This window comes from Setaria italica, chromosome II (genome assembly GCF_000263155.2).
Source record: "Setaria italica strain Yugu1 chromosome II, Setaria_italica_v2.0, whole genome shotgun sequence".
Taxonomy (NCBI): domain Eukaryota; kingdom Viridiplantae; phylum Streptophyta; class Magnoliopsida; order Poales; family Poaceae; genus Setaria; species Setaria italica.
The window spans coordinates 42,685,666-42,753,906 of NC_028451.1; the positions used below are offsets into that span (position 1 = coordinate 42,685,666).

General features: G+C 45.8%; 8 protein-coding genes across 8 annotated transcripts in view; 4 read left to right on the top strand and 4 right to left on the bottom strand.

Annotated features, from left to right (window-relative positions):
- The first annotated feature begins 19,657 nt into the window (after positions 1-19,657).
- Positions 19,658-22,291, top strand: LOC101761690. The gene is made up of 2 exons (XM_004957900.2): positions 19,658-20,354; positions 21,887-22,291. The coding sequence occupies exons 1-2, from the start codon at positions 19,802-19,804 to the stop codon at positions 21,952-21,954; spliced, it is 621 nt and encodes a 206-aa protein (XP_004957957.1). The 5' UTR covers positions 19,658-19,801; the 3' UTR covers positions 21,955-22,291.
- A 2,274-nt stretch (positions 22,292-24,565) lies between these two features.
- Positions 24,566-28,901, bottom strand: LOC101762104 (probable proteasome inhibitor). Its single transcript, XM_004957901.4, has 9 exons — positions 28,582-28,901; positions 27,460-27,646; positions 26,650-26,844; positions 26,412-26,450; positions 25,710-25,787; positions 25,582-25,613; positions 25,425-25,485; positions 25,248-25,325; positions 24,566-24,894 (listed from the first exon to the last, which is right to left on the bottom strand). The coding sequence occupies exons 1-9, from the start codon at positions 28,742-28,744 to the stop codon at positions 24,822-24,824; spliced, it is 906 nt and encodes a 301-aa protein (XP_004957958.1). The 5' UTR covers positions 28,745-28,901; the 3' UTR covers positions 24,566-24,821.
- Positions 28,902-31,700: 2,799 nt separating this feature from the next.
- Positions 31,701-32,507, bottom strand: LOC101762517. Its single transcript, XM_004957902.2, has one exon. It carries the CDS (start codon positions 32,265-32,267, stop codon positions 31,923-31,925), a length of 345 nt encoding a protein of 114 aa, XP_004957959.1. The 5' UTR covers positions 32,268-32,507; the 3' UTR covers positions 31,701-31,922.
- A 3,220-nt stretch (positions 32,508-35,727) lies between these two features.
- LOC101762921 (pentatricopeptide repeat-containing protein At3g46870) lies at positions 35,728-38,330 on the bottom strand. Its single transcript, XM_004957903.2, has 2 exons — positions 37,833-38,330; positions 35,728-36,713 (listed from the first exon to the last, which is right to left on the bottom strand). Exons 1-2 carry the CDS (start codon positions 38,223-38,225, stop codon positions 36,324-36,326), a joined length of 783 nt encoding a protein of 260 aa, XP_004957960.1. The 5' UTR covers positions 38,226-38,330; the 3' UTR covers positions 35,728-36,323.
- A 6,174-nt stretch (positions 38,331-44,504) lies between these two features.
- Positions 44,505-46,718, top strand: LOC101763328 (transcription factor UDT1-like). The gene is given in 5 exon segments (XM_022824591.1): positions 44,505-44,872; positions 44,874-44,997; positions 45,241-45,411; positions 46,107-46,280; positions 46,394-46,718. Coding segments are annotated over 5 exon segments (669 nt in total). The 5' UTR covers positions 44,505-44,750; the 3' UTR covers positions 46,472-46,718.
- Positions 46,719-50,091: 3,373 nt separating this feature from the next.
- On the top strand, positions 50,092-56,216 carry LOC101763735 (probable V-type proton ATPase subunit H). The gene is made up of 12 exons (XM_004957904.4): positions 50,092-50,231; positions 50,390-50,454; positions 52,270-52,395; positions 52,898-53,000; positions 53,112-53,184; positions 53,484-53,549; positions 53,622-53,739; positions 53,837-53,998; positions 54,161-54,286; positions 54,371-54,496; positions 55,224-55,403; positions 55,688-56,216. The coding sequence occupies exons 2-12, from the start codon at positions 50,425-50,427 to the stop codon at positions 55,934-55,936; spliced, it is 1,359 nt and encodes a 452-aa protein (XP_004957961.1). The 5' UTR covers positions 50,092-50,231; positions 50,390-50,424; the 3' UTR covers positions 55,937-56,216.
- Positions 56,217-56,581: 365 nt separating this feature from the next.
- LOC101769838 lies at positions 56,582-58,768 on the bottom strand. Its single transcript, XM_022824634.1, has 2 exons — positions 57,500-58,768; positions 56,582-56,927 (listed from the first exon to the last, which is right to left on the bottom strand). Exon 1 carries the CDS (start codon positions 58,728-58,730, stop codon positions 57,504-57,506), a length of 1,227 nt encoding a protein of 408 aa, XP_022680369.1. The 5' UTR covers positions 58,731-58,768; the 3' UTR covers positions 56,582-56,927; positions 57,500-57,503.
- Positions 58,769-66,821: 8,053 nt separating this feature from the next.
- LOC101771043 (polygalacturonase ADPG1) overlaps positions 66,822-68,241 on the top strand; it is a 1,434-nt gene continuing 14 nt past the window's right edge. Inside the window, exon 1 of the mRNA XM_004959682.1 lies at positions 66,822-68,241. This exon is cut by the window's right edge and continues 14 nt beyond it. Within this exon, the coding sequence (XP_004959739.1) occupies positions 66,822-68,241 (1,420 nt within the window).

The window sequence follows — 68,241 nt, forward strand, 5'->3', positions numbered from 1 at the left end:
TCACCTAATGGAAACTGATAATCTGCCAAACTCCACAGTTAAGGTACGACTACCGTCCCAAACATATTGCCAACTACGACTTGATGATTTAGTCGCTGCGTGACCAATCACCAAAAGTACAGAGCTGAAAATTAAGGTCCCTTCACCTAATGCAGCGGTGAGTCACCGGTGGAAAACTCACATTTAGTCCCGGTTGGTAAGCCACGTGGATCTCGAAAAACTAATCAGAACTGACTATTCGGGACAAAAGGGGCTCTCTTTAGTCCCGGGTCACGTGGAACTAAAGACTCCTTTTAAAAAATTGGCTCCACACCAACAACCATGAACTTTTCTTTTTCTGATTTTATTCCACCAAACCAATAATTATGAACATATTTCATAAAACAACTTCTTAAAAGCTTTGTACAAATATGCTAGAACCTATTGTGCACCATTGGCATTCACCTTCAAAAAAAACGATTTACATTCCAACCTATTGTACACCATTGGCATTCACCTTAAAAAAAACGATTTACAATTTGAAATGGGGAAATACCATGATCGGTAATTAGTGATGGAAGTGGTCATGGAACAAAACTTGTCTGCCCTCCCGTGAAGAGCACCCCGAGCCTGCGCGCCGAGAGCTGAGCGCCGGCGGCCAGCCGGCCCGGCCGGGGAGGTAACTGATTCCATGAAAAAAGACGGCACTCATACCAAGTAGATGCTGGTAAGTATGTATTCATTTAGAGCAGTATATAGTTGTTACGTCAGAGTTACAATTGACTAGTAAATCGACCAGAGAGTAGTAAATTAAGCTAGAGCTGTTTGTCTGCACAAGTAAATTTGTTAGAACCACGTCATTATTAACTTTTTGGTGTCACTATATCTTCTATCAATGCATGATTACCGGAACAAATGGCAGTGTGTATGAGGAAAAAGAATAGTATTACAAACTTATGGTGTGCAGTCAAAACCACCCTTTGTGACGGACTGGAAGTAGCAATGTTTGCCCTGCATGGCTGCATATATGCAATGGTGGTTTCTAACTATAGGTTTTCATTGCATCCAGTTGCAGGGCTAAATTAAATTCACATCCAACTTGGCATGCCGCCGCCATGGAACAGGGGATGAGGCGTCTTTGGTTGCATCCACTGCTGCTAGGTGCTTCCGGTTAAAGCTTTGGTCTACTCACATTGTCTGTTTGAGTGGAATTAGTTCTTGTTGTGTCTGAACTTGTTATCGTTATCGAACTTTGTCGGTCTTCTTAATTGCAACTCTAGTGAAGCGTGACAAAGACATCTTGAAGCGCGCTTCTAATCTATTGGATGTGTATGTTTCAAATCCGGTGTGGTGGTTGTTTCGGAGAACTGGGAATTTCTGCAATGCTGCATGCTGGGTCTGGCCAACGTTCAGCTACTCCTTTACTGGAAACCCATACCAAAGTCAAATGAAGTTGCCTTCAATTTATTTCTTCCTGTATATGCATGCTTTCGCCACCGTCTCATTTCTTTCCAGGGGTTGCATCCACGGTCGGCAGCGAGCAGACGGACTCGCCGCAGATCCTCCGGAAGGAGGACGTCGTGAGGCGCACCTGCGGGTTGGTGTTCTTGAGGCAGCACCTGCAGCGATCGCACAGAGTCCGTGGCGCGGTGGCGTTCAGCGCGCAACCCCCAGTGCCAGTAGCCGCCCAGCAGCTTGTACTCCGCCGGCGGTGGCGGCTTCCCTCGCGCCTGCTACTACGTACCCATCGGTTCACCACCAAGATTAGGAACGAGCAAGTGTAGCAACACATATGCAAAACGATGCACAACAGATGTATGCCTCTAAAGCCTCTGATTAGGAGGACGTACGTATTTATGTGTATTCATTTCTACAGTTTCCGTTTCTTTGTTTGCTAGCAAATCTGTAGTGGAAGCAAACATTTTTGTGCAATACAGTACACAGATTTTATGAGATGATAACGCGGCACTTTCTGTCATCCTTTTACTGTCAACTTCAGAAGAAGAAAAAAGGACACAGAAATTTGACAATTCCTACTCATGCGCTATTGATCAATGAGGCAGATTGGACTCTGATCCAAATTATTATGTATATCTAAACAAAATCCTATAACTCCCCATATCAATCCGCCGATCCATGCTCTCGAATCTCGATCTCGGTCGACAACTAGTTGGCGCCGCCGCAGCCGCTGCAGCCGCACTTGTCCTGCACGAGGTTGCACTTGCCGGCGGGGTCGCAGTTGAAGCTGGAGCAGCAGGTTGTCGTCTGGCAGTTGCCCGGGCTCGACCTGGAGCAGCACCGGCACTGCAGGCACACGGGCGACCCCGCCGCCATCGTCCCCGCGCCGCCGCCGGAGATCGCCACCACCACCTGCTCCGCCGGCGTCCGCACCGGAACCATGTCCGACACCTGATCGCCGTCGTCCTCCGACGCCCAACCTAATAAATGTTATAATCGTTAGTATCTTCGTACTAGGATCGCGATCGAATTCTTGATGCATGCAATGCAAGCGCGTGTATACCTCGAGCTTGTGGGGTGGCCAGGAGGACGACGGCGACGACGAGGGAGGCGATCTTGAGGAGGATGCTAGGTGCCATGGCTGATCGATCTGCTGATGAGATTCGAATCGTTGGTGGGAAGATCACAAGAGCAGATGGATTTTAACTCCCTTGTGATTTTCTATGCTGCTGGTGAAATTAGTGCTTGGTCCTTGTGTATATATAGAGTATAGACGTCCTACACTAGGAGAGGCGTATACCTTGCAAATGGAAGTTTCTTTCTTTCTTTCTTACTGTGACCAGAAAGTATCTTTTTAGCGTTGTTTTAAATTTGTTTCTCCATACATTATATTTCCTGCTAAAACAGAAAGTATCTTTTTTGAGCTGTGCTTATCTGTTTTCTGGGTATGATTATCCATAGATCGATGCTAGTTTATTGCCTGCTAAACATCTAAACGTCTGTTACCTGCTTTTCTTGATCGCTGGAATTGCGTAGGTTCGTTCATGAAAGGTTCTATAGGTTATTGCTAAACATGTCATGTATCAGCAGTTTAAGTAACTACTGATATGCTGCCGTGGTTCATTGCTTCTATTCTGTTGTTTGCATCAGGTACCAGCCAATGGTTCTACTGGGCTGAACTCGAGGCCCCCCGACACATTCCGAGTCTGACACTCTTGACTTCATTCAGAGAAAAAAAAAAGTCAAAAATACACAAACACAGATATCGATCGTTTCTTGCCGTCTGGCATAGGCTGAGTAGAAGGCCCATGGGATAGCCCAAAAGACCTTTTAATCCAGTCCAGGCCCCCAAACGCTCGCTGCTTCTCTGATAGCCTTTGGGCTTTCAATGGAAATGGGGCCAGCCAGCCATCATCTATAAACATCCAGGAAAACTCGAAAACGACACTGCGTGGCCCTTTTCTAGAATTTTGCCCTGGAAGCTGGAACATGTTCCAACTTTTCCTAAGACCCAATCATTTGAAAATATTGTGTGTATCCATGTATATACCCCCAACGATACATCTCTGCTAAATTCAAATACTTATTTTCAAAAATACATTGGACCTGTTCGCTTCAGCTTATAAGCCGGCTGAAAAGCTGAAACGGCTGATTTGTTGTGAGAGAAAAATACTATTTGGTGGCTGATAAACCGGCTGAATAAGCTGAAGCGAACAGGCCGATTACCGCGAATCCCATCCCGGCAGACTAATCCAATCGAGACGGTTTCTCACTTTCTCTAATCCCTAGGCCAGCCGATCCCGTCGGCCCGTCACGAAATATCCGAACCATTCGCATCTCTAGTCACGGATGAGACGCTCTTGATGATCTCCGAGTCCAAATCATGGCACGTGGGCTGTGCCGAGACCCGCCTAGCTCGTCTCACAAGAAGCCAAATAAAGCTCCGTCAGCAGCCACGTAAGCTGCAACTGCCTACTCGATCAATCAATCCTCGTATCATGGCGGGATTGAATGCGCACAAAATCGATCTCGGCCGACGGATGGACGGAGACGAAAGGACCGTCGTCTCATCTCCCGCACGCAACGCAAGCAAGCGCACGAGGGTGGTCCATGCGGCATAATGCCATTTGCGCCGAGCCGGCGATTACACGAAACCCTACAGCGAGCGTCTATCTGTGGGCGACCTGAACAATCCATCCGAAGCGAGCGAAATGGCTCCCTCCTCATGCAGGGAAAAATTTGAAAGGAAAAACGCCATAATGGATGGAGCAAGCGGCCGGCATTCATCCGTCGTGGTCATAGCTCCTGTAGCCCGTGATCGCTCGCTCGAGGTAGACGAAGCGACCACGTGTAGATTAACTACCAACGCCCATAACTGCTGCGTACCGCGTCAGAGGCCGCCCGCCCGCCCGCCCACTCCTTCAAAATTCCGAAACGCCAACCCCGGGCTCGCCGGTGCATTCAAAAACCATTTTTAAACATCCTCCGATCCCACTCAGATCGGACGAACGTGGCCTGCTGCGAGCAGGATCTATCTTTGTTTCTACTACGTACCAGCTCGTTTATTATATGTGTATATAATCTCCGTGGCCTGGCGGGAAAAATATCTGTTTTATATGCGAAGGGGAGAAGAAGCTGGAGAAGTTTGCATTGATTGGAGAGGAGGATGCATGGAGCTGAAGAAGCTCTTCCATTCTTCCAACATGCCATGCAGCTGGCGCAGGTGCTTGTGGGCCAGGTCCACGTCCGCGCGGCGGCAGTGGCTGGGCCGGCGGTGGGCCACGCCCGGGCTCCCTCCCAATCAATGCGCGGCTGGTCCGCACCACCACCGTTGGGTTTGGGTTAGCAGGACAGCAGCCTCTTTGCTTGTCCGTCCCCACAGGCAGGCGTTCTTCTGCTTGGCATGGCATCTGCCACCTCGATCGAACATACATGGGGATCAGCGGCAGGCATTTTTTGGATAGGAATTTGGGGATGGCATCTGCATGCAGTAGTGTACAAGGTGCCTCGAAATGACACCTCGCTTGTTAGTTTTACCAAAATGCGTTAAGCTTGTACCCTTCTCATGCAAGTATTTAGAAGATGTAGGGACCACTAAATGGTTTTCTTTTAAAAAATAAATCTTCATCTCAATTGACAATCTGGTGACCTTCCTCGAGTCTCTCTCAACCTCTCCGACACAAGGATGAATTTTTTTTTAGACCAAGGAAGAAGAGCCCTCTTTGCTCTAATCTCTGCACAAACGGATCTGGAAGGTGGCCAGAACGTCGGACGGCGATGATTGACCCGGTCCATCTCTACTACCTACGGACACAAACGGTCCTGTAGCTGATACTTGTTTTCGCGTTGCATGCGTCACGTACGCCGGAACAGCCGAGACCAAGGCCAACTGTTCACGTGCACGTATGTAGACGAAGGCGTACGCCCCGGCCGGGCCCACCGCCATTGCCTAAACTAAGGCTGCTGTACAGGAGGCGGGACAAAACGGCGGGCCTGCGCCTGTTGACGTGTGACCCAACTCTGATGTGCAGCCACCGGAAGAAGTAGCTGGAAAAGGTGCAGGGGGTGACGCCACAAGAAAACCCATCCCTGCATTTGGGATGCCACATGATGACTAGCAAATTCCAACTCATATTGCCTCGACTGCAAGCCTGAAACCAGGAGTTCTACAGAAAAGTTTAGAGTTTGTAAATTTTCCATTCAATTTTTTGCGGGCAGAGTTTGTTTGTATTTGTTTTTATGAGTTGGTTCTACGGGGTTGTTACGGTGGAACTTAGTTTCGGCCACTAGTTTTTTTTTCCAGAATCCCACCTGCTACTAGCTAGTGTCATCTAAAGCCTACAAGCAAAGCCCGATCATCATGCAGGTTAATCAGGGCTACCAAGACATCATTCCCAAAAGCAGCGGAAAACGTGATGTCTTTTTTTTTTTGGATCTTTGGAAAAAAAAAGGGGTGCAAATGCAATGATCTAGTTGTACATTTGGTGGAAGATGGCGACTGTTTGTCCTAAGACTTTAAACTAAAGATGGGTTAATAATAAGGGCATGCTACACTTCCACCAAATTTGCTGATGAAGGAACCACTAGTTTTGTTCGCAATGGTACGAAGTGACCGAGTACTTGAAGTGTCAGTGTTGCATATTTATATATTGTGTAGAAGACGGTTCGCGAAAATTTTACCATTTCATCAGATCGTCAAATTAATTATTTTTTAAAAAAGGCTACGACCTCTGTAATCCCATTTAAGCATAAAGCAATTTACCTAGATTCAAGCTTGAAGGAGTATGATACTTGTTGACAGCATACTCCGCCGACCAAGCAAATTTCCAATCACCTCGGGCGGTTAAATTTCAAGAGAGCATCTTTGCAAAAGACAATTCAAGGGGCAACATATGCCGTCATGTTTGACAAAAGCTGCGCTTAATTTTCCATGCAATTAGTAGTGACCAAATCTTCCTATACGTAAGCGACGTATCTTTAAATAATGAACATGCTACTAGCTGTTGACAAGTGGTCTCATGTTGCGATGGTTTCATGCATATACAATTTGATCAGTTTTTAACTTCAAACTTTAAAACTATAGAGTATGACATACCTGATGTCAACGTCAACTTCCACGGATTCAAAATGTTTAGACAATTTTTTTTAGGGATATGTATGGTTCTTGTTACTAGCCAATCTCTCTCTCTTTTTAAAAAAAAGCTTGAATTAAATAATGTGGTGTGGGTGAAGAATCCAGGTTACAAAACAGCTTCTCTTGCTTTTGTCAGTTAACAAAAGGAAATATATATGAAAGTATAAAATGCAACCCACCTACTGTTAATCTAACTCGTTTGTATGGATACATACCCAAATGGACCATCAGGATCCAACAACCCTTAGGGCCCCTTTGGAGACGTCAAACCCCGACGGTTCCCGGCCTTTTCCTTGGGTTGGAGGCCCGCGCGTCCCTCTGGCTACGGGCCAATCAAACCTGCCTTTTGGAAGCCCATTTGCTAGGGAAGCTCCACTCTATCCCTTCCTTTTACACGGGCCTGCTCCTCCCCACCTCCAGGGTCCAAGCGGCTGTTCCCGACTCCCGACTCCCAAGTGCTCGCGTCGCCTCCCTGTCACCCTACCTCCGTCCAGGTGCCGTCGTCCCTCCGCCATCCAAGCATCGCCCCCTTCGTCATCCTGTCGATACGCTGCCACTGCTCCGTCTCCCTATCCAAGCGCTGCCTCTGCGCCTCCGATCTGCGGTGGCACCTCAGCCTCAGCCACCACCTCCGCATCTACCACGATGGCGCTATATGTCTTCCTCCTCAGCACAATATTTCTCCTCTCCTATTATCTAGGGCTTATACTCCTCTTGTTGATTCGAGTTCTTTTAGATCTTGGTGACTTCAAAGCTGCCAGACCCAAGATCCACCCCTTGTTCACCGGACATTCTTGGCCTAGGTAAGCCTCTCTGTGCATCTAGTATGCTAGTAGTGCTCATCATTAGCATGTTATCCACCCCTGTCGATCAATTTGTACTTGCGTGAAATGTCCTGACTGTAACTTAATCTACCTTGACTGAATCGTGTGATGTGCCTGTCGTAATTGATTGAAGTATTCTGTCGTAATCGTGTGTTTACATCCATGGCACCTCACGAATTCAGTTCAGTGTGGTCACCTAAATTGCAAGTTTAGTGTTGTCCCTTGAATTTCTATTTTATATGCTCTCTTGAGGCCAACCTTGTGTTGGCTAGTATGATTCTCCAACGTACATAAAAATTGTAAAACTTGAGCATTAGTGGTTGTCATAGCAATAAACCATAAGGGGCAGGTTCATAACAGTACAATACAGTTCGTGTGGCATGTTCTGAAGGATCCTCGCTGGCTAGTAGTTGTGTAGAGTGCCCCTGTCAGTGCTGACTTGCCTGGGTCAGGATAATATATTCATAAGATTTCTGTTTGCTATCATAATAAGGCTTGCTCCCCAAATAATCTTAACCATAGCTTGCTATCATGAGGTTAAAGTTCCATTATGTTTATATATTTTCCTGTTATGTTACATATAGCCTGGGAGTTTGTTCGCTACTTCGGGAACCTCCGGGGTGCCTCTGAGGCAGTCCAACCTTATTTGGGTGTTGTTGGAGGGCATGCTGCTTCATTGATCCCTGAAAGAGCATCTAGGCCCCTAGTGGATTTTGGTGAGTTGAATGACAACGTGATTAAAGGACTAATGAATGTGTTAAGTCTATGAGTAGGTATAATGCTATTGATGAATAATCTTTGTGGGAAAGATTGCATCAAATGGCTCATACAATGAAAAAAACAATTATGGTATATGTCATTGTCCATATAAGCAAGCAACGGTGTAAAAGAGAGTTGATGAAGCGTCCCCACATAAGTAGAGACTAACTGTGATGCAAATATCAGTCCTAGGAGGCTGATAACATATTTATTCGACAGATAATTCAGTTACCGTACAACTCCCGAGGGAGTGGGCGTGAAAGCCACGCAGCGATAAGAAGCAAATAAACAACAGCGGCTAACCAAGCGACTGCCAAAAGACAGCACTCGGGACTACATGGCAGCAGAAGCATCTTGGAAAGGCCAACACCACAGGCAACATTGGGTGCGGACACAACCTCCTACTCAAAGTCCTCAGCGATGAAGTCCGGGTCTTCCTCTGTAGCAACGAAGAAAGGGTGAGTACAAAAGTACTCAACAAGTCCAACCCCATCCACGGAGGGGGATACAAACAAGTATATGCACAGGATAAAACAAGGATAGGCTAGGGTTCATTTGCAATAAAGCTAGATTTTCAACACATGCATGGGCTCGTTTTCAAAGGAGTTTTTGTAGAGTTTTTCTTTAGTAACCGAAACATTGAGTGGGGTTGATCCTACACCAAGGATCCAAATTTTATCGCTATCGGACTCCCCGTCCGTCATAGCTCACGGCACAACTGCCGGACTCTTTCAAAATCCAACACACACACACACACACGCCATGAAACCATCCATCCCCAAATGCTAGTTATGTGACCAAGCCGTAACTCGTCCAATGCCATGAACACGGCTACCCGGATAGGTTTTAACTCTACAGAGGTTGTACACTTTTCCCACAAGTAGGGTACCGCAGCACGATCACCTTAGTGCCGGTACGGATCCTAACAAAGCCCTTACCCACCTTAGCTAAGACTGGCTAGTCCACACGGAAGCACCCAAGGGGTTAATGACTCACCCACGAGACCGTAACCGGGACCTAAGTCACGAAGATCTTACTCCTTTTCTATGGGCTCCCGTTGCTCACCAGCACCCCTGAAGACTAACAGTTCAGCTAGTGGGATTTATGCTAAGCCGTTGCCCATACAACTGCCGAGTGGTTGCAGATGGTTGAATTAGGCAAGATGACACATCAACTCGGTCCTTAACCGTGACAAGATGGATATCTCCCAACCTTGCTCAACCACTAAGGTACGAGCACCACATCCTGGCATTTCACACAAGAAACACCCATCCATCTCATCTACACATCCCTTGCCTTTGAATCCGAAAAACCATTTTCCCATTTGAACACACACACACATTTATTCTCCAAATAAACCATTGCAATAATGATTGAAGTTGAGTAACAAATTCCTAAGCGTTCTAGCAGTAGTTATCATCTAAACAGAGCAAGTCATATTTAGAGATAAACGTAGGATAACAAGAAAGGTTCATAACAATCAAGGGGTGGCTATCCAACCATGTCTTGCAATAAAATAATATGCATTTTATAAAACAGGTCAATAGGTTGTGTTTGAAAAACTAGGTATTAAGTATGCATCAAAGGGAGAGATTGGACTTGCCGTCTTCAAAGCCTTCCGGGAGTTCCGGCTCGTGCTGCTGGTCCTCGGGCTCGCGGTCAAACTCCTCCTCGGGCTCCTCCTCGGGTACTCCGCGATCTACGGCACACACAAACGGGCACACAAATAAATAAAAGAAAAACGGTTTTTACCCATTGAGCTCCGAACAGAAAACGCAAACGGAAAATAGGTAGAAAGAGTATTTTTGGGAAATTTGGATATGGATCGGCGGAAGTATACTGGAGGATGATGTGGTCAAATTTGGGATTAATTGGAGGAAGTTTGGCACATGAAATGATGAATTAAACAGGGATTAGGGGCTTAAAAAGGAGGTTTAGGATTGATTTGCGATAAACCAGGGACCTATTTGTGAATACTGGACCTATTTGTAAATACTTTTGGAGGTGGAGGGGCTTATCTGTGAATAGGTTTATGAGAGTGGTGGAAGGACCTATGTGCAATTTGGGAAAACTTGGGGTCAGATCAAAAATCTGGGGCACCTTATCTTCTTCTCCCCAGGAACAGAGAGAGGAAGAGAGGTGGGGTTGGGGGCCGGTGGCGGCCGGCCGGTCGGACCTCGCCGGCGGCGGGCCGAGTGCCGGCCGCCGGCGGAGGAAGGGGAGGGGGCTCCATTTTGCCCCTTACCTCGGGCACTTGGAGATATGAGAGGGGCAGCCGACGGTGGTCAAGATGGTGGCGGCGCTCGGGCGGCGCTCGGGTGGCGGCGGCGGTGGTTGGCGCAAGGGGTGGAGGACGGCGAGCTAGAAGGAAATTGGGTGGTGAGGGAGGCCGGTTGTGGCCCCTTTTATAGGCCGACGAGAGGGGGGGCTGGCCGGCGGTAGGAGGCCGGTTGATGGCCGGTGGTGGAAGCTTGGCGGCACGGCACCGGTGGCGTGCCGGGGCAGGGAACTAGGGGCCGGCGGGGTGGCGCGGAGCGGGGCCGGAGGCGGGGCTGGCGCAGGGGAGGCGGGTGCGCGGGGTCGAGGTGGTCGGGCGCCGGAGCGGGGCGGCGCAGGTGGCCGGGGCCGGGTCAGGCGCGCGGCCCGAGGGGAGGCGCCGGCGCGGCCGGCGCCGGGCCGGGCGGCGTGGGTCCCGAGCGCGCAGGGGGGCCGGGCGGCCGGCGGTATGGCACCAGGGGAGGTGGGCGTCGGGAGGACTAATGGCGTTGGGGCTGGGCGTGCGGGCGCCCAGGAAGAGGAAGGAGGAGGAGAGAGAAGAAGGAAGGAGGAAGAAGAAAGAAGAAGAAAAAAAAGGAAGAAGGAAAAGAAAAACAAAAAGGGAGGGGAAAAAGAGAAAGAAAAGAGGTAGACCAGTGGTGTTCGCGGCATGAGGTCGGAGCATGCGCGCGGCGTCTGACGACGGCACGCGGCGGAAATTACGGGCACGGATAAAATGATGGTTGTCGGCTTGGGTGCCGGGATGGCGAAATCGCCGGGAAGATTTTAGAATTCCGGGAGCTCAGCGGTAAAAAGATTTTGAAAGCGATTTTTAACGGTGATTTTAGTTGGTGATTTCTGCGGATGTTACAGTTGAGGCTTGGTTGATAGCCTTATATTGCAAGATTGCTTGAAGTTAAAGATGAATGTCACAATAAGGAATAGTATGTGGATCCCATGATAGCTATGTGTGATATGTGACAAGCAAATTGAAGTAAAGATAGAGGCATGATGGCATTGGTATATTAGTTGGTCTCAAAATAAAATGAGAAGCTTGTTATGAACAAATGAGATATAGATGTCAAAAGAAGATATGATCTCAAGTGAATTTCATTCATGATGTCAAAACATAGCTAGACTCAAATGCGGCAGTGATTGATAAAGAAATCAAGCAAGTGATTACCAACGAGGTACTAGGCAAAGTTTGGCCAAGTAGTGACTTGGGCCATGAGCTTTGCTAGGGTGAAGTGGCTAGTGCTTGGAGGATTTTAAGGTATCAAGTCAAGCCTTACCGAGTATAGCAATGGGAGGCATCAAATGTTTATTGAGTCATATGAGGAAGTGACTTGTGATAGAAAATTGGATTTCATTCATAAGCGGTTGAATATTGATCCAAGTCACTAGCTCAAGGTTGAAGTGCTCAAACCAAAGAGACAAAGATGGATGTAGCTCTCAAGTAGATATCATTATCAAAGTATGGCTTGGTTCATGATAAAGAAGCTCAAGAGGATGTGTATGGTATTTATGTTTTGATCTTGAGTATAGGTGTGTCGTACTATCAAGAGGGATGTATCACACGGTCATTTGATAAAGTCTCAGTGCTCAAGTGTCCTATGTGAGGGATGAGAGACACAAAATCCATACGTACACACTAACGGGTCAGGAAGTGGCAAAACAAGAAGTTCCGGAGTTTCCAGAGAAGTTTCCGGAAGATTACGAAAGTTCTAAAGTTTCTGGAGAAAGTTACAGAAAACTCCAGAACCAAACCCCTAATGGCTAGTTGGTTTGAAAAACCAGAGGGTTCGGTTTTAGAAAACCGAAAGTTTCGGTTTTGGTTGACAACTCTAACGGCTAGTTTTTGGGGAGTGGAGTATTTATACCCCACGATCTCCTCAGCGGCTGGTTGCTATTTTTGCAGTTGCAGGTGTGCTTCCTGCTTGTTCTAAGCTGAACTAAAGCCAAATAGCTCTCCCCAACCTCTCTTAGTGAGGTAGTGTGATCTTTGATAGATCTTTTGAGTTGGGTAGTGGAGAGGAGTTATTTGAGAGCACTAGAAGAGCACCCATACACTTGAGCACTGGTTTGCCTTGTTAAGTTTAAAGTGAAGCATTTGTTACTCTTGGAGGTGTTCCTCCTAGACGGCTAGGCGTCGCCCAAGAGTTCCCAAGGTGTGGTGAGCCATGGGACAGTTTGTGCAGGTCAAGCTTCACCTCTAAAAGGGAAGAAGCTAACTAGTGAAGTGGGGAAAGGGTTGAGTGCAACCCGGCTTCTTGGAAGCACCCAACAGAGATGTAGGATTTTCCCGGGGGTGAATCTAAACTTCGGTGAAACAAATTACTGTGTCTTCTCATTAGTTTGCTTAGTTTTGCATTGCACTTCCATTTCATTGTGATCTCATAATATTGGTTGTTCTACTCGGGTGTTCATGTTTGTGAAGTGCAGTAACTTTGTGATCCTACTAAGATACACCATCTGAGCATACTCTCTAAACTTGGTTTGACCTTTACCTCACTTGCAACGCATAAGGTTTGGGGGTCCTCTCTGCCCGAGCCAAAACCGGAGGTTCCGGTTTTGAACCCGGAAGTTCTGGTTTCTAGGTAGACAATTTTTATTCCGCTGCTTAAGGCGTATGTTTCCTATCCTCGAAGATTCCGAAGATTTCTTCGTATATTCTGTAATTTGCGGAATCTCCGTACATATTTCTGGAATAATCCGCAAGTCACTGGTAAATTTGTTTTAAGTGGCGATGATTTCAGGTTACGCCTATTCACCCCTCCTCTAGGCGACACCAAGATCCTTTCAATCCCTAAGGCAACCCCATGACCCTATATAGACATAAAATTTTGATATATGATTATTTAACTACCGTCTACTCCAACAAAATCATTATTGTGGCTGAAGTTAGTAGACACACATATTATTATCTTACATCCACTCAATGTCTGCAGTAATATACTAAAGTGAGGTTCTACATGAATTTGTAGTGCTCTTTGTTCTGGATGGTTGTTGAAAATGGGACTGTTCCTTAGTAACTTGGCTGATCATGTATTGCACTAGGCCAACAGAATGATTACAGCTGGCTGAATGATTTTTTAATTGGTCAACTACCTGATTAATCTGCCTGTTCTTTCTTGCTACCTGGTCAACTACCCGATTAATGTCGTTTTTCATATGCATGAGTGTTAGCACCTATTTTTCTTGCTACGTGGTTGAATGATCCTTTTCTTTTTTGGTTAATTGCTGATGAATTCTTAGAAATTGGACATGTAGATGAACATGTGTGATAATTGGAGCCAAATTAATTACTGATGCTCTATTAGAAATAGCATATCTTGCTTCTTTGATGTTAATTTAATCTTATCATGGGATTATTTAGCTCCTGACTGTGTGGTGACTGGTTTGTGACATGATCAGCAATGGATTAATAAAATAGTAGATTAAGTTTTCATTTATGACTTTTCAATGTTGACTATTGTTTATTGTCTTGTTTCAGAATCAATGAAAAGTGAGGTGTTGAAGAACATGAATAGGAGAAAGAATGTTGGAGGAAGGTTGGTAAGCTTGAAACCAAGCTATTTTTCTATTCAGTTTTAGAACATTGTATTTACTTGTAGTATGTATTTGTGTGGCTGGTATGCTCGACCAATTTTTTATTTTGGTTATATTGTTACACCACCTGATTAATTTTTTCTCCTACATGTGTATAGCATAGCTATGATTTTCTAAGGTGCTGCTAGCATCATCTTTATGTATAGTTGAGGTCCCTTAGTTCATGTTCAGAATTGATTGTTAGAACCATCAGTATGCCTTGTTTACTAGTTGTTTTGATCTGTCTTAGTTAAATGTAATTAGTTAACTTTACTGTAAGGAAACATGCATTTTTATTTATTAACTAAATTGAACTTTAGTTAACTTTGGCAGGATGTAGTAACTCCTATATTGATACATACAGTTGCTTGTTGCATTGGTTCTGAAGTTCTTGTTCTTGTGTTGGCTTTGATTAGAGGAAGAAGGGATCATTCCAGTATTAGAGTTTTCTGGCTGTGCTATGTTTGCGATGTATGTTTAGCATGATGGTGGTGGTGGCTGATTATTGTTCATTGTTTTTTTTTTCAGAATCAGTGAACAATGAAGAGCATGAATAGGAGAAAGAATGTTGGAAGTAAGGTGCTTGGCTTATTTTACTAGCTAAATCTCTTATACAGTAATTAGATTATGTGGCAACAGTTGAGTTAAAAGCAGACTTTTGTAGCTAATTAAGTAGATGCTTAAAACATGCAAAGAGCATATGTTCTTTTAATCCAGCTGGATGCAAATGTAATATAGTGGTCTAACTATATGTATCATATGAAGCCCAAGTCCTGCATTGTATCTTATTTATCAAGTTGCTATTTTTTCTAATTTTTCTAGATTTTTCCTTGATTTTTAGGTATTTTTTGAGGTATTTTGTGAATTGTGGGCTATTTTCGGTATAGTGTGCACAAGAGACTAGGGGGTCCTCCACTGAAGTTTGACTCCCAAACAGTGACATCGGAAGGGGGCGTTCTCTCCTGATTTAGGCAGGGATGCGCAGGCCTAGGATAATTAAGGGTGGAGGTTGTGCTGCCCTGGATAGACCTAGCCTGAGCTGCCAAAGTAACCCTTAGTATCACTTTGCATGGCTACAATACACAAGGGGGACAATCTAGCCTTTCCACAGGAATTGGCAATCCATCTCTCTCATACATACTTGCATGCACCTCAAAATGGTAGCTGATTAAGGGGAGGCTCTGGGATACATCTATATGTGATACTATGGTTATGTCCATCTATTGCAACAATAATGTTGGCTCATCTATGGATTATCAAAAGGGGTACCTAACTCGCAGCGCCAGATTTTCTTTATCGTTCTAACAACACTAGGGAGATTATTATTTACAAAACCAGGGCATGGTTATTGGATTTGGGTAAGGATGGATCTTGGATTCTCTTTAGGTTTGGCATTAGCTACTGCAAATTAACCTCATGAGGCAAGGTGCATGCATGGCATGATGATAGGAGTGGCTAAAGGGACCTTGATTAAACTACCGAGCGAATTCATTTCATGGAGCTCAATGATTGATGTCCAAAGCGTATCATGAGGGAAACTTGAGCCCGGAGGCATTAGCCTAGAAAGAAAGGAAATCAAATCAAACAGTTTGTTCTCACATGAGGGTGGGCCCCATGCCACTTGTCCCAACGCCTCCGCGAATCGCAAACCATACCGTCACCGACAGGCGGGGCCAGACCAATGCCGCCTCCTCATGGACCCCACATGTCATTGGTCATACACCAAGCCTCTACGTGGGATGAATCGTACGCATAGTGGCGCCCGGACAGTATTAGCGGGCAGCTAATCCAATCAAAGCAAAAGGCCAACGCTTGGAGCTGCGAGCCAGCCGTAAACCCCCTGTTGTCTAGCGTGTGGTAGCGCTAGCTAGTACCCGTACTGCTGCCACTTGTGCAGTGGTTAACTAACTTAACCCTGGCCATTGGTAGCGTCAGATTAGGTTGCTTGCCCTCTCCCCTACTGATTAGACATGTTAATCGATTGATTAAGACTAATTAGCGGATTGATTAATCGCAAAGCGCCCCAGCTTTCTGCATATACTAGACAATTGCCTGGCCATTGGGCTAGAATGGTTTGCTAATCCTGCAGTCTAATCGGATCGCTTGGCATCTTGTGCTGTGCAGGTGCGTCACTTGGATGGCTTCGTCGGCCGGTGCCCGCAGCATGCAGTGGCAGTGCCTGGGCTCCTTGGCCGTTTGCCGGTCAGAGGAAGGTTCTTGCATTGCGTCGTCAGACACGGGATCAGATGGAGGATTCGGAGCATGTTGTTCTAAAGTATTGACATGCTACGAGACTACAGTGCCGTAGCCTGTATTAACCATCATGTGACCTTGATGGGCTCTAAATTTCTCTCCTCCTCCCCCTGCAGTCATATTTCTTTATGCAAGTTTTGTCTTTGAGCTTTGGATTTCAGTATTTTGGAAAATGGTATACAGCCAAAAGCAAGTGAAAAGATTCAGCAATAAAAAAGTTAGGCATCAATAGAAACAGCAAAAAAAAATATAGGTAGGGGAAGAGAATTTGTTGATCCTAATATTTTGTGGCATGCATGGGTTGGAAGAGAATAATGTGTGGTAATACTTGGGTTCATTAAATTCGGTCTAAGCAAACACCGACCCCTTGGAAGGAAGAACGTCGATACAAAGTTTACATCTACAAATTGTACGGAAGAGATGTATCCAGCTCATAATTAAGAAGAGCTGCAAACCATCGAGGATTAGCTGTTAAGTACTACTAGCGGGTACGAGATTAATGATTGGAAAGCCCAAGCTTTTTGTCCACGACATGCAGCCTTAATCCTTCTTGTTTATGGTAGGACGTAGTAGGAGCTGTAATGTTGTACCACAACACACTACAAGCAACGGAGCAATCAATTAAGCATGTCCCGGTGGTGTCCCCAGACCACCATCCATCTTAAGATGTTAAGAACTCGAGCATTTCAAAACCGTTTTGCTACAAACATGATCAGAATTTTCAGAATGAAAAAGAGAGAGGGATCAAAAATTCCGAAAAACCGTCATCTCCAACACAGGGACCGCAGGCTGCTGCAAGAAGCACCCCAACCACAGTAACTCCGTACACGGTTAGTGAGAACAAAAACAAGCGACGACGAAGGAAAGCCTTTGCGGTGCCGTGATCCACGCTTCCCTGCCTTTGGCATCACACACAATCACATGATCTTGGATGAAGATGAAGAAGAGCCTGAGCGAGAGCCAAAAGCCCGCATTAACGCCACAAAGGGATGAAAAGGTAACCTGGCTTTTGCCCCGGAAATCTGCTCCGTTCCGGCTCAGGGGTCGAAAAAACGCTAGGAAACGGCCGTCCCCACGCCGAGCGAGAACGCTAGCGTCGAAACGGAACCGGCGCAGGGGTTCGTCTTGTTGCCATGCGCCTTCCTGGTGATATCTCTGCAGGATGACCGTGAGCCCGTGACGTCAGCGACCTAGACGCTATATACCGCTACACACACCTCAAGTAAATTTTTCTTTTGCCATGGTAAACGATGCCTTTTATGTATTTCGAAAGGAAAATGATGCTATGTGTATAGAGAATGTATGGATTTTTTCACTGCTATTGTGAAAATTTGGCCGTCTTTTGCATGCAGTTAACTTGCCCACCGCGTCGATTCAACCTACTATTTTTAGCGGCCTGTTGGCAGATTCCGTGTTACACAAACGCCAAAGACCGAAGGGCTCCGCCAACAGCAATTGCCATCTCATGCATGCCAACCCCCAATAATACACATCTTGTGCTGCATGTGGGGCCAGCTGGGACGTTGGCGATTGGACCAGACTGCCCCTGCCCAAGGATACTGGTCACTGAATGTTGTACGCCTGATGGTGTCCTGCTCTTTTATTTCGTTTCGCAGTCTAGCTGCCAAAATAATTCGACGTGGAAAACAGAATGCTTTTATTTTGAGTTGTAGGTGCCAACACAGTTTACTAGTACAACTACACCTGATAAAAAAAAAGAGATTGATTTTGGGTCCAACTACACTTGCTTTCCTTTGATAGCTTCAGTAGCCTAAAAATATTAAAGTATTATTTACTTTCTTTGAGGGGGACTCAATATTTAATTAGCTTGTAAGCCATGAAATGTAGATAATGAAAATACATCAAGTGGCTCAACTTGAAGCTCCCGTTTCGGATCCATCACTTCACTGTGGGTTGCTCGTTGCTTCTCTAGCACTCTCTTGGAGGCCCCAATCTCCTACTGGTTTGTAACTTTGTGCTCAATTTCACAGATACGAAAATGACATGTACATTGCACTTTAAATGATACGATAGTAACAGTAGAAAAGGAAGTGTACCAAGTTGTGTGCGTCTTTTGAAATTATGATGCTTGTGCGTATAATCTATTGCTAGTCGTGTAAGTTAAACATCCTGCAAATCCCATTATTAGTCTCAACAAAGCCCTGATCGTAGGGGATTTCTTTGCTAATCTTTTAGCACAAAATAAGCCTACAAAGACAAAGAGATGAATTATTGCCTCTGCTTTCAAGTCGCCATCAAAATATAATGGGTCGATATGCATGAATATTTCTATTAATCATTCCTAACGTGTGTTTTTATCTTGTAAAAATGACATCGTTCTAGAACAACCCGTACATCATTTAGCTCAGTTAATCTTGCAACTCACTGCTAATAATACGGATCAAGCCAACCATGGGCCATGGCATGTCAAAGTCACATGATCCCAAAATCCCGTGGTGACCTACAACATGCAAGCAACAATGTGACAAGACATTGTCATGGTGTATATGGTGTGATAGCAATGGAGGAAATTGCGTGGGATGCACTTGGATGAGCACTCTAATAACACTATTTAACTTTAACACTTTGATAGAAGAAATACCGTGCCAACTATTATTTGTAGCAATATTGAGTAATGTCATAAATAAGATGCATTAGGTCCTAGATACCTATTCGTATGTATTCATTGACTCGTTATATAGTTTCATGTATCCGGAGTTCCAGACCGAAGCCTACAAAACTATTGATCCTTATGACGAAGATGGTAGTGTGACAAAGTCATAAAGATAAAATAGAGCAAACGAACAAACCAATCCGAACATCACACGTAGACACACAGATGGTGCGATACTAGTTATCCAAAATAAAACATGTAACTTATCTGATAGAGTAATGCATAACACTTAGAACCGAACTTCAACCAACATTTGATTCGATGAAAAATTACTTTATTTATTATCAGAGTCCGTACATCATTAGAGTCCGTACACCATCAGAGTTCGTACGTTGACGTAACAAAGTGACATAAACAAAATACAACAAAGGAATGAGCCAATCCTAGCCCTATGCGCAGAAGCCGCCAATGATTCATTACCGGTTATTTGAGCGAAACGCCTAATTTGCTCGGAAGAATAACACGTGACATTCGAAACCGAAACTTTAGCAACCAACCGTTCCAACGTGCAAATTTGTTTCCACCGGTAAACAACATTGCACACATGAAGCCACCCAACCACATTTCTTTAGGAAATGAAGGAAAAACCCCTAGAACCAATTTCCTTCCCAAATTTCTCACCATATCAGCCAGGGGCAAAACTGTCATTCGATCCCAAGTAACAACCCCAACGAAAAATCTGGTTAAAACCAAAACCATTTCTGTCAGGGCGTCACAATTTCCAGGCTGAGTTTGTTTTGCCTTTTCTTCCACAGTTTCAAATCCCCCATTCTCCTCCCTTAAAACCTCCCCCTCCTCGTTGTCCTCCCCTCCGCCTCCGCCCTCGCCTCCACCCCCCACCCCATCCCCTCGCCGCCGCCGCGCGGGACCCCTCCCATGGCAAAGCTCCCGCCTCTACCCTCGCCGCTCGCCGCTCTCCCGATCCTGTGCCTCCTCCTGCTCGCCGCGCCGCTGCCCGCGCTCTCCCGCGACGCGCCCAGGGACGCCGTCTCCGGCGCCCCCCGCGCCGGCAGTACGATACACCAGCTCCTGAAGGATCACGGCCTCCCCGGCGGCCTGCTCCCGCGGGGCGTCAAGTCATACACCCTGGACGAGTCCAGCGGCCTGCTGGAGGCGCGGCTGTCGGCGCCTTGCTACGCCAAGTACGACAACGGCGACCTCGCCTACTTCGACAACGTGGTGCGCGGCAACCTCAGCAAGGGCGCGCTTCGCGGCGTGGAGGGCCTCTCCCAGGAGGAGCTATTCGTGTGGCTCCCCGTCAAGGGCATCCTCGTCGCGGGCGAGCAGCCCGGGGTCATCGTCTTCGACATCGGGTACGCGCACAAGAGCCTCTCGAGGTCGCTCTTCGAGGACCCGCCGGAGTGCAAGCCGTCGGCCGCCGCCGGGATGAGCGCCGCCGCCGCCGCCGCCAGGTGGAAGGACAGGAAAGGTGAGATTCTGGCACGCCTCTCCTGTTTCAGATTTGTTCGTGGCAAGGCTCCCTTCTCGATTTGTTAGGAACCTCTTCCTCTCTTGGCCGGTAGGTAGGTGGTTTGTTTCGTCGTTCCCGTTCCGATGTCTACTCGATGGAATTCTATCCCAAGATTCCATCCACTCGCGTCTGAAGGTTTTAGTCGAATTCATCGAATTTAACCTCTGATTCGATCTTCAGTTCGCCCGATTGGATTCCGAATCGGTTATAAATCTCAGCCAGGTCGGTGAGATGCAGCTGCAAGCCTTGGATTCCGCGAGCTGATTAGAGTTTTAAAAATGTGCAAAATTGTTTCGCGTTTCTCGGATCAGTGGGCGTCAGTTACAAGTTGGCGAGTGGGCGGTTCTTTCTTGAGTGGATTCGGTGAGGGAGGGGGAGAGATGGAAAGATTGAAATTTGATGGCGTCTTGGAGTTGGAAGCTTGTGGAAGATTAATTCTCGCCGTGGGGGTGGGGGAGATCGATTAATGGCTTCAGTTACAGCTGAATTTCAGGGCATTAACTCTGCAGGAAACTCCGTTCATCTGGTGTTTTGCAAAATCAAAACCATAGCTTCAGTGGAGTTCAGAGCCCTTCAGGAGCATTTATTAGCATTTTTTAGTACTACATAGTATTTACCACGGCTACTTCAACATTGATAAAATTCCGTCATTCTGGGTCTAGTCACAAGTGTTCGAATCAGCCAAGTTTCGTATGGTGGATTGGAGCTCGGAAATTACATTTACCTAATGTTTTTGCGATTGTCTGTTGCCATCAGATTCAGGTGCAAGAGCCCTTGCTTATGCTCTTGGTCAGATCACTTGTAGATAAAAGGTGGCGACTTTGAGTTCGTTGGTGAACTACAATTTGATAATTGCGATGATGTTAGGGTCAAGTTGCTTGTATGCTCCCACAGGTGTCAAGAGGAGTATAGTAAGCATTAGATGCTTGCACTCCTAGCCTTCTCTGCTTTTGAAGCAAAGATTTTTGCCTGATACAGGCTTTTGTCTATCTATCAATCTCATTAAGAATCCAATTTTTTGTTTCTCCTAAACCCTTCTTTTCCGAGTTTGTTAGGGGCAGGGCTGTTGCTTTTGGACGCACTCCTCCTTTGCAGATTGTTATCTTTCCATGTTAGAATGTGTGTCTCGTCTCATCACATGTCTCCTTCTGTGGCTTCTTTCCCTGCTGCTGCTGCCTCCATTGGAAAATGGAAAGCTGGCGCAGGGAACACGAACGCTGCAAGAACACACATCTCCATTACTTGGAAAGGGTGGAACAGTGGATGGTGTCATGAGCTCACTTTGTTTCCCCCGTTGGCTAAACTTCACATGATTGATGTGAACCCTAAAGGCCTAAACTGTGCCTCAAACTCCGTAGGAAAAGAAAAACTAATAGCTGTTCTGGTTCTTTCTACAGTTCTAGTTCCGCTTTGCGAATGTTTTTAGTTCCTTATTTACTTATTCAACAACAAGGGGGGTCTAGGTCTAAACAAAGCTACTTGTTTTGCAGGTGTTCCTCACCTGAGGTTGAGGAGAGAGGTAGCTGGAGACGGCCAGCAGCTCCAGGAGCAGAGGTGAGGACTGATGAGTGATAGAGCGTGTGCTGCCTGAGAGAGACAAAGAACACCGAGGCAATGCCGAGCCAGTTTTCCCCTTTGTAAAATCCAGTGGTGTGTGAGAGAGAGTGCTGCTGATGCTGCAACAAAAACAACAACTGCAACTACCTGCAGAGGTTGGAATGTATCTACTAAGGCAGATGTGGGTACTTTTTTGCAGTTCTTTTCTCGTTTCCTTTTTTGCCCTCTCCTCTTGTCCGTGCACCTGTGTGATATTAAGTTTCAGTCATGTGTTGCAAGCAAGCAAGGAAAAAAAAAATAAAAACAGAGAACAAGGAAAAATAGTAGTTGGCTGAGAAGTGCCGTGCCGCCAATTGGTGGCTGTTCCGGTCTGGTCTTTGAGATTCTTCTCCCCCCCCAAGGGAGAATGGAAATTCTTTGGTGAGTTGGTGGTGTGTGTGCCAGCTCAGCATGGAGTGAGCTGGGCACAGCCCATCCCCCATGTGAGCTTGTGTTGGCTGGTGGTTGGTTGAGTGCTCCTCCTGCCCCTGGGATGGATGGATGGATGAGTACATGCACAATCATACAATATATACTCCTACAATGATTCATTCAGCTAATAGGTTAGGTTAGGCCATAGGGCTTGCATCGTACATAATACATATACATATATATATATATATATGTATAAAGAATTTTATTATACATGGTTTCCTTCCATGTCTCAGTTATGTGGTGTGCAAGTCTTGATGAAGGTATCCATCTGCCTACCTGTCAATCAGTCCATCAAGTGGCGGTATTCCCTTCATCAGTCGTGGAAAAGGGGATTATTCAGCGTGCTCCCTCGCCCAAGCCTCCCTCCCCATCCATCCCCTCGCGTATGGCGTAGGCATGATAGGAGGGGGAGGGGAGGGGCTGGATGTGTGGAAAGGGATGTGAATTTTGTTTTGTTTTCCTTGTCCGTTGTCCCCCCTCACTGGCTTCTCACTCACCCCCATGTTCTCCTCCTCGCTTTTAATTGATCTTGATCTTGAAATATCCGTCTCGCTTGGTCGATTGCGTCATGGCTAGAGGAAAGGAGGAAAAGAAAAATATCTCGTTTTGCGTCCGTATGGACTCTAGAAAATTCATTATTATTAATTAAAAGAAAGAAAAGGCGACCGCATCGCTTCTTTGACAAGGTAAGCACTCGTCGTGATTATTTTTTTTCGCCAGATGGATCTCGTCTTTCGGTGCTTTGATTGCCTGACCGTAGCCACGGAAAAGCAGGGTCGTCCTAGGATAGGATCTCTGTTGCTCCTCTGCAGCAGCAGAACCTTCTGTTCTGTGCACGCATGCGTCAGCAGCCGGCTCAAGAAAGTGCGTGAGAAAACAACGCTGGATCGCGCATGCAGATGCGCGGCTGCTGCAACGCCCACCGTCCGTAATCCTCTGCCAACCGCGATCCAATCCGCTGCCGCAGCCGTCACCTCGATGTGCCCGGGAAAGCAATCACCACGCGTAGTTATCAGTTTGCCCAGTCATGGCGCGAGCAAGGTTACCACATTTGCAGCGCCGCCGCAGGGGGTTTGTTTGTTTGTTTTCCTAGACAATGTCAAGTGGGATGGATGGCCTGAATGCCTGAACGCCTGATGGTGGTAGCATAGCATGAGCATAACCCTGGCCGAGCGCTTTGTTTGTTGCCCTTTTTTTTTTGATACGGCGCGCAAGGAAGGGGAAGGCAGAAGGCTAGCTCCTCCCCTGGCCTAATGGCACGCGCGTAGGCGCACTAAATAATTCTGCCCGCCGCTGCTGCCGGCGGACCGCATCATGGCCTAGGGACCCCGGACCGAACCAGGCGCAGCCGCGCGGAGGCCCCCGTCCAGGACAAGCGCCGCGCTTCCGGCGTAACTTGGCGTAGCATAGGAATGCCAAAAAGGGCTCGGCCGAATGATTCAGATCTCCCTCAAAGTCTCAACCTGGGGGCCGCCGCCGCCTCCCGGCTCTGCCACGGCGCCACCATGTCCACGCCTGATCCCTGTCAACTTGCAACGGATTTCCCAGGCCATCCGTATAATGCGTGGTCAGTTTAGATTTTTATTTTTATCTTACCCGCATAAAAAGTCAAGATATTTTTAGCTCTCTTTTTGACTGACTGCACGAGTGTATATTGTGGCTGGTATTTCGATAATACTAGTAATATGGCCGTTTTTTACGGTGGTCGAGGTGGCAGCAAACCACCATGGTGGCGTACGTGCCTCGGACCAAAAGTGCCCCCCGGCGAAGCTAAAGTGTCCCCAGCGAAGCTAGGGAGACGAGGCGCATGATGCCATCGCACATCAGGGCACGGCAACGCGCAGGGGCGGTGGAGCCCCCGGGCGGGGAAACCATCCAAAAGCCTCGGCATCGCACGGCACAACGACCGCACCACAGCGAAAACTAATGCATGTACGCCGCCTGGCTCAGCGCCGGGGCGCTACCCAACCAACCAAGAACCATCCCAACCCTGTGCTAGCGTTGCTTTCACCAGCACATATTCCGAAGGAAACGACCTGGACGGCACCCATCCCCGCCGGGATATTCCGGCCGCGCCGGGCTCAAGGATGCAGCAGCCAGAAGCGACAGGGGATGCTCCTTGGCATGCTCGACAATAGTTGTGGACAAGTTTCGCTTTCAGCTGGTACACCGTTGAAAGATACATATATATACAAGAATGCAATAGGACTGCGACAAAAGGACGGTTTGGAACTAAGGGTAAATACAGAAAGGTTCACATCCATCTTTACAGACGAAATCCGGCACACAAACTATCTGCGATATAGCAGTCGGAATCACACGAAGCGCTCTCTAGCTCAGGGTGGCAAACAGGGCCACGTTATTTCGTGAGGGAGGAGGTTGGCGTCTTGAGTCTCAGAAGTCTGGTCCTTGCTGGAAGAACTCTAGGTCTGGGTGGGTGCTCCCGCCAGGAGGCCGCCTTGGACGCCTACATCAACAGACAAAAAAGAAAACATTTAGTTTGCATGACCTGTTCATCAGAGATTTAGATTTCAGATGCTGATTCCGCAATCAAATGGACTGGTGGATAAGCATTGACAGTTTTGGTATCGCTCAAGCTTCCAAAACGATCAAGGAGAATATGCAGTTATATAGGATGTAATTGTTCTAATATACCAAAGGATGTAGGATAGTAACCTGCACTAGGAAAGCATAGTCAGAGAGCCGTTTAGTTAATTATCCATGGGTTTTAATTAAAGCAGCACTGAGTTAAACAATAGGCAAAATTGGAACTTTAAATGGGAAAGAATCTAACAGAAATGCTACTAATGATTAGCTTACCTAACAAAGCTTGATGGTTCAAATCCTGGAACACCAGGTGGGCCAATTGGATCATAGCGACCACCCGGTGGAACACTCCTGTTTTCAAACACTCATTTCCATTCAAAACTGAACAAATAAAGTACCACTAATGATTTTTGAAAAGGCCAAATTTAGTGAAACATGAACAGAACATACCCAGGGCCACCAAATGGGGCAGGGAAGGGATTTGAAGGAAAGAAGCGTGGATCATTCGGACCTGTTGTGTTGTGTCAAAATAAGGATTAAGATGACCGAAGACATGCACAGGCATAAAGTGAGCAAACTGGAAAGTGTTCAGTAGATGTAATATTACCAACATGCATGCTGCCACCACTCCCAATCCCACTGCAAACGAAGAAACAAAAAAAGGTATGTTTAACTATATATGAAGACACTGACTTATAAATGTTCTAAATGAAGTTTCATGGTTGAAGACCATACCCGTGAGGGTAGAAGCCTGCACCAGGCCCAGGAAACAGGTCATCAGAACCAAGTGGAGCTATTGGAGGATATATTAGGCTGCACCGCAACATACATACAAAATAAAAGCAGATTAGCCATGGCCTATAAGCAAGGACATCACTGCAAACCACACAGAACTGCCAATAATAGCAAATAAATAGTATTTATTAAAACAGCTCATGTGTCTATTAAATACTTATTAGGCATTCTGTGAATCTGTTAAGTGCACTGAACAAACTACTTTATGGTCTAATGGTGCATATGTACCAAGAACCAGTAACTAAATACTACATTCAAAAGTTCGATCATTAGTCACTCCAGACTTCCTACCTCCATGAGCTAGATTTTCAACGTACAACTTCTGGTGAAAGAAGATGACATATAATAAGTTTGTGAAAGAAAAGGCACTTGATAACATCATTTGAACAGAAACACAAGAATGTGCATGCTTTTCTCTATGTACGGTTAGTGTGCCTGGGAACATTTACAAGTCAATTTAATCAAAGAGCAACAACAGGACCCAAATAAAATAGGGCCAAATTTTTTATAACAGACTGAAAAAAAGGGTATACAGAGGTTCAATCGCCCCAACTCACCACAGGAGCTGGAAGAGAAGTAATAAGCGATGGACTTATGCACATACGCAAATAAAAAATAGATGAAAAATGTATAGGATCATACCTGTTAGGGTCAGTAGTTCTAGGACTTGGATTTTCAGAGCTGGAAAAACACGTAGTTAAAAGTTGTTAACCAAAAGAGCAAAAAAATATTAGAAGAATCTACAGATTAGACCAACTACTAGCTAACTTTGTTTTCAACAGTTGTAGGATATGAACCCGAAAATAAAAAACAGCAGTAAGGTAAAATTTGCTCTGATGTAGGTGCAAGAGTGCTGCCAAAAATAAAAGCAACATCATACCTGTGTATTGATGAACTGCTCTCAGCATCAGTGTTCTTGGCAGCAGCATCAGGGTTCTTACCAGCCACAGCACCATCATCCTTCCCATCCAATTTGCACAGCACATTTGAATTCACAGTCTCAATGAGGCCTGCAAAATTCTTGTACATATCCCCATAATTCTTGGGCTGCTCTTCGGAGAAGAAATCTTTCACGCTACATATAAGGTAACACTGTCAAAACAGAGACCATAAACTGGACGATTCACATAAGGATTAAGGAATAGTTCAGCAAAATAGGGCTCAGGTATGCCAATGCATTTTTCTACAAATTTAAGGTACATTATATAATACATCACATATGTATTACAGAACAAGTCACAATTACTCATTGCATCATATCCATAGCCCTTCCAAAGTAACTTGGGAGCCTAACTTCACCATCCATTACTAGAGTGGGCATACATAGTACTGTTCAGAATAGTTGTTTGTTGCAAACTAATACACTAAATCAAGATCGTTGCAGAAATAATGTTTTCCAAGCAGAGATGCATGATACAAGAACATATTCCCAAGTAAAAATATCAATTACTACAAGATGCATGTGTTCGTAAACAGCATAAACCATGCTTCTGGCTGGTATATGTACCAAAACATGACATGACTGCCGCATAATTATTTGTAGATGGGTGCTGCTGCTGCTCATTAGTTAATATCCTATGCTTATAGTTCATAAATCATATATTGCCCTAAAACAGTGAAACCAAAGAATGTGGCAAACTAAATGTAATTGCAGGACATTAAAAAAAGTAACTGCAGGGTCCAAACATACTTGATCTGGATATTGTACGGGCCCTTATCTTGTGCCTCAAGATCCAGAACATCAACAGCAAGTAATTCACCGATCACCAGACATTTCACTAGCACCCGTTTCTTCTTGCCTTTCTCCTCCTTGCTATACAAAAACGCGTAGCAGTTCTCCATGCTGTTCCAACCATCGATTCCCACCTCCTCATCACCTGAAATTAATTTAAATTGTGCAATAAAGATATAGAGCCTAAAACTGTTGGCCAAATGACCACCTTAACCAGATAATTTTAACAAGAGAGAAAAATTACTGAAAGATAGAATTCCACTCAGCCTAGTGCTTTTAAAACAGGGATTATTATTCATGCATTATCAGGGGCCGGTCTGCCGCACACCCTTAGCTGATTCAACATGTAGAGTTAGCCCAATAATCCTTAAGGTAGGCAGACAGCGCGCAAAATACGAAGTTGGCTCAATTATAAGAGGACCAGCAACCTCTTTGGGATGATCCTTGATCCAACCTGTGCATTATACCTCTACTTCTCTAAAACTAAACCCATTATTTCCAAAATTGCCAAATGCCAACCATGACACCCACTAATTGCTGTCTAAGACCCTTCCACTTTAGAATCAAATTAGTACCAAGGATACGAAAATCAGATTACTAAGTTATGTCCAGGCAGCATGGTCAGTAATTGGCGGTAACTGACCAGTGAAATGTAGAATCAGGACTAGTAAATTTTTCTTCTTAGGATTAGTTGCAGCCTACAGGCACCCTGCTAGCATTTACAGCAGTTTTGCATGACCGTCAGACAGGGCTACAGTGATCTCTTTGAAAGGAACTGAGGCAATAAGCTATCACATGCAATCGCTATAAATTCTGTACAAGTGAAATAAAAAAAAAAGTGAATCCGGGATCAATCAACCATCATATTTGGTGAAGCTCCGTGCGTTGCCCCATAAATACCAGAACCTAAACATCAAAGGGCGACCAACCGACCAACCGAAATGTGAACCCTAAATCTGGGAGACGCATAACCTTACCAACCGACCGCGGTACGCCGGTACCAGAGACCAGACTGCATGAACAGGAGCCCTAGGGAAGCAGTAGGGAGCTAGGTCGGGCGGCGGGGGAGGGCGCACGAACCTGAGGGCGGGGGGTCGGTGAGCGCGTCGGGGCCGACGGCGCAGAGCGAGTACCCGGCGGCGAGGAAGGCGGCGTGGGCGGCGAAGGCGACGCCATCGTGGGCGCCGCGGAGGGCCGGGCGCGCCGCCCGCACGACGGCCATCGCCGCCGCGTCGGTCACCATGGCTTCGCGGGCGCGGCGGCCGGGACTCGGGTTCGCCGGGGCGGAAGGCGAGGCGGGGGTCGGGGACTCAGTGGGGGTTTGGGGGTTTCCGGAGAAGTCAAGCGCGCGCGGCCGCTCCGCTTGCGCCTCTGACGATGGGCCTCGTTGCTTCTACTAATTGCGCCGCTGGTGCCACCTTCTTGAGACGCAAGTAGGAGGGTCATCTTGTCAAACACCTGGTTTCCTAGTTCCGCTTCAAAATCATCTTATCAAACTCCTTCAACTCCAACTATACCAATTTTAGAAAAAAGATTGATCTGGAGGGCAACTCCAAAGTCTTTTTGAGCTCCTCAAAGGGTGCTCCAAAAACCTACATACTTTTTTTTGAGTTGGGTGAAAATTACCCACCAATACTAATATTGCTCAAAAATCCACATACTGGGTGAAAATTACTCACCAATACTAATATTACTGGTACCCTTCGGGGAAAAAAAAAAGAGCCAGTACTGTTCCACCCCTCGGTTCCCTCCCAACGCATATGTCGCGCCTCCCCCTCCCCTCCCCTCCTCGTGAGCGCTGGCCCCTTGCCTGGACCGTGGATCACAACCGCGCCGCCATGGCCTCGGAGCCTCTGCTAATTGCGCGTTCTAAGCCCCGTAAACCGTGCTGGTGCACAGGCGGTGTGGTTCGCCGGCGCCGGTGATGGCCTTCACCATGAGCGACTGAGCTCCCACGAACTGAGGAGCTCGACATCATCAGCATCCTGCACACGGACGCCGGCTACGGCGCGGCCACGTTCCTGCATCCTGGACCACTGGTCAACGTTGCCTCTGGTGCGTTCGATGGCGCCGGCAACGAGTCACTTGATTCGATCCACGCCACCGTGACCGAGGCAATGGAACAACCGAACTTTTAGGCAGCATCTCCCAAGTCTGATGGATGAAACTACTGAAGCTTCTAGTGGCGGCGCCTGAAAAACGTGCCTTTTTCGCTGAACCTGAAGAACAGCAACATGAAAGGCTGAAACTAGTGCATGTGCTTATCTGTTCGTTTCAGCTTATAAGCCGGCTGAAAAGCTGAAACGGCTGATTTATTATGTGAGAAAAAATACTGTTTGATGGCTGATAAGCCGGCTGAATAAGCTGAAGCGAACAGGCCCTACACTAAAGGTCGATTGGTTCTGCTGTTCTGCAGCTTCTCGGCCTCGCCGATTGAATTCAGCGCGAGGAGGGGGCACTGTTAAGGTTGGCGTGGTTGATTTTGTAATTTCATTTGTTGCTACATATTAGGTATACTAAATTTTTATTGGAACAATGCTATCTATATTCTCCAATATAAAAATTATCCATAGGTAAAAATAAGATGAAGCATACTAGAAATGCGCACAGTAGTACCTCTGTAGCGGCGCGGGAAAAAAAATCATCCAAAGGCAATAGTGATTATTCCCACTAGTTCATACAATTCCTGGAGCTGGATTTGCATCTAGTAGCCAAACAGGTACATAGTTCCTATTTTTCGGGGTTGGTGGAGTGAAGAATTTGGTGAAACGGAGAGCATTCCTTAACAGGCCCTGAGAATCAGCGCCGACATTTCCAAGATGGGCAGAGCGGTGTCGTCGCGTAGCGGCGCGAAGGGAAACCGTCGTCAGTCCATTCGCGCGGCCCATGAACAGTTTCCACATTTGGGCCAAAGTGGCAGGCCATGCTTGCGCTCAGTTTGACGAGGCGCGCGCGCACCGCGCCGCCCTCGCTTCTGGGTGGCCTGGTTCTTATTAGGCCCAAGCTTCCAACCACGCGCTCCCCGCCTTCTGGTGCATCTGTACTGCATTTCTGCAACTCTGCATCGTCTAGTGAAGAACAGCAGAAGATGCACCACCTGATGAGTCCTGAATCCCCTAATCCATAATCTGAATCCTGAAGGTTCATGCTGTGATATCACATCGTCAAGAGAAGGCCCGCCCATAACCTACTTCTCTAAAGGATTTCATGGCGATGATTTCCTGAAGTTGATAATTGATATATAAACTACCCATGGGGATAAATGTTTCAGAAAAGAAAGTAACAAAAAAAAGAAAAATTTTAGGTGTCATTTCATCGAAGAACAGTGTCAGGCGAGGGCCTAGAAGGTCCTTCCTAGTGATTTGCTTCACTGTGAAGCCATCAAGTAACCTATAGCAGTCTCCAGTACTTAGTACAGATCAGTTACACCAACTGAAACGGAAAAGGTGGCCCGAGTCTTAACTGAACCAAGATCGATCGGCTGTCTGCAGACTGCAGCACGATCTGATACGATTCGTCCTCGCCACCGGAAACCAATCAGCTCAAGGCAGGTGCGCGCACGGTCGAGTTAGTTAAAGCCGGTTGATCGATGATGCATGGGAGGGACATCGCAAGAACGATGGTCATCATTGCACATGCTCAAGCTCAACTGCTCGACAGATGCTGGCTACGTGTTCATCGTACAAACACCGCAACATTGATGCCATTTTTTCTTCAACTGAACTTTTTGGTGTTTGTTTTGCCAGCATCAATGGGGCAAATTCAAATCAGATAATCACTAGCAAATCCACTTGGCCAAATCTTAGAGATGTTGGGGCTGTTCACCATGAATATAATGCAACATTGTTGCCGCTTTTGTCCTACTGATCTTGAGGTGTTGCGTTAACAGCATCAAAGGGGAAAGTTTAGTTAACCATGGACAAATCCGATTGCCTCAACCCCACCCTTTTTTTTAAAAAAAAAAATCAGAACACTGGCCTTCAAGTACCATTTTCTCTTTGGTGGAGACAACAGACCACATGCCTGCATTTACTCCCAGATCGGGAATCATCTTTTTAGGTTGTAGGATAGCAGTTCTCATCGCCGTCCAGCTCTGAAACCAATGCCTTGCGATCACAACTCAGCCGTCCAAACTATGGGCAGCTAATCTCTTAGTAAGTTCATGCAATTGATCCCATGGACAATGATCCCAAGCAGAATTGAAGCACCTTCTGCAAACCGAAGGATTTTGGCACAGAAACCATCTATATTCGTCACAAATACTTGTTTACATGTTAAAATGAATCTAAGTGGGGTTACACTTGAACCCCATATACCCATCCTCACTGTGTGTATGTGGAATCGAACGATTATTTTTTTTTCCTTTTCTGCAGAAGTCGTAGTATGATGTAGGAGTAATGGAGTATAGTCGGGCCTAGCAATCAGACTTTTGGCTCCACCTCCACGTTCTTCTTCGTCCTCGTGATCCGGAGGTAGCAGAAGATGGCGACGACGATGGCGGCGGCGAGCCCCGTCACTATGATCTTGCCGCCGGCGAACGTCCGGTCGAAGGGGCTGTGATGGCTGTGGTGCGAACCCAGCGGCGACCCGGCGAACCTTGACTCCTCCAGCAGGGAGTGCGCGTGTAGCACGGCCGGAGCGGAAGGAGCGTCTGCTACCACGCTGCTCATCGCGCCGCCGTCCAAGAAGACGGCGAACGGCCGCGCCACGACCGCGGTCATGGCCAGCTGGCTCGACACCAAGCAGAAGAGGATGAACCGAGGCATCTCTTCAGACTACGAGAGAGAGAATCCGAGGAATGATGTCTAGAATGTAGAGTAGGAGAGCAAATTGGTGATGCAGAAGCTCTTGCTCTCACAAGTCAGCTTGCCCGATGTGCCTGGGATGCCATGGCTGGGAGGGCTGTTATATAGAGGAGATGGCATCCGGCAAGTTGAGCTTGCTCACTGCCCAATGATCAGTTGGTTAAACAATGGTGGGGGTGTTGGGTTGGGCAGAGGCCGCATGGCCATGCGCGCACCCACCCTTTATGGATCTTGATTTCCCAGTCTCTCTCATGGCTGGTGGCTCTAAAAAATGATAGGAGGGAGGTGGCTTCTGGCAGTTCTGGGAATCCATGTGGGGCCAGCCACTCAGCAGTGAGGTAGAGCATGGAGCTCTGACCTCTGAGTGCATCAGCGACTGACATCTGGCCGGATCAAAGCCTCTGACTGGATGTTATGGAGGAAGAAGAAGGATCGGAGCAGCTCTGCGTCAGCAGCTCAGCAGCATCCAGATTCCATAACCAGAAGTCAGCTTTGAGGCTACAACTGTGTCCAGCCAGGTGGGGAGCCTTGGAAGCGGCAGATGGTGCCTAGCTTGCAGGGCCTTGTGCTCTGCCCAGCAGTTGACGATGAGCTTGGGGCGGGTTCTTGGAAGGTGAAGCTCGGCATGCGGCGGTCCTTGAGGCCTGCAAATCAGGAGCTCTTGTAGCATCAGAAAGGAGGAAAGTTTCTCGGTATCAGTGGGGGCGATGCATTTTTTGTCGGAATTGAAAAGTGAAGTGAACTCAAGGAAGCAAAATGTTGTTGTCTTTTCCGATGGGGTTTTCCTCGGCCCTCGCTCTGGTCCACGCCGCGGATCGAATTGAACTCAGCTCGCGGAAATGAGAGATAATAATTTGCACAAAATTTATCTGTGACACAAGTTTAACAGGAATGAAGGAACAGGTGCAGTAATATCTTTTTTCTTCACACTGAATCCAAAAGTGGACTTTCGTATATCAATCAGGCTGCGCCGTCCGTTAACCTATGACCATGTGATCCGCGAAGATGCTCCCATTTGTTTATCGCGCATCCATGCCACGGCATGTGTGGAGGAATCACAGGACAGGGTTTAAACAGCAGCTCAATTTTATAGGAATTTGCTCGGAATATAAATTGCTGGTGTCTTGCAGGGAGCAAACATTGGAGGTACAGCGCCTGTTTGCAGATGGCAGGTGCTGTGCTGCAGGAGAGACACCATTGTTGAATTCGTTGCCTCCTGAACTGAAGATGCCATTTTACCTCGTCTGGATGCGCAGGACAGGAGGTAAGAAGCTTCTGACTGCTTGCTGTGTCTGGAGAACGCATGTCAAAGAAAACGTAAATCACTCCATTTCCACTCTCCATTGTTCTGCTGTTGTCTAGTGATAGTTGTTTGTTTGACAGAATTCGTCTATACATACTATTCATTGTCGGAGTCTCCACCTTTTCATTCAGACTGATTCTTACGGTCTGCTGTTAAACCTTACTGACATATTTGCCTAGTGATTTCTCAGCAGTAGTCAGATCAGATAACTCTTTTTTTTAAACGAATTAAAAAAATTTTGAAACGAAATCAGATCAGTTAACTCACTTACCTGGTACTTGCAAAGGAGCAATTGTAAAAACAACCAGAAAAAAAGTGCATAACACTGCTGAAATCTGGACATGATGGATAACATCTAAACAATTGTTTTGTTATATAAACAAAACATCAAGGAAGAAGACACTCTGAGTCTGAATTTTCATGAATGTTGTTCATGCTCATGTTCCTCCAGCTGTTCCCTTTCGTAGATTCATTCTAAAAAATCTAAGAAGCGTCCCTTTCTGGATTGAATGGAATTGCGATGAAGATTGACTAATCAGGACCAGCGCCACGCTTGAGAGCTGAGATATATAGCTGTCAACAGCAGGCCAACACGCATGGTGCCCATAATGTCAACTTCTCTACCAGGAATGATCGACAGAATCAAAATCAAACCAGCACACGGATGAGGAAGAAGCTTCTTCTCCCCCGCCGACGAGCACTGCCGGGGCCGACCGGTCCATGACAACCAGCCCCCTCGTGCAACCAAAACTGCACAGATCTTCAGAGGCATCGATTAAATATTCAGACAGTTCTTTCTCTGAACCACTGGACGGCAGAGAAGGCTCAAACATGAGCTGTCCGTGTCCATCCTTTCAGGACCAATGATTCTGGCATGATTAACCTGCCGATCGATGATCCGGACATAATTAACCTGCTCCATCATACGATCCGGACATTATAAACCTGTGCTCGCCATTCGACATAAAGTGGCGGTGTCAAAGTGATTGATCTTGTTAAGATCGCCATTTGGGAGCAGATCTTTCTACCATGGAAAAAGCATCCTTTGTATCTTGGTCATCATCTGAGAGATTCCTCGATGCTGCTGGCTCAGGCATATTTTTGCCGTGGGTTATTGCAAGAGGGCTTCGTTGACATTGGCACCATGAGCTACACTGCACTGTGCTCGTCAGATGCAAAGTACATTTGGCTCGGCTGGATGTACTTTCGCTGTACTTCTAATGCACTGCTGCTCCTGCTCTGAACCATGTGATCAACTTGCGCTTGTCTCTGATATGTATTACTCAGGTAGTCAGGTGAAAGGTTCAGAGTGTCAACGGTAGACACCTAGCTGCTTCAGTATAAGATGGATTTGTATCTAGCTTCCATGTAGCCGACTTGTCGGCGTCGTTGTAAGGTCACACTCCTTTTCCGTATGATGAAAAGCGTGTCATGCATGTTCTCGGGAAAAAAATATCATATGAATGTTACAATAAACTAATTGATTCTTCGTAATTTCGCAGGAAAGTTCCTTAGCCTCAGTTGATGTTTTCTTTTTGTCTTTGAAGAACACTTCAACCATCCTCTAGCTTATAAGAATTATATAAGTGAGGTTCGTGAAGAAAAGTTAACATGTGTTCATTAATTGGGCAAAATGTAACTAAAACTCCAACAACACACCACCGAGCCCCAGATTGGCAAAACAAGCCAGTGACAGTGACTCGTGAATAATCAGCTCGAATGAGAACACAGATCATTCAGGTCGACAGGGAGAATAAAAACGATAAAGATTTTGGAGAATAACAGAGCACACTTAATCAGCAAGTGCACATTTGTTTGATACAGAATTTTAGCTCATTTTTTTTGGAATTTCGGTATGTCCAAGTTTTATATACGTTTTTTTATACAGCAGCTTAGTTTATATTTTGGTAGTGGATACAGCAGTTTAGTCCATGTATTTTGGTAGTGGGAAGCCCTAAATAAAGTGTGCGTAACATTACTAAATTTACTTCTACAAATCATATCCATAGTTACCATGTCTTTTTTTTCCCACTGATGTCAATCTTAATTGCAGTTTCAGCAGAAGATGTTTACGATCGCAATACAAACACTTTGGGCTACACTTGTGCAATATCCATCTGCTCACTTCTAGCCTCTTAATAGTCTCAATTCATCAGAGGCCCATTTGACCATAGTCAAAAACTGAAAATGTTCATGACAGAAATGAAATACCTTCATGCTCATCAAAAGTAGGTGTCACAAGTGGTTAGGGAATGAACAACATGAATGTGAGCAGCACATTGTACGAACAACCTAATCATACAAGTGGACCCAAAGAAGACCAAATCTTTTCTGTTACTACCCAGAAGATCCTGCATTGCAGCCACGCAGGAGTTGCATTTGTTGAGGTGAATACATGGCCCAATATTTATGAGGTTGGCTGACCAAAATAATTTGCAGAGATAGGGACAACTAACCCAGTGATTGCCTGGATAATTGAATATCTGTAACTGTATGGGTAACTAATCTGGCCATCAGAAATCAGAATGATCCTTTATTTTCCATCCTGCCCATGTATTGCTGCTTTGCAACATCACCATCCAATCAACAGACAAACTCATATGTATATGAGATTGTTTTTTCAGATGCAGGTAATAAAACAGTCAGTGGAACAACTGAATGATCTCATTACACTTAATGCTCAGCAGGTTCATGTGGCTATGACAACCATTACCTCAGCGCATGCCGAAAATTTCTTCTGGTGGATCATAGATATGCCGCTCTGGGAACAACTCTTCAAAATCTTGCTTCACTCTGTTTCTTAGCAATGGGTGAGGTAGAAGACCCTTCAACAAAACCCTGAAAGGCAACTCTTCTGGTGGATCAGGTGACTTTTTCATGTCCTCATAAATATTCATTGCATCTGATGGGGAACCATATCTTAAGAATCCTCTTATGACCTCAGCGTAAGTCTGTGAGTCTGGAAACAGGTTCTCATCTCTCATGTTCCCCCAGATTACCATTGCTTCCTCCATCTTCTTGCACTTGGCTAGCGCAATAATCAAGTCTTTGTATATGTAAATATCTGGCTTATACCAGTCCTCCTTTTGTATTATCCTAAACATCTGAAGAGCCAAGGTTCAAGAGACTAGTAAGTCCAACAACAGCAAGCATTCAAAAATGTCATTTTAAAATCTGAATAAAAGTGAAGTTAAGTTGAACATTCCACATTTCCACTATATTCCGAATGAATTAGTATTCAGTATAAAACTATATTTTGTTTTGCAATTCTTTTCTGGATTAACCAGCATGCATCCATTGAGATTGAATCAAGGGATACATCTATCCAGAAATGATATACATGGTTAATCCCCATGATATTACTGTATAAGAGCACAATATCCACACAAGTTCATAAACATCTATATTCATTTCATTTAAATTTATCACTTGAAAGCCAACTAAGTGTATTGTCCAAAATTTGATCTACGCTATTTTACTCTCTCAAAAAGGTGGAAAGGAGAGAAAACACTCCATATGGAAGCAAGCTTTCACAATCACAGAGAATATTACTATGATAATTTAACACATTTGAAAAAGGCACCTTGCAACTGAACATGACAAAAGGGAAATAAAATGCAATTGACAGAAACAAAACATCTCTGAACATAGCAAATCACTCAGAAAATACCAATTCAACCTTATCTTGATTTTTGTATCATAAGAGCCATGTTTTCATTTCTCTTGAGCAATCATGATGACCTTTAACCATAGTTAGACTAATGTCCGTATTCTTAGAGCAAAACAATTACACCAGCGCTGCTTGATCAATTCACCACCAATTCAAGGTGCATGGTCCTACAAGATACTACTTCTCAAATTCATTCCTGAACGCACAAATTAAACCTTTTCAAGCAATCACACAAATATTTCAATAAATCCACTAAATAAAATATCACAATTCCGCACACCCACTGAGAAAGCAAACCCTATGCTGACACATTAAGGGTCCGAATTTAACCCTTACTGCCTCTAATGCATTTCTTGCAACTCCATTTCAATCAGTAATTCAGTATTAATCAAGCAGCAAACAGTTCAGTGAAGGTGCGTATATGGCACCACCCGAATTTCATTTTGTTGCCCAAAACACGACCTGTTTAACTCGCTATACGGCACAAATTTCAGCCTTGAATTGAAACAGCCACTTCGCCCAAATGAGCGAGGAAAAAGGGGAAAGGCCTCACCTTCACAGCCAGATCGACCTCCTCCTGGCGCTCCAGCTCTCCAAGCACGGCGAGCTTGTCGGCCTTGAGCAGTCGGGCCACGTGCCGCCGCACGAAATCCGCCTGCTTCTCCTCGTCCCCCTTGAACCGCTTGAGGCCCTGGATCGCGAACAGGGCCTCCTTCCCAATCAGCTTCTTGCTCCGCCACAGCGGCCCGCGCGGCCGCCCGTCGTGGAACGCGCGGCCCCACGCGCCGGCCGGCGGCGCCAGCGGCGCGGGCGGCGGCCACAGGGAGGGCCCCGGGTGGGGGCCGTGGGCGGAGGAGGAGGACGGGGAGAAGGGTAGTGGTAGGGCCCTGGGACGGCGGCGGAGGTGGAGGAGGAGGCGGGCGAGGTGGGGTCGAGGGGTCGCCATGGCGGCGGCAAAACCCTCGTCGTCTTGTCCGTTGGGTTGGTTGGGTTTAGAGGCCGAGCCGTGGAGACGGCGGCGAGACGGCTGAGTCCAACACTGGCTGTGCGATGAGCGTGGCCATGTTCCGGTTTTGGTATGAACCTTGGTTTTTCATCGAAATGGATTTCTATTTCTATAAAAATATAGAAAATATATTGTTTACAAAAAAATTATTTTTTATAATAATGTGCCATTAAATTTGTAAATCTAAACTAGTGGTATAACTTTTTCATCCATGTCATTCATTAACTTACGATAAATTCATATTTATATGAGATAGGGCTAGTCTTAAGGTAAACTCTTCAGTTAGAGTTAAATGGCATTTTGTGATTTTTATTTTTTATCTTTCTATTTCTTAACATTTTTTCTGTGCGATTCATTTTTCCCTTTCTCATATGCACTCAACAATTTAGATATTCAACAGCATGTCATTAATTGGATGAAAGATGCATACGTAAGTACAAAAGATGCTAGATAGAACTCTCACACTATACTTTTGAATTTTTTTCAATTGAGTTATTTTATTTCACTTCTAGGTAAAGAAACGAACTAAAGTAGAGTACTTAATAATACAATGAAATATTTATACAAAATATCTCTCCTACTAATTTTAGGATTTGTGGTATCGAAGGCATCTCCCTCCACAACAAACATTAATTAGTGCTACAAAGTTTATAATCATGGATGGTATTTTTCTGATAATTAGGAGGGCATTAAGCTTGCTCAATAGAAATCCTCCTATTATATGTAATACCCTTAACATTAACCTTTAATTTATGGTTTGGTATGCGACAGATAAAGATAAACCATTTACTAGATATCCATCAAATAAGGAAGACCACTTACTAGATAACATTAATTACATTGCCAATTTATCCGCTACCCTTTTCACTATAAATACACACAATTACCCACTACAATGTACACCCTAAAAACACCGCAAAACATTACAGTCAACTGATAGTAGAAAAGGCAATGGCAGTAACAAATAAGGCCTTGGTGTGCTTTTGGCTAGCTATGCTGCTGGCCTTGTCATCAGATATTATAATCTATCACGGATCCTCTTGCTAACCAAACCATAAAACCTATTAGTGAAATGCTTAGATTACTTCCATCAATAATCTTGATTTGTTTTGCTGGCGCAGAAGAGGTCGGTGTGTCGAATGCGCCGTGCTTCCCGGCGGTGAGCCTTGGCTGCCTGAAGGATGACAACTGCCGCAAGACATGCCTCAATGATGATGATGACAACACCAGCTGGAAGTGCAAAGACTTCTTCTACATCTGTTGCAAATAGCAGCTAGGGGGTCACATGGTTTGGGAGTGCAACGCTTGGGAAATTTTGTTTTTGATGTCATTGATTGAGAAATAATAAGACATGTGTTGTTGCCCCAATCCTGGAGGAGTTACCTCATGATTTCAAGTAAGGAAACTTTTAGGAGTATATACTTTGGGCGAGTCCATTCAAGAACTCGTGCGATAAATCTGTGTGTTTTTTCTATTTAGACAAATAAAATAGAGCATACAATAAGCTAGGTGATGATAATCACTGGGTATGACAAAGAAAAGTGGGATAGCAAAGATGAAAGGAAAAAATTGCAAGCTTGCAACTGAAATATCTCTAAGTTTATATATAAAGATGGCAGAGTGGCAGTTAGTTCGATTTAGGTCCTGCTAGACACTTGTGGCCAGGTCCTAGCTACAAGGCACTGCTACCTAATTTTCACAAAATTTCTTACTCCCGCCGGTCATAAATAAGTGGCATTTCAAGTATTGACACATTATATATCCAAAAATCTAAGACACAACTTTGATCACTAATTTTGTTATAATGCATATGCAACACATAATAAGTATACTGTTAAGAAACTATATTTTATACAAATGAGCCCATATTATTTTTAAATATCCAAACTCAACTCGTAAAACCTAATTATAATCAAACTTTGTTGGTGTATTATTTTTTATTTGTCAAGTGTATATCATTTCTTACTATTTTATCATGCATGATTAATTTTGAACAACAACATAAAGATCCATGTAAATTTTTTAATGGATATTGGGTTTGATAGATATGTTTACATTTGCATCTAATCTTGCAAAATCTACTACTCAAAATCCACCATTCATTTTTTTTCTAAACATATTACGGGCGTAGATGCCCACATTATCTACTGCTGAAAGAGTAATATCATTTATTTTTAAAAGAAATCATAAAGGAACCTAACCAAATAAGCTATGCTCAATTTGCGGTTCACTTATTTATATAATGTATTTCATTTATTTCTACATTTATATAAGTAATTCAAAATTAACTACTCAGTTGAGTCAACACTCACTGGAGTTGCTATGTTAGTTGGTGTACAATCGGAACCACACGCAAGACTTCCTAAATTCTAATATTTTCATTAAAAAATACAGATGCTAGACACTTAGGGCTCTGTGAGGGCTTATAGTAGCATTGGCGATCAGCTTTGTGTAAATTGAGACACTGTAGTGTAAAGATATTATGCAAATCGAGGTGAAAATGAACTATAATCCGGGTGAAATCAGTTTTTTTTCACTAATAAAGATGTTTTGGGAGAATCCCTCCCAAATAACCCCTTACATACACATATATACTCATACCTATGAAGGTCTATGCAAGATTGGATTAGTAGATCACGGGATTGGTGAAGTTAGACATGTAGGTTACCACCGAATAAATGGCCGCGTGGATGATGAGACACATGGCGCCAACTATAGCTTTGATCTCTGGTGGTAGGGGGTTGATCCACATCCAAGCCATGCTTGATGCTTACTATAAGTTCAGCATCATGGGCATGCCTGTATCTTTCTAACTCCAAAATTCTTTTTAGAGCACAGGCTTTTTGTAAGAATTCTCATGCTATATTTTAATTATTTTCTAATAACTACCTGTGAGGATTAGGTATATCTAAAGTAATGAAATTAAAGGGGCAAAGATACCAAGGCAATTGCAATTAGTCCTACAGAGTGTGTATGATTACAGAAGGCAGTAATTTTGATCTCCGAAAACTCGAAATTTTCCTTGTTAGGGTTGAGGGGGCAATAGAGTTAGATTTTTCAAATTTGGTTTGAATTTTGATTTTTTAGTGCCCCTCCACCCATGTATGCCATAGTGGTATGTCTTAGGATTTGGATTCTGAAGGTACTGAATTTAAAAAAAAACATTCACAACTAACCTAGATTGATGGTCAAAAAGGTGTATATGTGTGTGTATATATATATATAACAGAGAGGAGATGCCAACGAATGGCTATATACTCCCTCCTTTGTCCTAAGTCATACTTCTCTAACTTTGACTAGGTTTTTAGAAAATATGTTAACATCTACCGTACCAAATAATTGCACTATTAAGTCATATTTCATGATAGATTTAATGAAATTAATAATATTTGATGTTGTAGATGTTGGTGTATTTTTTGATAAACTTGACAAAGTTAGATAAATTTGACTGAGGACAACTAAAACCTGTTATATTTTGGAATAGAGGCCGGAGTACTAATATACCATAGTGACGAAAGGTGCAAGCGATCTTAATCCCATGCTAAACTTGTGAATCATTTTCTACTTAATATCTAAGTGTGAAAATTCAGTAGTATTTGAAGATATCTGCAGCTGCAGCCAAGGCAGTACTCATCTGCAGCCAGTTCTAGCTACAAAGAGTATGGGATCTTATAGTGACATAGAGCAGTAATTCTGGTATACAAAAAAAAATCCTCCAAGTAAACTAAGGTTTGTGCCCCTGCCAAAAATTTCCCTGAAATAGTAAGCTGGTCCATCAATTCATGCTTTCATGCACCAGGCAGGATGAACTACATTAGATAACATTAACCTACAGCGCACATTGCCATCTATATAACCTCAAACCATCTCAATCTGCAGCTTAAGATACCGTAGATCCTAGCTTAGCATCATAGAAAGCAATGGAAGGAACAAACAAAGTCTTGTTGTCCATTTGCCTCTTGATTATGCTTGCAATCGTGTCATCAGGTACATATATATTTGTATATCTTATATCTCGAAAACTCATGAATGTTTTGGCAATCAATCAATAAACAACTGGTCGATCGGTGAAGAAATCCTTGAATCAATTGCTTCTTACTTAATTATGACTCAGCTCGATCAATTCCTTCCACTGTTGCAGCCCAAGAGGCTGGTGGTGTGGTGGACGGTAGCAACAAGAAGAAATGCTCGCGGGTGTGGCAAGGTTGGTGCGTGAAGGCCAAGACCTGCGTGGACCAATGCAGTGACCCCAAGGTGGGCAAGGGCTTAACCAAGGGACACTGTGAATTCTACACATGCGTGTGCTGTGAGAATGATAGCCCGGATGAAATTGCTCCAAGCGCGCAGCTCCCCTCCTGAGCACAATAATCACACTCACACATTAGTATGGAACTACGAAACAAGCGAGCCAGGAGGCCAGTAGTGGTTTCGGTGTACGGAGCATGGGGAAACTTCTGATGGTCTGGATTGAATGAAATACTCCCTCCGTTCCAAATTGTAGGTCGTTTTAGCTTTTCTAGATTCATTGATATTATTATGCATCTAGACATATGCTATATCTAAATACATAATAATATCTATATAGCTAGAAAAGTCAAAACGACCTACAATTTGGAACGGAGGAAGTAATAAAGCTTGTCTTTATGCAGTCTTTAGCTCACCAGGGAGAGAACCGACAATCTAGGCAAGTCTATCGAAGATCAAGCTCCCCTCAACCCTCGTCAGCAGTGATACAGAACGAAGCAACTGAGATTTGACTGTGAAGAGATGAAGACCCTAAGATCTAACTAAACTACTACTAAACGAACTACGATTACTGAACAACACAATTAATTAAGAAGTCTTTACCCTATCATAGATTTTACAGTTGTAGGACCACCCTAAGGGTGGTCAACTACCACTCTATACAAATTACACTTTTGGCCAATCCAATATATTACCACGTCCTCCAATATTCTTGAGACAATACAACCATTTTGTAGATTACAAGCAATCTGATTTTTGAGCCTTTGCCTAATCTTGGTACCCGGGGCCTTTGTCTCTTTCAAGCTTGAGACATACTCTTTCTGTTCACAACTATAAGCACTTCTTGTTTATTCTAAGTCAAATTGTTCTATGTAGTTGGGAGCAAAAGTCCATTTTTGCCCTTCGCCTACGTTTTTTTGGGTGCTTTCTTTAGATCCATGTATGCGAATGCCAAGGTGGTGGTCTGCTGTCGCATTCCAACGCTCAACAATCGTGGCACATAATTCAGAGGATAGAAAGGCAGTGCTAACTAACGATTGTATACCATACAAGGAGTACGAGGAAACACAAAAGGGTGTTTGGATTTTTAGTCTGGACTAAAATTTATGTCACATCGAATATTTGGAGGCTAATTAGGAGGACTAAACATGAGCTAATTATAAAATTAATTACACAGATGGAGGCTAATTCCCGAGATGAATCTATTAAGCCTAATTAATCCATCATTAGCACATGTTTACTGTAGCACCACAAGGTCAAATCATGGACTAATTAGATTTAATAGATTCGTCTCGCAAATTAGCCTCCATCAGCCTCCATCAGTGTAATTGGTTTTGTAATTAGTCTATATTTGATACTCCTAATTAGTATCTAAACATTCGATGTGATACGAGAATTTTAGAAGCTACTAAAGAAACAAACGGGCCACAGTCTCGGCAGAACACCAATTTGTGCAGTCTTGCAGATGGGACACCCGTAGTTAGATGCTTCCCAGCATTGGTCCTATCATACGTGAACACCAATATTGCTTTGCTACCCTCAAATATCTTCTCTTCCTTTTTGAGAACTCCCATGATCCCACAACCTGAATGTACCGTACACACCTCCAATCATCACATCTTTCAGTTAGTACCAGATCGCAAAAGAAGTCCGTCCTAGCATCTCTTCAGCTACTTACTGTACCAGCGATAACGAGAACACGATAACAAAATAGTTTCAGAGATCTTTGCCCATATCTTCATGACCCTCCCATGATCTTACCTCCCTTTTCCCATGAATTTCCCCCACAGTGAATGAAGGCATCAAGTCCTGGCATCTTTCAGTTTCCAGACGGCATGGCAACCTGGGATTCTGGCGGGCCAAGAAGGGAGCCCCGGAGCCCCGCGTCAGTGTCAGCGGTGGGTGTCCACCGCGTAACCAACCGGGGCAAGCGCACCCCGTCCGGCGCCGCTCCAACTAACTTCCCCGGGAACCAGCACTCCAGCAGGACCAGCCATCTCATCTCCCTTGCGTTCGAGCCCCGCCGCCTCGCGTTGCCTTCCCCTCGCGAGATTCCTCAGCAGCCTAGCTCCCCGCCCTTATAAGCCACCGCCGCAACCGCAGGGGGCGTTGGGTGAGGAGTGGGAGCAGCAAGAGTGGCAACCTCAGTGCAGTGTTGCTCTGAACTTCCTGGCCTCTTGCCTTGTGGTTGGTTGGTTCGGCGCGGGGGAGCCTGCAGCAATGCCGCGCCGCCAGAGGGCGCGCAGCAGCGAGGAGCTCAAGGCGGAGGACTTCGTCGACTCCGTGCTCAACTTCAAGAAAGGGCAAGAATTCAACAATGGGGAGGGGGAGGGGGAAGCTGCCCGGGGATGCCCAGCCCGCGGCGACGGAGTACAAGTCCAAGAACCTTGTGGCCGAGCGGAGGCGCCGCGGCAGGCTCAACAGCAACATCCTCGCGCTCAGGGCCATCGTGCCCAACATCACCAAGGTACTGTACTCATCACGGCGATGCTTCCCCTTACACCCAGCAGTGATGCTCACATCCAGCCAATTGACATGAACTTCGATAATTAATTTTGGAAGAACCAAAGCCACTGAAGATGAACTTCCTCTTGTTTCCCTGAATCTGAAAATTAATAAAGTTGCAAAATCTCAGTTATCCTGCAATACATGGATGTAGTTCAGTTGCCCTGACGTGTTTCAATTGCAATGGTTTTCCCTGCTTGTTCAGATGAGCAAGGAGTCCACCCTGTCGGATGCCATCGATCACATCAAGAAGCTCCAGAACCAGGTCCTTGAGCTGCAGCGCCAGCTCGCTGACTCGCCTGGCGAGGCCTGGGAGAAGCAGGGCAGCGCGTCGTGCTCTGAATCCTTCGCTGCCACTGAAAACATGCCGCATCAGGTAATTGCTGATGCCACGAATTTCTTTATATACTACTACCATTACAGTTCAATTAGTGGAGCAAAATGTTAGGGCAACTTTTGACTTCAAAATCGATCATTCACAACTCTGGAATTTTATAATTGGGACGAACTGGTGTTCCATTTCATAGAAAGTGGTTACTCAATTTTGCAATGTACTGAGTATCAGATGATCAACGGCAGATGCTTGAATCGATCTTTTTAGATAATGAAAAGATGCTTGAATTGATACTAGCAGGATGGTTCAACTAGTTGAAGGAGAATGTTAGGAACACACTGGACTTAGGGATCAGTTGTTATGCATCTTTGGAACTGAAAATTCTGACCTAGTATGGTTACTGAACGTTATCACAATCTTGAAACATACTGTTCTGGTAGCTTTGCAATATTTGACGATCAGCAGAAAATGCTTGAATTGGTACAAATTTCCTCAATAGCTCTTATTTATCTCCTCAAATTTACTCTTATAATTATCTCGTCTTGGACAAAACCGTGTAATTTCAACTAGCAACCTATCATTTACACACACACACACACACACCTGAAGTTTGATAGAATGAACGAGAGCAGAAAACCTGAAATCATCGGCCATGCATCATCTCTGATTTTTGGCTGAATGTTTAGCCATGATGTACCACTGATTCCTCAGACTCACTGTGCTATGCATCTCCACAGGGTCAGGTGGAGCTAGTTCCTCTTGGGCCATACAAGTACCATCTCAAGATCTTCTGCAAGAAGGCTGGCACCTTCACCAAGGTGCTGGAAGCACTCTGCAGCTACAACGTGCAGGTCACCAGCCTGAGCACGATAACGTTCTATGGTTATGCGGAGAGTGTCTTCTCCATTGAGGTAATTAATCTGTTCTCTAAAGACTTCCTTGCAACTGAAGCCTGCACTGATCTGCTAATTTTGTCGCCGAGACTTTACTAACTGCTAAATCTGTTCTTGCTTCCTGCGTGTAGGTGAAGGGTGAGCAGGATGTTGTGATGTTGGAACTAAGGAGCCTCCTGTCCAGCATTGTGGAGGTCCCAAATAACTAAGACTCTGATAGAAATAACTCATAGAGCTCACATGTTTCAGCATTAAAAACCTGATTTGAGGAAGAACTCTAGTGGCGAAGTGTTTGTGTAGTTAGCGTAACACGGGTATATGTCGAACTTTACGACTGACTGGAGAAGACCGGATTTTTGTGTTCAACTTGAACACCCATGGAACAAAGAACTTGTGAACCCCCTGAAAGAAATGAACCTGTAAGTTGTGATTGCGAACAAAACAATAGTTCTTCAATGGCCTGTGCAAGCTTATGTATGCTGCGTGGTACTAAACCATATGCGTACAAGAGTTGAGAGAACTGTCGAATTCGAGTTGCAGGGCTAGTGCGTTGCAGCAGCGAGGATATCAAAACTGTCGATCGGGAGAAGAGAGCGAGGAAGCTACGGAGATGTGAAAACTGTGGCTAGATCTTGAGCAGGGGATGATTCAGTCCGTTCGGAAGGTGGGAAGGACGCCGGAGTTGAGCGGCGGAGGACGGCCGCGACGAGGAGACGACGCCGGAGCACAGATGAACCCGGCTATCCAGAAAAGGGGCGTATTTGTAAAAATAACAGGGGTCTTTTTGTAAAATATTGGATCGCGAATTCGCGATCCAAATAAAGGGTGTATATGTAAAATAATGGATCGCGATTAATGGTCGCGTTCCGAAAATAGGGGGTTATTCGTAAAAGTTCGCCCCGGCGACATGGCAGCCGCCGTCGATCTCTGCGCCGTGCGTCTCAGGCGAGCGTCGTCAGCAGTCAGCTCACGCACCCCTGCAGCATGCGCCCCCTTTCACGGCCGGAGATCCTCCGGAGATGGAGTTTCTCCTCCGTCTCCACGCCGTTGTCCGGCTCCATAAAAAAGGAGCCGCCGCTTTCGGCGTTCTCGCGAGCCACGGATGCACATGGCGGGCTCCGCCGAGAGCGGAGCGTGGAGGGCCCGATTGAGTCTGCTTCCTTCTCTCCCTTGCCATTGCATTGATGCCCGGTAGACTAGCCCCACCAAAACGTGGCCATGTATTTCACTAGCACTACTGTATATCATTTACACAGATGTAAAACTCTGAAAATTGTTAAAAACGAAAGAGCAGAAAACCTGAAATCATTGGCTGCTGGATCATCTCTGATTTCCAGCTTTATGTTTAGCCGTGATGTACGCTGATTCATCAGAATCTCTGTGCGTTGCATCTCCACAGGGTCAGGTGGAGCTGGTTCCTCTCGGGCCATACAAGCACCACCTCAAGATCTTATGCAAGAAGGTCAACATCAGTGGATTTCGGGTTCGGATTCAGGTGAATCTTCAGATTGGATCTGGAATGACCGTGCGAGGTTTACAGAAAACACAGCAGCCGAGTTTCTAAGGTTGAAGGGGTGAGGGAAGGACCCTACGTCGACTTAGTCGAGCGTAGCGCCGCCTCAGACAGATCTATGCACTCAGCAACAATGTTGCTGATGCGATCTAGCCTCGCGATCAGGTCGGAGGGCGTGGGTGGGCGGGCAGCAGCCAAGATGCTTGGAACCCTCTCAAAAAGAGAGATCGTCGACCTGCTGGGCAAGTGACGTGATAATCCTTAGATGGAGAACTTGTCCCGTCGGAACGGATCTGATGGAAGCTGAGCTGGCAGTGGATGCCGAGTTGACGAAAGAAACGGCCGGATCGAAATCCGCCGGCATGATCCTAAAACGAATCTGGATCGGGTTGGTGAGATAGTCCTTCATGCTCTCGGGGAAAATAACGTCGGGACGAGATGCCATCAAGGTCGTTAGGATGATCTCACAACCACCCCTACCTGGCGCGCTAATTGTCGGATTTATAAGCCGACAGTCCACCAAGAGGTTACCCAAGTGGGTGATTTGTAGGTGAAGGCGATTGTGAAATCAAGAACTCGAATGTGATCGTGAGAACATAAAGGATGCGGGGGTTTTAGACAGGTTCGGACCTCTAGAGAGGAATACACAGCGTCCTGGTGCCTTGTATTGCTTGAGAATTGAGATGCCCTTAAGAGGCTCCCCCGCCTTACATAGGGTGACGATCTAGGGTTACAGGTCGGTTTGAACCTAATCCACCTGGTAGTTACATAGAAAGTAATCTAAGTCGGACTACAACACGCGCTCCGCAATATTCGGACTGATTTGTATCGCCTGACCTCCTTGGCGTGTACTTCATGTCCTTGATCTGCACGTCTTGATCGGGCATGTCCACTTACCATGTCCAATCAGTATCCTAATCAGTAGGGACCATAGGATACCCATATCCCTTGTTTCCCGAGGTGCTGGAAGCACTCTGCGACTACAATGCGCAGGTCACCAGCCTCAGCACGATAACGTTCTATGGTTATGCAGAGTGTCTTCTCCATTGAGGTAATCTGTTCTCTAAAGACTTTCCGCAATGGATAAGAAAAAGGACTTCCCTGCAATTGAAGCCTGCACACTTTTACTGATATGCAAAATCTGTCATCGTGAGTTCACCGAATGTTAAACCTGTTCTTGCTTGCTGTGTGTAGGTGAAGGGTGAGCAGGATGTTGTGATGGTGGAGCTAAAGAGCCTCCTGTCCAGCATTGTGGAGGTCCCAAACAACTGAGACTCCGACAAATAACTCATAGAGCTTACATGTTTCAGTGTGGAAATCTGGTTTGAGGAAGAACTTTAGTGGTGAAGTGTTTGTGTAGTTAGTGTAACTAGGGTACATGTCAAGCTACTGGTACAACGGACTGGAAAGAGACAGGATTTTGTGTTAACTTGGACACGCATGGATCAATAAGTTCTTGTAAGTTGTGATTGAGAACAAAGCCATAGTTCATTATCATCGTGCTGCGATACTAATCCATATGCATACAATAGTTGAAATTAGGAGAACAGTATTGTAGCAAGGATCGGTTAGCAGATGCTGTGATTATTTAGCTCCCATAGAAAAGCATCACGATTCATTTAAGCTAAATCCGTTGCAGAAATGGTTAGATGCAGAGACCATGTCCCTACTGAATTTGGTTTAACCTCAATTAGGACCAGATTATGATGATGCGTTCGTAGCACTCTTTGCGTTCAAGAAAACCAAAAACGTGTTCTTGGGTGAAAACTGAAATGGGTCACGAAATAAGATTTCTTCAGAGCTTTGACTTTGAAAAAAATATTTCTTCAGAGCTTAATAAAACAAGATTTTCCACTGCTGATCGCTCTGGAACGCCGAGAGCCCTCCTCGCGCAAAGCCCAAGCCTATGGGTCGCCGGCGAACTCCGACACTGTCAGGCAACAATGGCAAGGGTGATGCTTGCCTTCGTCAGTTTCGTCAGGAACACAAGAACAGAGCAAGTCGGTGGCTGATAGAACGAGTCGTCGTGCGTTTTTGCTTCCTTTCAATTGTCCAGATCCTCAGATCCTGACAGACACGGGCTGCGGCGCAGCGGCGGCGCTCTCCGGCCTCCACAACGGCGACGAGGCAACAAGACCGCCGTAGCGGCTGAGCACAACGATAACAAAATATTTATTTTCTACGCAACTAAAATAAAGCTTTAAGATTCGCGCGGCGGGATGGATCGTGATCAGGGTGCTGGCGCAGCGGAGCACGACTCCTCCACGTGGCCATGTAACGTGGGCCCCGCCCCGGCACGGACTCGGCCACTCGTCTCGCTCTCATCTAATTACGCCCCTGTCTCTCTCAGATCTCTCTCTCCTTCTCCTCCCTTCTCCTCTCGCCTCGTCTTTACCCCCAAATCGTCGCCGGGGAGCCTCCCCGATCCCTCATCCGCCTCCCATCGCGCGCGCCAGGTGAGCAGAGGGAGGAATCGGTTTCCAATCCTCTCGCGCGATTCTGCTCCCGCCCGGGCGATCTCCCGCGGGAATCTCCGGCCGCGGGGCTCCGTCGCTTCGATCTGATCCGTGAGAAGGATGGGGCTTCCGATCTGATCCGGGGTTTGCTCTTGCAGGTGGTCCCGGGGCCGGTGCTTGTCCTGCCGCCGCGATGGATCGCGCCGAGCTCACCACCGAGCAGGTCAGTGCCTCTGTTGATGCCTGCTAGCTTCATTGTGCCTGATTCATGCAATTTCTACAGTCTTTTGGGGGACTGCGGGTTGGTTTAGTGGGACGCATTAAGAGGTTGTAGTGTGGTACATAGGATGTGCTTGCATATTGCAACTGGACACTGTCGAAGGATTGATAGGATCAGCTGCAATGGTACTTGGACTGGATCAAAATTATCACTTGCGTCCATGCTAATACAGTATGTTGCAACTTGCAACCTAGCCTTACAATTTGTCGTGGTCATGTATGGATCCCAGAGAGCAGCTGCTACTACTTGACCCATAGCGGTAGCATGATTGAGTATGGCCGAAACTGCGGAGATTGTCATGGAATTTTGTTATTCAAAGGAAAAATACCGTGCAGCTTATGTATGGTGAGGCACGACCATTTGACCAAGGACATAACCAGCTTAGACTGTGTTAATACCGCTGGATAAGTATGCAGCGGGGTCAATGCAGCATCATACCAGTGAATCAGTCCATCCAGATATCCCTTGCAATTCTTTTCTTATTCACCTGATTTAATGGGGACTTTGGTTTCCAGGTCCAATGTACAAACTGCTGATGGCATATGGTTATGCTTATGTTTTTATTTGTTAGCACATAAAGTTTTAAGTTTGGTGGGAAGAGTAAGAAACAAATGGAAATGGCAGATGATTGCATTGCATATTATGATTATGGGCAAATTGCATACTTGCTACTACTCTAACCCTGTAACTCGATTTTTCCATTACAAAAATTCTTATTGCAAATTTGCCACCCAAATGGACCTCAATGTATTCCATTTGCTGCTGCTCTGTCTTCTTGACCTGAACTTTTATATAACCAATTTACAAAATTAAAAGACAGGAACACCCTTGAGTAGCTTATCTTCTTCCCAACCCAGCTGACACCCCCAATTCCTACCTTCCCTTCATGCCTACTGGCCTGCCACCACCTGCCCTTCCTTGTATTGCTCTAAGATCCAATGCATCATCTCCACCTCCAATTTTCTTAGCAATCAGTCCCTGCCCTCCTTGTGCCTTGCTCAGAGCAACCGCAGGCCATTTATTCTTGAAGCTGCTGTGCTGTTGCCTGATCTCGTCACCCAGGCACTGGGCCCTTGGATCCTGCTAAGCAGGCTGTCAGGTACTTGATCCAGAGCCACTGCTGTGGATAAGCCATCCCGATGTGCAGAGGCTCTCTTGAGGTCCGCTCGCGGTGGCCACAACCTTTTCTGACTGCGCCGCACGCAACCATGGAGTGGCTAGTGACTGAGGGTTGACCGACATTTGTAGTGGCAAATTTGTATATACATACTTTTTAGTCGCAAATTCATCATTACAATTTGAACTGGTGGCAAATATGCAATTGCCCTACGGTTATCTTTCTTGTGGGGTAAAATCTTCCTACGTCCTTTGTTCCAAAGATGGATCTAGGTTCTGGTGTTTCCAAGCAACTAGGAACGTTTTTGATACGTCTCTTGACAACAAATGCTTCAATGGTGTACTGACTGCCTGATATCCTGTTTTGATCAAGTTCATGGGGAATTTATAAATTGCATGCCTTGTTAATTTTAATACTAGGTAATGAATTCTGACACTGTCCATTTTTGCTGATCAAGTTTCTGGAAAATTACAATCTTCTAGCCCTGGCATATTACTTTTCATGTTTTACTGTGCCTTCTTTATTGGCTAGGGCTTTTCATGAAATTGTTCTGATTATGGACTTTTCGGTTGCAATATGTTAACAGAAAGGAAAACTCTATTTATTGATTGATTTTGTGTATTGTGGTTTTGTATCTCAAGGTTCTGAAGCGGGACATTCCATGGGAGCATTACATGTCAACTAAGCTTATTTCCGGGACATGCCTTCAGCTTTTACGGCGCTATGACCACAAACCAGAGAGCCAGCGAGCTCCTTTGCTTGAGGAGGTGAGTTGCGTTGTCACCCTAAATTTGTGTGAGTAAAAAAGCTTAAACACCATTATATCACTGCATTCTTTTTCCGTCTTTCAGATTTAGTACTACGTTGTAATGATTGATGTCTGCATCTTTTGGTTATAATTTTCCTTTTTTTTTGCTCTTTAGTATTTTTTCTTATTTCAAGATCCTGCTTTAAGTTTACTCGAGGTTATCAAATTCGCATATATGTAGTCCCCCCCTCAGTATCTAAATTCATTCCGTTAATTAATAGGGTGTGTATTGAACATCCATAGATTTAAGTATTTAACTGTTAAAAGGAATCTAGTTGACTAATTGCTCTTTCTCTTGGCCCCCTCGCAACTTTTACTGCCTATTGCCATTCACAATAGTTTTACATTCTATTTTGATTAAATTTACTTTTACCAAATTTTGCTTATCCATTTATATGCATTTGTTTGGTTACCCTCAAATAGTTTTATAACACAAGGATCCTTGAACTCTATTCTTACAGGATGGGCCAGCATATGTTCGAGTTTTCCTGAATATACTGGGGAGTATCTCTAAGGAAGAGACTGTTGAATATGTGCTTGCCCTCATTGATGAGATGCTTGCAAGTGCGCAACTATTCATCAGCTTTTTTTCTTGTAGAAGAAAACTTTTCATCTGCTTCATTAAACCATTGTGTCATCAGTTATTTATGTTACATTGTTGACCTCTGTTTTCAGCAAATCCTAAACGAGCAGCACTGTTCTATGACCAATCTCTGTCCGGTGAAGATATTTACGAGCCTTTCTTAAGTTAAGTATTCTATGCTTGTTTAGTTATTCTGTTTTTTCTTTATTATCATAATATATAGTCAGGAATCTGCTCATTTCGTTTGTTCAGCAAATAGGTTGACATATGTTGCTACTAGCGTGTTTTCCTTCAGGATCCTGTTTAATAGGGCATTGGGTGGATGACAAGCTTTATTACTAGAACAGTCACCTTCTGTACCTGATAGCCGTTTGGCATGCTAGGACGACTTCATCCACCATGCTAGTCCTGCTTTAATGTGTTATCTGACTGTCATATTTAGCTAACAAAATTGTAATTTTCAGATTGCTCTGGAAAGGCAACTGGTTTGTGCAAGAAAAAAGTTGTAAGATATTGACTGATATAATAAGGTAAGTTCGGCTAGTATTTGAATGCTCATCATACAAATTTACTCGTAGAATCTTACTTTACTTTGAATATAGTGCACGACCTAAGCTTCAGAATGGCATGCTTCCAAATGGAGACTCTTCGAATTCGAAGAGCAAGCTTACTTCAACACATGATGTGTTGAGAGGTTTGGTTGATTGGTTCTGTTCTCAGGTTAGAACACGCCAATTGTTGTTAGTATATCACTTTGTATATGTTACTCTATGAAAAGTTCAGGAGTTCTGAAATTTTAGTATGACATGTTTTGCAGCTGAGGAATCCTACCCACCCAAGCTGTTCTATTCCTACTACTATCCATTGCCTCTCTTCTTTGCTAAGAGAACCATATGTCAGGACATTATTTGTTCAAGCTGATGGCATCAAGCTGCTCATTCCTTTAATATCCCCAGCTTCAACACAACAGTCAATTCAGGTTATTGCTTGGCCCTAAACATCTAGAATGGAAATATCTTTGAGAAGATATCTCATTAGGACTCTAAGCAGTTTGTTTGGATAGCAGGCATAAACTGTTCCATCCTCTGTAACTCTAGATTTAACTTACCCATCTTTATTCCTTTTTCTCTTTCTTGTGCAGCTCCTTTATGAATCTTGCCTCTGCATCTGGCTTTTATCCTTTTATGATGCAGCAGTTGATTATTTATCCACTACAAGGGTTATGCCAAGACTTGTAGAGGTTGTCAAAGGCTCTACTAAAGAGAAGGTAATCTTCAAAATTTTCATGTCATATTAATGTCACTGTAATTACTTCATATCAGAAATGTTTACGTAATGCATTAATTTGAAGGTGGTCAGAGTTGTTGTCCTGTCCTTTCGTAATTTGCTGGCCAAGGGTGCATTTGCTGCACAAATGATCGATCTTGGATTGCCGCAGATTGTACAAAACTTGAAAGCTCAAGCATGGTCTGATGAGGTGAGGAGCTTTCCAAACCATTGGATTTTAAAATATTCCATTGGAAAGTACACATAGAATGTTGGAATATTTATATCTGAATTAATGTTTGAATTGAAATAAATGTGGGAATCGCAAAACGGCAAGCATGTGTTCTTGAGACCCATCTCAAATATATGCCATTTTGAGTGTTCAGTATAAGAAAAAAAAAGAGGTTGCACTTTACCTATATTTTCAGTTTAAGTTTACTATTTTTTTTCTTGTAACTAATGGTGAAGGTATTGCTTAAACCTGGGTTTTCTGAGTGTCAAGGAAAATGTATGTTTCAAAAAAAAGTGTTAAGGAAAAATGACATAATTTACTTTTTTTAAATCTCTTGATTTGAGTGTCATCTCCCTATTGTTACTTTGATTGAACTATAATGGCAAAGTGAGGTGTACTGTAAGTTTCTTTTCTTGTTTTCTGAACCTTTTTGTGTGATCTGGTCACCATCTCCCTGTGGCAACCCTGGTAATTGAACAGTACATATTTTCTTGGTAACATTGCATGGTTAGCAAATTGTGCATTGTCAAGCACAAGGATTTTCATTATCTGCGTGATAGGCCTCAGTTGCTGCTTCAAAAAATTTGGACTTGTGAAAATTTATGCAAGCATAAATACATGCGAATATATCAAGACTATATGCTCAGTTGAGCTTCTATGTTTCCTCTTTTGTGCTAACAACGATTGCTATTATTTGTGCACCCAGGATCTATTAGATGCTCTGAATCAACTAGAGGTGGGACTCAAAGACAACCTCAAGAAGTTGAGCTCATTTGATAAGTACAAACAGCAAGTTCTTCTTGGTCACCTTGATTGGTCTCCAATGCACAAAGATCCAGGTTTCTGGCGTGAGAACATCAACAATTTTGAAGAAAATGATTTCCAGGTATACCTTGTCCTTTCTTGAACTTACATATTCAAATAAACAAGATATGAAATTGCCTGTAAAAGCTATGAAGTTCTTTTTTTGTGTGTTTGCATCGAATCACGGCATCTCACTCCAGGCAATCTTTTGTTCCTTAAAAAGAGGAAAAATGCGCACATAGACTACCTAAGTAGTTGAACATTTAAATTCAAATTGAGGTAGTTTGGATGGTTCAATTTGGATTTTATAAGCACATAAGCATTTAGCTCTGAAATTGTGATGGAATAACACCTTCAAATTTGCAGATTCTACGTGTCCTGATGACAATTATTGACACATCAAGTGACACCACTGCTCTCGCGGTGGCCTGCTACGACCTCTCACAGTTCCTCCAGTACCACCCATCCGGCCGAATCGTTGTGGCAGACCTCAAGGCCAAGGACCGAGTCATGAAGCTCATGAATCACGAGAACACCGAAGTGAGGAAAAACGCACTGCTCTGCATCCAGAGGCTATTCCTTGGCGCTAAGTATGCCAGCTTCCTGCAGGCTTGAGAGAGACCGAGTTTTTGTATTTAGATCCAGAGAACCCCCACTGGCCATTTTTCAGAATGGCCAAACCATTATTGAGAAAGACCAAATTCTTGTCCAGTATATCCTATTGTTCTTTGATTTCCGGAACCGATGTATAATAAATAAGCCATACCCTGCTCGATGTAATAAAGTGTCCGTGGGCTTGTTGATTCTTTCGTTCCTCGAACAGTTTTCTACGAAGTGAAAATACCTGATTTATGTAAATTGTTACCTGTAATTCAGCAAATTTGACTTGTGTGCACATGGTTTGCTGTTACTTCTTTGTAATTATTCCAAAGATATTTATGCCAATTTATTCTCCTGAAACTCTAAACCCCGTGGTCCTTTAATTTTGCTATTGGAAAACAAATAAAATACGAATTAAGTTTGACCACCTTTCGTACTTTCAAACTAGTCCATCATGAGAGCGCAAATGGGTGAAGAATCCAAAGATAGTACAGATGAGTGCAAAACACCAACGTATAGAGCAAGACCGCAAAAAGACATAAAGATTGTGCTCTATTGATTGGTTACCCCTCTACTCAAATAGATGCATCAGCTAACCATGCAAGCAATACCCACTGACATAAACCTCAAACTGGGCCAATCTTGTGCTGCGTTTGTCACCGTCCTAGTTCCACAAAACTTCAACCACAAGATTTTGTGAAGTACAAAGCATTAACAATCGGCACTTAATACTATGCATTTAGTGACTTGTGAGATGCCTTAATTACAACTTATCAGCGACTCAGATCGAGTAAAGTTTGTAAATCAGATCTCTCAGAGCTCCACAGGCAATGTCGGTACACTAAATGGTAGCCAAAAACAGCAGGAAAATGTCACTAGGCTACATGATAACTAGAAAAACTCCTGAAGAAAAGAAGTGTTGTGATACGAAAGCCTGCATCGTCATCAAGCTCCACGCCTGCAGAATGCTAGTGAAGAAGCCACAAATTTGGATGCAAATCTAGTCCTGCAAGCAGATGAATATGCAGTTAGAAAATGATGTGCAAACATTACTTTCCAAAGTATTTGTGCCCATTATTTGAAGTGTGCATGGTAGCTCAAGTGCTCAAAGGTAGTTTTTGACTCAAACATAAAGATGCACGAGATGCAGAAATTTCAATGCAATGGGCATTGCCGTAGCAGGCAAACATTGGCATCATTGATTTGCAGTTCCAAAAGACGATGACAGTTAAAAACTTAAAAAGATATAGTTCCAATGAATTTACTTGTTTAGCCAACCTACACACACGACAGCTCTATTGAGAACAAGAAAAAGATTCAACTCCAATAAACGAATGGGGGAAAATGTTCCAGAAGATCATGTTAAGATGAATGAAGAACTAACATTAACAAATTGTCAAATAGTGCACACGCAACATCATGACCCCAAGACCTGGAGAAGACTTGATGCACAAAGAATCAGGTGTACATGAAGGGGGGCCAAGGCAAGACACACACAATATAAATAATTTTTTATATAGTTCTGCATCACGTCACACAGTAATATATCAAAGGTCCGCAAAACAATTGAAAACTTACCACTTCATATCATTCTTGGTAACATGGATGGTGGGAACCCAAAATATGGATACACGTGACGATAGTTGAGCCCCATCTGACTGACCCTCTCAATCTCTAAGGTCTTAATGCCAAGTGAAAAACATGCTGGACCTAGAGTACCTTTGTCTTTTGGAACGCCTAGAAGGAAAATGTATCCTTCGGGTGCACCAACAAGGCAACAGTTGTAATGTTCCGGCAACGGGATTGTTTTGGCCATCCGCCACTCATTGTTGCTGTCACCTTCATTTTTACTAGCATAATATACATGGGTGTCACCGCGAACATGATTTAAATTACCAATCATCCCAAGCCTGCCTTCCCCTGTCTCTACAATGACAACATTCGCATCGGCATTGCCAGGCGGGAGGTCAATAATGGAGAACTTCATTCTGCTCATGTCAAGCTTCAGTAACTTGTTCCTTAAGTGTACTTTCCAGTAGAAGCAGCCATATGCATAGCTGGGCCAACGAAGCATTAGGCCTTCTGCAAACGGTCGTGCATTCAAGCTTAGATCATCCCAGCTTTCAGATGTACCGACATCCCAGTGGCTAGAGCCTGAAGAGAAGACAAGTGCCACCATTTTTGTCATGCAACACGCCCTGCCGAGGACCCTGAATGATGCCTCCTCCTTCTGTTCAACTCCAGACGGGACAAGGAAGGCCTCAAAAAATTGCACATGTTGTTTCTGGACCTGGACGGAGGCAAGTAACTCGTCGGTTATTCGAGGCACAAGCAGGTACCGCCGGGACACAGGGTCGCACACCGCGAGGTCCGGGAAGACGATGCTTTCCTGCACATCAGGACTGCAGTAGAGGAGGACGCGACCGTCGCGGACGTCGCGGGGATGCCAGCGGCGCCCTCTGCCGCGCGGGATGTAGTCGAAGGAGAAGCCGGCGGCGCGGGCGAGAGCGCGGGCGGCAGGGGCGTTGGGGTGGGGCGCCTCGGCTGGTTGGAATCCTCCTCCTGGTCCGGGATCGAGGAAGCCGAGGAGGAGCGGCGGGTGGAGGGAGCGGTAGCGGCGGAGGAAGCCGGGGCCGGCGATGAGGCGGCGGAAGGCGACGCACGCGGTGGAGGCGCGGGCGAGGTCGCCAGGGGAGCCGACGCGGAGGAAGATCTCCTCTAGTACATCATCCGAGAGGGCCAGCAGCGACCTCTGCTGCGACTCCGTTGCTTTGCGGCGGCGCCGAACCGGACGGGACGGTGACGCCATTGCCAGCGAACCTCCCGCCGGCGGCGAAGGGAGGAATAGGGTTTTGACTTTTGAGGCACCGAGGCAGCTCGGTGAAGCGATTTTTTTTTTCTTCTCTTTCGTGATAGAATAGAAAGAGACTTCGCCGCGGTGGACTAGTTGGACTGGACTTGCGCTGGACCGGCGATTGGCCCAGGCCCATCTAATTTCAGTAACTTGCATCATGGATTCAGAACGAACAGGGTTCGTTAGACAACATCAGTAGAGACCCCAGGATACCGGAAGGAAACAACATCCAGGAGACGCGTGACACAGAATGCCTCTGTATCATCATCGCCTAGCTCCACCGCTCCATACCAGCAGCATAGCACTGCCCCCAGAAGCCACCGAATGCATTGCTTACTCCATTTTGGATGAAAATAGGCTCACTAGGATTTTCAGTGGCCTGCCATTTTTCCACTTAATGCCTCTAGATCAGTGTAGGTTAATTCAGTTTACCCATGAATTTTGTGAACGGATCTGTGCACAGTCACACATATCAAACAGTTGTGATTCAGCAATCAGCATTGAACCTGACTGGAATCCACAACTCTGCAATCAGCGTTTCTCAACAGTTCAGCAGTAGCAAGAGTGTCTTTCTGCACAAACGCGGAGCAGGATTGCAAGGGCAGCGCTGAAGGCCAAGGCGGAGAGCAGAGACGAGACGACTACTGGTCGCTGCACAGGTTCCGACAGCCGCGTGGGTCGCCGCCGAGCCGTCCACGAGGACGTGAGGACATGTCGTGGCCCTTGGCCGTCGGCGATCACCGGCGACGTAAGTGGACGAGAAGGATCGGAAAGGGAAGATAGGAAATCGCCAAGGAAAGTTTCCTTCACGAGTTCAGAGTTCTATTTCTTGAGAATGAAGATGATGATCCCTTGTCATACACGATACAACAACAAAACCCATTCGCTCTCACTCTCTGACGGCTGGGCCCACAAACGGCGCCCGCCACACACACACAACACTACACACATTAATCCCGGTACAGCGAAGGTGCCCCTGATACTTCCCGTCTTCACTCCTGTGATGCGTCGACATTGCCAGACGCGACACCTCCCCCTGCTGAAGACGTTGCTTGCCCACAAGTAACCACCGACGGAAACTTTGTCAACAGCACATGCCAATCTTCCCATGTTGCTGACGCCTGAGGCAGATTGCTCCACTTCACCAGTACCTGTGGAATAGCTTTGTTGCCTTTCTTTACGAGGCAGCGTTCTAGAATCAGATCAGGCTGTAGGTCCTGAGTGCTGAGATCCACCAGAGTTGTCAGATCAGAATAGACTGGTGTATAGTTGGGAATGAATGGTTTGAGCTGGGAAACATGAAAAACAGGATGAATAAGACTGCCTTCAGGCAACTTGAGCTTGTAAGCGACCTGCCCAATGCGCTCCAGGACTTCAAATGGACCGAAGTACTTGAAAGCTAATTTGGGAAAAGGTCGGTTGACAACTGATGTTTGAGCATAAGGTTGAAGCTTCAACAGCACTTGCTCTCCCACCTAAAAGCTTCTTTCCACACGTTGACGATCAGCCAAGAGTTTCATGCGGTTTTGAGCTTTTGCAAGATTTTCTTTAAGAAGCAGAAGTTGGTTATGTCTGGTCTTGACAAGATCCACTGCTTCAGATTGAGCCATATGGTCCACAGGAAGTGCCATCCCGGAATCAGCTTCATACCCATATAGAGCCTTAAATGGAGAACACCCAATGGCTGTGTGGTAACAAGAATTGTACCAGATTTCAGCCAATGACAACCAGGCCTTCCAACGTTTTGGAGTGTCATGAACTGCACATCTAAGGTACATTTCTAAACATTGATTGACTCGCTCAGATTGTCCATCAGTTTGGGGGTGATAAGCCGTGCTTCTCAGCAATTTAGTGTCAAACAAAGAGAATAATTCCTTCCAAAATGCACTGGTGAACACTCTATCTCTGTGTGAAACAATAGATTTGGGAAATCCATGCAACTTCACCACACTGTCCATAACTGCTCTAGCTACAGTTTGGGCTGTAAAAGGATGCTTCAAAGGAATGAAATGAGCATATTTTGTGTACCTATCCACCACCACCAGAATGGAGTTAAACCCTTCAGACATAGGAAGACCCTCTATAAAGTCCATGGTCCAATCTTTCCAAGCTCCACTGGGAATAGGTAAGGGTTGCAAAAGCCCTACAGGGTGTGTATTAGAATGCTTGGCCTGAACACTGTTTCACAAAGTGCTCCATATCTGCCTTAAGTCCTTTCCAGTGGAAAAGCTTCTTTATCCTGTGATAAGTAGCTTGAGTGCCTGAATGGCCCCCAATTGCTGTGGAGTGGAGAGCAGCAATAATTTTTGTTTGTAGGGCCGAATTGTGAGCAATCCATACCTTGTCCTTGTACTTAATGATGCCTTGGTGGAGAGAAAATCCATGTTCATCAGGTGATGTCACCGCTAATCGTGCTAGCATCTCCTGAGCCAAAGAGTCAGTAGCATAGCTGTTGATCACCTCCTAAGCCCAAAGTGGTTGGACTTCTGAAACAGCCTGAATGGCCAACAAGTGACTTACCCTGGACAAAGCATCAGCAGCCAGATTATCTTTGCCTTGTCTATAGATGACCTTAAATTGCAGGCCCATTAACCTAGTCATGGCCTTTCTCTGCATTTCAGAGTGCAGGTTTTGTTCAGATAAATAAGACAAACTCTTATGGTCAGTTCTGATTAGGAACTCTTGTCTCTGTAAATAAGATCTCCATCTTTCAACTGCCATTATGAGGGCCAAAAATTCTTTTTTGTATATGGATAATTTCTTATGAACTGGTCCTAGAGCTTTACTCAGAAATGCTATGGGCTGATCTCCCTGCATTAACACAGCTCCTACTCCCACATCACAAGCATCTGTTTCCACAATAAATTGCTTGTTAAAATCAGGAAGCCCCAACACAGGTGCATTAACCATGGCAGTCTTGAGCTGTGTAAAAGCCTGTTGTGCTAAGTCAGACCAGGTGAATTGCTTCTTCTTCAACAAATTAGTCAAAGGTCGAGCAATGATGCCATAATGTTTAATGAACTTTCTATAGTAACCAGTAAGTCCCAAAAATCCCCTCAATTCAGTGACTGTTGTGGGTACTGGCCAATTCACCATTGCAGTTGTCTTGCTAGGATCTGTAGCCACACCTTGATGAGAAATTATGTGCCCCAAGTATTCCAGGGAATTTTGAGCAAAAGAACATTTGCTGAGTTTCATATAAAATTTGTGGTCTCTCAATTTGGTCAACACTTGTCTCAGATGAATAAGATGTAATTCCAGAGTAGGGCTATAAATAAGGATGTCATCCAGGAAAACCAATACAAATTTTCTCAGAAAAGGTTCTAATAGCTCATTCATAATGCACTGAAATGTAGCTGGAGCATTAGTCAATCCAAAAGGCATAACTCTGAATTGATAGTGCCCATGATGAGTTTTGAATGCTGTTTTAGGTTCATCTGCAGGGTGCATTCTCACTTGATGGTACCCAGATCTCATGTCAAGTTTAGTAAAATACATGGTACCAGCTAACTCATCTAAGATCTCATCAATAATTGGCATAGGATATCTATTTTTAATTGTAACAGAATTCAGCTTCCTATAATCAACACAGAAGCGCTAAGTGCCATCTTTCTTTTGTACCAACAAAACTGGGGAAGCAAAAGGACTAGTGCTGGGTACAATTAGGCCTGCTTCTAGCAAAGTTTTGACTTGTTTTTCTATCTCATCTTTATGCAGGGGTGAGTATCTGTATGGTTTAGAATTAATAGGTATAGAATTGGGCAGTAAGGGAATTTGGTGGTCATGGAATCTAGATGGTGGTAAAGTTTTAGGATCCTCAAACACATCATTGAATTCAGCCAATAGCTGTTGCACTGGTTCAGGTATAAAATTGAGAACAGTAGGATCTGTTACCTCTACCACTGCCAGGGCTCCAATATCATTCCCAGCCATCCACTTGACCAATTTATCTGAAGATATCTCTTGTAGAGAAGGTTGAGACTGCACCACCCCTTGAAGGAAAACTGTCCTGCCCAAATCTTCAAAAGAAAGAGTCTTGTTCTCCCAGTGACAGGTCATTGGGCTACGAGGTTTCAACCAATCATATCCCAAAATTGCATCAAATGCTCCCAGCTCCAATACATTCATATCAGTGTGAAAGGTGTATCCCTGAATCCACCATTCCATTTGAGGCACGTATGTATTTGTTAGCAGAGTCTCCCCATTGGCCACTTTCACTTGCTTAGGCTGCATTGGTGTAGGTTGGACACCACATTTTTGGAGGAAAGAAGAACTGACAAAACTGTGAGAGCTTCCACTGTCCAGCAATATCAACATGACCTTATTCTTGACTAATGCTCGAAGTTTCATTGCTTCGCCTTCATCAGTGCCTGCAATTGCATTCAAGGATAGGTGACAGAACTCAGCAGTTAAGGCATCCTCCATCTCTAGCTGTTGCAAGACTTCATCTGTCAAAGTCACATCCAAATCATTCACAACAAGAGCATTCAGATGTGGTTTTGGTCTCTTAGTGCACTTAGCAAGATGAGTTGGTTCAAAAGGCTCTGAACAATAGAAGCAAAGGTTGTTTGCCTTACAGAAATCCCTTTTTTGCCTCTCTTTACTCAATTGAGAAGGAATAGCAGGCGGTGGTTTCTGATCATACTTGGTAGTGGTGTTCAGGTACCCTCTGGAGCTTGAATTAAATTTTGAGTGTTTGAACTTTCCTCTGTCCCACAATTGTTCCTGAACTTTTGCAATTCTAACAGCTGTTTCCATGGTGTGGGGTAATTGAGACTGAACCACAGCAGCTAACTCAGGCTTGAGACCTCTTGTGAACTGAGTAATAAAAAACATCTTATCATAGCCTGTATTATGCATCTCAATGAGGAATTGTAGGGATTCATACTCAGAGACATATTCATCCACAGATCCTGTTTGCTTGAGTTCCAAGAGTTCAGTCAAGGCATGAACATAATCATAGGCGCCAAATTTAGTTTCCACGGCACTCATAAACTTTTCCCAAGTGTTAAGCTCCCCTTTTAACCTCTGTACTTCCACCCATCTCCCAGCATTATCCTTCATGTGCATAGTAGCTGTAGTAATCCAGAGATGTTCAGGGACATTATAGAATTTGAAGAAATCCTCACACCTATGCCTCCAGACCTTGGGATCCCGACCATGGAACTCTGGAAAATTCAATTTAGGTACTGCATTCTTGTATCCCAGTGGCCCGTCACCTGTACCACGGTGGAGACCAAACATCAAACGGGTAGCGTGCGTCTCACTAGGGGGTTGTGGAGGAGGAGGGCGTGGGGGATGAAATTGCTGTGGTGGTCTGGACCCCATGGAGTTGACAGAGAACGCGTCGAAGTCGTCCTCCCCTGCGCGGTCCATGGTGAGCTGCGATACTGCCTTCCCCGTCGCCGCAATCTGCTTGGACAATATAGCCTGATCTTTCAATACTTGTTCCATTGCCTTGACGCCCAGCTCCTGATTGACTTGCATTTGCTCCTGTACGCGACCAATTTCAGTCACGCGCGCAAAGAGCAGATCGATGCTGTCTGTCATCTGCTGCCAACGCGCCGTATCCTTCTGGTCCGCCGTGTTCATGGCGTCGAGGACAAAGCGAGTTTGCACGGAAGGTTTCGGTGGCACCGTGTTGCCCGCCCGCAAATCGAACCGGGGTAGCGAGGACTGACGGGAAATCAATCGGAGTCGCCGGTTCTGCGCGGCAAACCCCGAGATCTCAACAAGCCTGCGCTGAGTCCGGTTCAGATCGACGGAGTATTGCGGAAACAGCGAGCGCACGCCGAGGATAGCCCGTCTCTGATACCAACTGTCGTGGCCCTTGGCCGTCGGCGATCACCGGCGACGTGAGTGGACGAGAAGGATCGGAAAGGGAAGATAGGAAATCGCCAAGGAAAGTTTCCTTCACGAGTTCAGAGTTCTATTTCTTGAGAATGAAGATGATGATCCCTTGTCATACACGATACAGCAAGAAAACCCATTCGCTCTCACTCTCTGACGGTTGGGCCCACAAACGGCGCCCGCCACACACACACAACACTACACACATTAATCCCGGTACAGCGAAGGCGCCCCTGATACTTCCCGTCTTTACTCCTGTGATGCGTTGACATTGCCAGACGCGACAGGACAGATCAGCGCGCACCGGCGGCTCTCAACGGCGCTACGGACATTCCCGACGTCCGCATGAGCCAAAGCCGCGGCTGCTCGCTCGTCTCGGCTCGGACGCCGACGAATCGCCCCTCCTGTTCTGTGCTGATGATGTGGTCAAGAGGAGCGGATCGAATACCTTGCGGCTAGGATTGGAGACGGGGATGGAGCTTCGCAATTCGGGCCGGAAGCATGGCGGCGGTGCTGCCTGGCGGCGGACGGGCAGGAAGCCAGGAAGACATACCAAATCAGGATCCATTTGAAAATATTCGAACTGCGATCCAAAATAAGGGGGTTCATTGGAAAACAGCGGGGTCTATATGCAAATAATCGGATCGCGATTATTAATTGCGATCCAAACTAGGGGATTATATGTAAACGTTAGGGACCAATTTGCAAATACTCGGATCGCGACTAGTAATCGCGATCCAAATAAGGGGGTTATTTGTAAAACTATGGGGTCAATATGCAAATAATCGGATCAATAATCGCGATCCAGGGGGCTATTTTGCAAGTACCAGGGGCTGTTCTGCAAAAGCTTCGGTGCCGGCGGCAATGGCTTCCGGCGACGCCGCGCTGCCACCCGGGGACCACCGCTAGCCTTTCCGCCGTGCGTCCCGTGCTCCCCTCCTCCGATTTCGCGCTCCCAGCCGCTTCCTCCGGCCCATAGCGCGCGCCCCCCTCCCGCGGGCGTGTCTCCCGTGGAGAAGCTCCCGCGGCAGCGCCGGCGGTGGAGCGTCCGAGCGTGCTGGCGTCTGTAGCTCGCCATTAGCCAGATACGGTAAGGCTCGCGTCCATGGAGCTCGCGGAGGTGACGCCCGTGCCGTGAACGGCGGTGGCGCGGGCTGAAGTGGACGTCTGTTCTCCCATCTTCTCATGTTGCGCGTTTCCACTTGAAAGAGAGGAGATACCAACCTTCCTCGTCAACTACTCAACTCCGTGATCATGCCAATATGCCATGATGACAATGTCATCCAATTTGGTTGCAAATCTCTGAATTTCAGTTGTGACAAGGGCAATCATGCCAATAAGAAAGTTCAGAGATAAATGATGCTGCAGCTTATGTTTGATCATTTTATCCTCTGAACTTTCTTGTGCACAAGTATTGGCTCGGATTTAGAATCCATGGGCCATTGGTGAATCGGTGGTATCAACAATCGTGCAAAGGTTACTTTGCTATTGCAGGATGATCGTTCTCTCTCGGTTGGTGAAAATGAATGAGGAGGCTGCTCATATTGCTTGGACCAAAGAATTGAAGGAATGCTCAAATGAATACGAACGCAGATGCCATGTTGACAAAGTCAGGGTAATTTCCAGGGAAAGCATGAGCTTTTGTTTTTGTCAAAAAGAATAGCAGTTGAATCGTTGAAATCTTTTCAAGGGAAACGACAGTTTTGTTGCTGTAGAAGAGCGAGTTGAACAATTGAAATCCTACTTTTGGATTCCAAGAGTAATTCTGCTGTCATCCTCACACTATCATTCATACTTCTCCGCAACATCAGCAACCACAGACAATCTTGCAACAAAGCTTATTTTTAGCAGATGGCTCTTTACATAGTGAGCATGTCTTTGTTACGTCTTACATAGGGGAGCCGATCCGGAGGAAAATCTCCTCCAGGAGGTCGTCCGTGAGGGATTCATGCAGAGGAGCGGCGCACATTAGCGGCGGGGGTGGAGTCCGACTGACCGACTCCGAGAAGCCAAAGATTCCGACACGGAGATTCATGGCGGCGAGTCGGAGACCAAGGCACCCCCACGGGGTATAAAACAAGGAATTGCAGGCCGCACCAACCCACCACAGCAGCCAAGCCCAGCGCCTGCGCTTCTTCTCCGATCGATCTCCAAGAACACAGAGGGTGCAGAGCATCGCTCGACGCAAGCGCAGGCATGGCTTCGCGCTCGCTCCTCGCCACGGTTTGCCTGCTGCTCCTAACGCTGCTTGGCGGCACCCTCGTCGAAGCACGTCCAGCGCCACGGTCGCCGCACCGGAACGCACCAAGACGTCACCTCTGGACGACGGACGCGCCGGAGGGCAGTGCTGATGGCTACCCGAACACATGGTACGCGCACCGCAAACTCGGCGAGAAGAGCAAGCCCCCGAAGAACGCGACGACAAAGGGCGTCCAGTTCGACGTCGGCAGCTTCGGAGCCACAGGCGACGGTCAGACCGACGACACCGGCGCGTTCCAGAATGCCTGGGCCCAGGCCTGCTCCTCAGAACAACCCGCCGTCCTGCTCGTCCCCGCCGGAAAGAGCTACCTCGTCAAGGAGACCAGCCTGTCGGGGCCGTGCAAGTCCAAGGTCACGTTCAAGCTCGAGGGAACCCTGGTGGCTCCGGAGGACAAGTCGGGCTGGAGCAAGCAAGGCCACCCGCACTGGGTAAGCTTCAGCAACGTCGACAGCCTCACGGTGACCGGCAAGGGCGCCATGGACGGAAAGGGCAAGACGTCGTGGAAGAACTCGTGCCGCCGGAACCACAAGATGCCGTGCACCTTCGCGCCGGCGGCGCTCACCTTCTCGTCGTGCAACCACCTCAAGGTGGAAAACATAAAGCTGCTCAACGCCCCGCAGATCCACCTCTGGGTGGAGTTCTGCAGCGACGTGACGCTGTCCCGCCTCACTATCGCGTCGCCCGGGGACAGTCCTGAGAACGATGGCATCCACGTGGCGCACAGCGACGGCGTCCGCATCCTGGGCGCCAAGATCAAGGCCGGCGACGACTGCATCTCGATCGCCATGGGCACGACGAACCTGTACGCTACCAAGATCGAGTGCGGGCCGGGGCACGGGATCAGCGTCGGGAGCCTCGGGAAAGGGAGCACCAGGGCCGAGGTGTCCAACGTCACCATCGACGGCGCGCACGTGTCGGGCACGCTGTTCGGGGCCAGGATCAAGACGTGGCAGGGGGGCACGGGGTACGCCAGGGACATCAAGTTCCTCAACATGGTGATGGACAAGGTGAAGAACCCCATCGTCATCGACCAGAACTACTGCACGACGTCGGACCCGTCCAAGCCAAAGGCGTGCAGCCAGAAGGAGTCCGCGGCGGTGGAGATCAGCAACGTGGAGTTCAGCAACATCAGGGGCACCAGCGTCAACAGGGATGCCATCAGGCTGCACTGCAGCGAGGCCTTCCCCTGCCGCGGCGTCGTGCTGCGGGACATCGAACTCAAGACGAGGGGAGGTGACGAGAAGAACGCCGCCACGAGCACCTGCGAGAACGCCGTGCTGGGCGAGACGAGCAACGTTTCGCCGGCGCCGTGCTCGTCGGCGGCGACCAAAGAGGATTTGGTTCCGCTAGGATCTG

Coding starts and splice junctions, on each gene's coding strand:
- LOC101761690 (XM_004957900.2), top strand. CDS start 19,802: ATGGCAAAGCTCCCGCCTCTACCCTCGCCGCTCGCCGCTCTCCCGATC. Junction 20,355..21,886: donor CAGGTGGAAGGACAGGAAAG/GTGAGATTCTGG, acceptor CTTGTTTTGCAG/GTGTTCCTCACCTGAGGTTG.
- LOC101762104 (XM_004957901.4), bottom strand. CDS start 28,744: ATGGTGACCGACGCGGCGGCGATGGCCGTCGTGCGGGCGGCGCGCCCG. Junction 26,845..27,459: donor CCGTACAATATCCAGATCAA/GTATGTTTGGAC, acceptor CCTTATATGTAG/CGTGAAAGATTTCTTCTCCG. Junction 25,326..25,424: donor GCCCCATTTGGTGGCCCTGG/GTATGTTCTGTT, acceptor GTTTGAAAACAG/GAGTGTTCCACCGGGTGGTC.
- LOC101762517 (XM_004957902.2), bottom strand. CDS start 32,267: ATGCCTCGGTTCATCCTCTTCTGCTTGGTGTCGAGCCAGCTGGCCATG.
- LOC101762921 (XM_004957903.2), bottom strand. CDS start 38,225: ATGGCGACCCCTCGACCCCACCTCGCCCGCCTCCTCCTCCACCTCCGC. Junction 36,714..37,832: donor AGGTCGATCTGGCTGTGAAG/GTGAGGCCTTTC, acceptor TTGGCTCTTCAG/ATGTTTAGGATAATACAAAA.
- LOC101763735 (XM_004957904.4), top strand. CDS start 50,425: ATGGATCGCGCCGAGCTCACCACCGAGCAG. Junction 53,001..53,111: donor CATTGATGAGATGCTTGCAA/GTGCGCAACTAT, acceptor CTCTGTTTTCAG/CAAATCCTAAACGAGCAGCA. Junction 53,550..53,621: donor ATATTGACTGATATAATAAG/GTAAGTTCGGCT, acceptor CTTTGAATATAG/TGCACGACCTAAGCTTCAGA.
- LOC101769838 (XM_022824634.1), bottom strand. CDS start 58,730: ATGGCGTCACCGTCCCGTCCGGTTCGGCGCCGCCGCAAAGCAACGGAG.